The 60,948-nt window shown below is 41.1% G+C and overlaps 1 protein-coding gene across 4 annotated transcripts; it reads left to right on the forward strand.

The window, feature by feature from the left end:
* The first annotated feature begins 3,807 nt into the window (after nucleotides 1-3,807).
* Nucleotides 3,808-58,380, forward strand: runx1t1 (RUNX1 partner transcriptional co-repressor 1). Of its 4 annotated transcripts, none has more exons than XM_079368599.1 (11): nucleotides 3,808-4,401; nucleotides 37,794-37,931; nucleotides 39,765-40,006; nucleotides 42,391-42,480; nucleotides 46,092-46,273; nucleotides 49,212-49,474; nucleotides 50,216-50,304; nucleotides 51,459-51,654; nucleotides 52,257-52,331; nucleotides 54,306-54,538; nucleotides 55,307-58,380. In XM_079368599.1, exons 1-11 carry the CDS (start codon nucleotides 4,374-4,376, stop codon nucleotides 55,625-55,627), a joined length of 1,857 nt encoding a protein of 618 aa, XP_079224725.1. In that variant the 5' UTR covers nucleotides 3,808-4,373; the 3' UTR covers nucleotides 55,628-58,380. The 4 variants fall into 4 exon arrangements, with proteins under 4 accessions (XP_079224725.1, XP_079224727.1, XP_079224724.1 ...); XM_079368601.1 differs by having other exon boundaries at nucleotides 54,348-54,538; XM_079368598.1 differs by having other exon boundaries at nucleotides 3,809-4,401; nucleotides 50,216-50,313.
* The last annotated feature ends 2,568 nt before the right edge of the window (nucleotides 58,381-60,948 follow it).

Raw genomic sequence — 60,948 nt, forward strand, 5'->3', positions numbered from 1 at the left:
GTTCCACAATTAGGCAACCCTAGTTGACGGTCAACAGCCGCCTGTCAATACCTAGCACAAGACAGATACTGCTGCTGGGTGTTAGCAACACAAAGCAACCAAGTGACCTTTTTCAACAAATAATAACACCGATAATTTGCCTGATTAAAAATGTGTATCAGGAATAATAGAAGTTTTAAGGACAACATTGATTTTTGGATTGAAATTTATTTTCAAAAGATTTGTCTCAACTTGTATTAACTCTTAATTGACATGGTCTTGCCAGTTTTATGGATTTGGGTTTCGCGGCTGCTTTAAAGTTTCAATGGGTAGGATCTTTTACCTGCTTTTTTGTGAAGTGTATTGGTGTAAATATATATTGTGAATTGCTGCAATTGGTTTTAAACGAATATTGATAAGTTGATAACATTTGTTTGTTTTGTACCACTGCTCATAATGTTAAACTAAACAGGAGCATTCTATCTACAAACTTATGACCCAAAAGCAACATCGTCCAGGTGACTCAGATGAGACAGGTAGAGTTTGAAGTTACATTTACTCCTGTGAGAGGGCAATGATGATCTTGTTAGGAATCAAGGTACTTTCTCAAAGCAAGCAGGGGATTATGCAGGCAGTGATCAGGTAGGCAGACGTAACAAGAAGTAGAATGCCTTTTCTGAAATGCAAAAATAAATGGGAGCAAGCTGGTACATAGACTGGGAGAGTGAGGAAAGGTGTACAGGTGGCAGTCAGGAGGTCATGTATTTGGAAATGTTTGGAAAACAGATATGAGCAGATAGAATAGGAGGAGCTCAGTAAAGGCGGGAGAAAAAAAAAACACTGCACAAAGTAACACAACATATTTAACTTTAGTATTCTCTCTTCTCATATCCCGTTGTCTTTGTCTGATGTTGATGGTTGACGGATGGCCTCAGGCAATGTTGACGTAATACTAGATAATTACAAGGGTTTGAATGATACTTGTTTACAGTCAACACTCGACTTATACTCATCTCATTCTGGCTTTGTACCTTTCAGTGTAATGTGTGTGTGTGTGTGTGTGTGTGTGTGTGTGTGTGAGAGAGAGAGAGAGACTGTCACAGGTGGCCGCCCAGTAGGTGGGAAAATGCAGGAAGTCTGCTTGTCTGTGTACACATGTATCAGACGCAGCATGTTTTTCCTTTTCAGAGGCGAGGTATCCTGTGTGTTTCTGTGTGTGTCTGTACATGTGTGTGTGTGTGTGTGTGTGTGTGTGTATGCCGCCTATCACACTGGGCGGTTGACTTCCAGGAACCCCTGCAGCAAAAACAGGCACTGTGTGTTTCCTGCTCTCACGCACCTTTATCACAGGACACACTCACACACACACACACACACACACACACACACACACACACACACACACACACGGTTATTGCCCTATTCTCTTTTCCCTTGCTGGTTTCCTCAACGCCTATACTTGTGCCTCCGGCCGTCAAGATGTTTTGCTGTGATTGTCATGAGAGAAGTAGGACTTAGGGAACAAATGGGCGAGGAGTGACGGCAGCCTCGCTGTTTATCTCTGACCACATTAGGTTACATTTAACAAGTGTGATTCAGAAGAGTAGTCCCCTCTAACTTCTCATCTTTTATCATTTCATATTATATATGTTAATTTCCTTTCTCTTTCTTCAAATCAATATTTCCTCCATCTATTGCAATTCATCACCGGTTCCTTGCTGTGTCTATTCACCCATCCTACATAGGACGAGAGGTCTTGCTGCTTTTGTCAGAAAATGACAAAAGGACCTTGACTGGAAAATGGAAGTAGAGCACAGAGTCCTTGCTATGTGCTTGTGAGAATGCCTCAGACTTTATCTATCCATATATGTCTTTCAGAACACATTGCCAACCCCTTCCACACATCGGGAGACAGGATGAGATGAGAGGGAGACAGGAGGATAGAGTAAAAAAAGAGAAATGCACAATGGCACCGTTGCAAACAATTGCCATTAATGGCATCATCTTTTCCCCACGGAGATTGCATTGAGGGAACAATGAGCTCCATGCTGATGGTGTGCTACCAATCCTCCTTGTGTGTTACAAGTACCGTACAGTAAGACAGAAAGAAGCACAAGACAGTATTCTAGTTTTTAGTGCCCGATGAGTTGGGAAAAGGAGCTGCTGTATTTATTAATTTCTTGGTTGAAACAAATAGTTTCAGTTTCAGTTAAGAAATTTGCAGTTAGTATTCATTATCATGAAAATCAGACATCAAACAACAGCAAAATGTTCACCAATATTCACAACAGAAAGATTATTCTTTTTAAGACACGGGTCAAAAAGTTTTTCTTTAAAGGTGAGGAAAAAATGAAAACTTGTGATAGCCAAATTGTCTCTGCAAAAAGCAGTGGTTGGATGTGTATGATTTAATAGTTTCCTGCATGTTATCCATCTATATGGATGCTTTGTTGGATAGTAGATGGTGGGTCTTAATTTAGAAGTGTCAATTACTTAGCTCTATTCCTTTTTAATCATTCATGTTTACTCAGTTTAGACATTTGAAATCAAGATTTTTCTAATAGGTTCCCTCTATGATTTACACTTATTTTATTTATATTTCCAAAAGATAGATAGATAGATAGATAGATAGATAGATAGATAGATAGATAGATAGATAGATAGATAGATAGATAGATAGATAGATAGATAGATAGATAGATAGATAGATAGATAGATAGATAGATAGATAGATAGATACTTTATTGATCCCGAGGGATAATATTGTATGAAACAACCTTTGTGTGAATTACACACTTTTCACCATTACAAAGCTAAATGTGTACAAATGTGTGTGAATTCCCCAGCGGGTTAATAAAGTGATTGATTATCCTATCCAATCAGATCATATCGTTTTGCATCATATTGTACATATTTTCACGCGTCACACCGTATTCTGGCGTATCTTATCATTATTGTATACATGTATATTGGGATGCGCTAGAATAGAAGAAAGTTATATTTTAGTTTATGAGATGTTCTGGACAGGCTGTGGTGCATGACATGTTCACCCATGCAGTTCAAGTGGACCGGTTGTTATCAGCAAGTTGCAAATGGAGCTTCTGCTCACTGGCTCTGCAGGCGAGATGACTTCCAGATGGTCGGGGGGAAAGTGTTTGCCTTGGGTTACTGCAGGCCTTTGCCTTTTTCAGCTGAGTGAAAGAAACAGATACAGTGTGCTTTTTTGTGTGTCTGTGTGTTTGTGTTTTTGTGCAGACAAGTCCTACTTTTCTGTAGATACATCCACACAATCAACCCCCACACCCACATACACACTATGTGCACTAACAACAGCCAAACAGCTTTTTTAACACCCAGCTGACTGGATCTTGTCCACAACACTTCTCTGCTGTCGATACAATTGGTTCTCAAAACGTGGCCCATGGTTTATTTAGGAAACCCCAGGAGGTACAAGGCTATATATATATATATATATATATATATATATATATATATATATATATATATATACAGAGAGAGAGAGAGAGAGAGAGAGAGAGAGAGAGAACATTTAAGAGAAAGTTAAGTATTTTAGCTGGAGATGTAAAGTCAACATTTCCCAAGTCAACATGTAAAAATAGTCTAGCTGACCAAATGTAACTCAATCCTTACTATGTGATGGCATACTCTCTTGGGTCCTTGGGCTTATTCTCCCTGAGCTATTGACGTGAAAAGGCTTCGGCAGCCACTGGCACAGTAGACAACACTTCGACTTGACCTGACCCTGCTTTTTTTTCCAACCTGTTTTAGGACACACAGATGCTGCCTGCTGCCCAGTCGCCTCCTCCTTCTCCTCCTCCTCTTCAGCAGCACTTCAGTCCCGCCCACCGCCACCTGGCTCTGCTGCGCACCGCCGACTGGAGGCAGACCACTGCTACTCCTCATACCCACGCCAACGGAGAAGCAGAAAAAAGGAGCCCAATGGCCAAAGGTGTGTGGATGTTTTTTTCTAGAATTTGAAAAGAGATATCTTTAGTGTAGTCTGACTCAAGGATTTAAGGATCTTTTGGACGGAAGTGCGTAAAGACGGGGAAAGAATCAGACGAGTGCTCTGCGCTCTTCTGCATCCTCCCTCTCCATCATCTCTCCTCCTTCCCGGCTCTGCGCCTTTGCAAGAATCCTGGCTCTCCCTGACTCTCTCTAGTGACTGATCACTACACTACTACAACTGCGAGCCGCCCCTCTCCTTCTTTTGTTGGAGTTTGAATCACATTTTCAAACCTCTGGAAGTAGCCCCTCTAAGCTGTCTGGACTCTGCTGCGTTAGTCTCCCCGATACCAGCGGATCGTCAAGGGGACCTCGCGCCGAGTCAAAAGGACTGGAAATTATTTAGCCCTCTCACATCAACGTGCCGCATGGTGGGAATTTCTGCATCTTTTCAGTGTAAGTGGCTTCTCTCTTTCCATACACACTATGCTTAACCATATCACGCATTTGCCAACTGTTCAGTGCACAACAATAAAAAAAATCAAATAGCCAACAAACCAATATACAATGTATGACTCATGCTTTGTTTCACTTGTGAACATACAATAAGCAACATATTTGGTTCTCCAGAGCGACGTCTGTAGAGACATTTAGAAAAAAAAAGACCTCTCGTGTTTATGCGTTTTCACTTTAAATTTATTTGATAGTATATTAAGGTCCATATGATCTACAGCGCTGACAAAACTGTTGCAGCAGTCAAGTATGTGTTGTGCGCAATACTGCGCGTTATGGTTTCACCTAAACGGAAGATTTAGACGTCGCAATAAAAAGTGATTTTTGTTTTTTCTCTTCTTTTTTTGCCTTTAAAATAAATGCATGAAGATCAGTTTCAAATCAATGCAAAAGAAATAGTTGAACAAATGAATCAACAAGTCAAATTAATTCAACCAAACCTGGCATTTACAAAAGCAGAAGGAACTGCTATCAATTCATTAATTCAAGTTTTCCATGAATTTTGCTTCGGTTTGTTGAAATGTTGACACCAACATAGATGTCTCAATTCATAAAAAAACACTGCATCGCCTTCAAACTGCATGGAGAAATGTTCTGTGAAGGGTTTGTAACTCCCTTTCGAACAGTTTGACTCCCTCTCTCATCAGCTGATAATCCCCAGAATGCATGAACACTTTTTAAATCAGTTTTATAGCCAGCCTATCTCCACACTACGTCGTGTGTGAAGTGCCACTGATGGCTAAGAACACGCGGGTTCTTCATCAGCTATTGAAATAATACCAGGTGAATTACTTTTGTTTCCAGAACATGAGAAACTTTAATGACACATTTCACTGGTATTTGTAAAAGAAAATTATCCTTATTTCTTCCGTAATAAGATTTTGTGCCTGTTATTTTTTTTCCAATTTTGGTGGGCAGCTTTTGCCATCCCTCTGGTCTTCTTCTCCCTCTCCTCTCTTTTTGGAGGCACACTTGCTTTTATTGCCTTGCCTTGCATTTTAGAGTTTGCATTTGAAAACATCCTCGGTCACAACTGTCAAAAGCATCTTCTCAAATCCATGTGAAGTTTCCATCTCCACCCGCTGCGACTTTGTCATCGTCACATAACTGAAAGAAAAATCAAATAGAAAACGGAATCTTTTTTTTTTTTTTCTCTCTGAAATGGGGTGGCGTAAGGTTGAAATTAAAGGGTTCGGCCTATACTTTGCTCCAGTAGGATTTTTTTTTTAACCCCGACAAAGGAACCGAGCAGACAGACGTGCGGGTAGGGAGCTGCTGGGGGAAAACATGCTGTCCGTGCCATACTGTTTCTCACGGCTCAGATTAGAGAGGGAAGAAAGTATCTGCTGGGAACCTGCAGGGCTTTAGGGCATCTTGTACCCACGCTGAAAAGTCCCATGAAAGCTTTAGCCATTAAGAGAGTGATTGTTAACTACTCTTTAAACAGTAGCCCTCAGATTTAAGTCAAAATATTGGAAATTGTTTACAGGCATTTGCATTGGTTGTAGTGTTGTTAAACATATATTGACTTCATGAAAACGAGTCACTGTATTTTATTTTATTTTGTTGATATGATTTAATTATCTTAATTGTTTACTGCAATAGAAATGTAGTTTGGACTTATTACCTTTGCAGTCACAAGTTGTGTCACCGTCATCCTTTAACCACTAGGACTTGTATTTAAGTAGTGACTTGACTTAAAGACTATTACCTGGAGTGTGTGTGTTTACAGAGATAAAGAGAGAGACAGAAGAGTCATAGGGGTAGAAGGAGTAAATGAAAAGTAAACAGAGCTGTTGATGGTGGGGGGAGAGAGAGGCAGAGATAGAGAGAGAGATGATAAGTGCTGTTTGCAGTTTATCACTGTTTGTGTAAGTGTGCTTGTGTGTGGTTGCACATGCTCATGTGTATGTCCGTGTATGCTGTATAAACAGAATGATATGAACGTTAGCTGCTTACTCTCTCTGGTCCAGGCGTTGCAGCATCAGCTTGAACTTCCAGGGGCCATCTGCCCAGCCACCAGCCTGCCTCACACCTGTTCTTCCTCTCTCTCTCCCTCCCCCAGCTCTCAGGCTGTAGGGTCAAATGCATCAGACCGCTGCTCACAGACACAGATCTGGCCTTGCAAAAATGATGGCAACCATTTTATTCTCGCCATCACACACACACACACACACACACACACACACACACACACTCAGGTGCAGAAACACACACAAAGACGGATATTTCCCTGGTTGGCAGATAAAAAAAAAGGTGACTGTGAATTCGAGCTTGCGGTCATCTGCATAGTGACACACCGTTGCGTGCAGATGACACACACACACACACACACACACAGAGACACACACACACACACACACACACACACACACACTTAACTGATTATTTTTGTTTTCTGTTGAGTGCTTTTTGATGCTTATCACTGATAATAGCTTTCGAGCATTTTATTTGACATCCAAATACTGCCTTTAGATCATAGCCTCAAACAATGAATTACTATTTATTCTAGAGAGCAAATACTCTGTGATATTTCCTGCTTTAGTCATTTTTAGGCTTCACAATGTGATGTAATTACAAAGCTCTGCTTTTAAGAATTACGCACAGAGATTTGGATGCAGTCCAGGATTGCTGTACACTGGATAAGTGATAATGACTCAACAGAGTTAATACTTTGGCGACATCAAGGAGCCCCCGTGTTTATTTCTGTATCAGCTGTAGGGCTCTGCTCACTCATAGAATCGAGTATTCTCACAGCTGAAACATAAAGGCTGGAGGATGCAGCACTAAAACGTGACGAGCCCTGAAAATGTACCTGTCATGTTTTGTTTCAGTGACTTTGGCTTAGTTTATCTGAGATGGCTTGAGGAACAAAGTTGGCTGATCGACATAGTTTGTTTGGCAAGTGAGAGTCAGTGTTGCCCTCGTGAAAACTGCACTAGTTTTGTAAAGACTGCCTCAAAGGTGGAGCCACCCTAACACATGCATTAAAAGGGGAGATGTCAACAGTCAAATTGGCTATGAAAACCACTGATCTATGCACTCCTTCAAGATGGATAGATGTGTTCTGATCATTCAGAGCTGTCTCTTACCAACTCCAAGAGTGAATAATAGATGGAATCAGGGCGCACGCACGCATGTGTGTGTGTGTGTGTGTGTGTGTGTGTGTGTGTGTGCACCCACACACTTGCACACGCCCTTGTCGATCGATGGGCCTATTGATGGTTATCAGCGAGAGGGCAGTTCTCTTCACTGCTTATTGAATTTCATCACCCATGAAAGAGCAGAAGAGGTATAAAAGGAGTTTCATGTATATGGGTGTCTGTGTGTGTGTGTGTGTGTGAGCACACTCACTGCTCGAGGTCTTTGTTTTATTGTAGCCTTTACGGGGACTTATTTAATGTCAAAGTCAACAGTGAGCACTATACAAACCGATTTTATTGGCCCTGTTCATGTTTTTACTTCAGATAACATGAGACTTTGAGGCCACTGAGGGCACTGTCAGACAATTTATCAAGTTTCATGGATGCAGTTAATTCTTCATAGGATTTGTAAATTTGAGACGTTTAGGAAACAAATGGGAAATCATCTTTATAACAGATCTGTTACTTAATGAAACTACAGCCAACTTTTCTTCCTCTTTCTGCTTGTTTATCTGCTGCACAAGCAATAACAGAGAGACAGCTGTATTAGCAGTGTTGTTAAAGACAGACAGCTGGGAAATGTAGTTTTTCAGTTGTTTAGGTGGATGAATAACTGTATCTACATCATATTTGAGGGACTAAACACACTGATAGACACGCACACACACAGCTCTCTCAGTTCTCTGTCTATAGACAGGGATTGGGTTGCTAATTAACTTCACTTTCTCCAACTGTATCGCACACAAGCAGGCTGCCGCACACTACCACACAAACACAAAAACACACACATCGAGAATCTCTCTCTTAGGCTGCCTCTCATGATGTCTTTCCCCTCGCTTTCTCTCTCCCACTGTTTATTTTCCTGCCTCCATCTGGAGTCGGCTGATATTGTAATCGCCCTAATGCACATTGCCTTCCCCTCTCTCTCTCTGTCTCACACACACACACACACACACGCACACACACACACACACACTGACAATGTGCCATCCTGACAAGCCCCTTTTCTTATTCCGAAAGATAAGCAGCTGGATGTGATTCTGTGGCCGTGTGTGTGTGATTGTGCGTGATTGTGTGCACTTGCAGGTGTCTATACAGTGTGTCTAATGAATACAAAAGCACACACACACAGAGGAGTGTGTTTCTCCTTGCACTCTGCAAAAGGTAACAATATTGAATAGTCACTTCTTAGTGATGTGGCGCAGTGATAATGTGGCGGAGTGAAGATGTTACCTGTTATCGCGCACCTCCTCGATATTCACCTGTCACCCAATTTACATTTAAAATTAGACAGTGAAAGGGAAAGGAACTCAGGGGAGGTAGAGCAAGTGTGTGTGTGTGGGGTTTGTTTGTATTTAATGTGTTCACATATATCTTTTATGGCGACGTATAAAGCATTACATGCAGAGATTTCCTTATAGGTTTTGTTTTGGGGATGCAGAAGAGGTTTGGGATGTTGCGCACACACATACGGGCCTTACACAGATGCCGAGCACACGGACAGGTTTGATTGATGGCGAGTATGAGCTGTGAAACTGTGCGATTAGGAGCCTTTTTTTCTTCCCCTAGTTCACGAGAGGACGATTGTTTGAGAATAGACCGCCTTGCTTTTCTACCAGTCCATAAAACACAACCGTAAAAGGTTGGTCCTTGTGTGTGTGTGTGTGTGTGTGTGTGTGTGTGTGCGTGTGTGTGTGTGTGTGTGTGTGTGAAAGAACAAGGTGAAGGGGTGGGCACAGACAGACAGCTCTTAAAGCAAACAAACAGGCGGGCAGAAAATCAGACAAATTGACAAAGAAAGAGACAAAGAAAGAGGAAATGGGTGTGAAAGAGAGAGAGCGAGGGTGGGGAGAGAGCTCACCTCAGCCCTGTCACGCTTTAGTGCTTTTAATCACTTCGACTGAGGTTGCTTCCTCCATAAAAATGCCACATTGTTAACAATGACCTGCATGAACATGTGAAAATAATTCTCTTTCAACCCTTCTGTTACTTTTTTTTAACACACATAATTTACGATCACCATCATAGCTTATCAGCCTGGAACCCCCCCCCACCCCCCCCATATTTGATTTACAGCTCAGTTCTCTCATTAATTTTGATGTATGGATTTTGGACGATACACTTTATGAAAAGGGCAGCGGCAGGAGTGGAGCCCCTGCTCGCCTGGTAAAAGAAGAGTAATTAAGATCAGCAGACAGGGAGAGAGCAGAAGAAGAGAGAGGCGCGGATCAATAGATGCAGACAGTGGGCCCTCTGTGTTTTTCCCTTCGAGTATTGACGTGTTCAGTCAATTACAGGCACAGAAGAAGAAGAAGAGGAGGAGGAGGAGAAGCGGTGATGGGGATGCAGGGTGTGTGTTCGGAAATGTTTGCGCTAGTTTTGGATTCATTTGTTCACATGTTGTGTACATCCATGTGTCAGAACATGCAAAGCTGTACACAGACATCTGCTTAAGATATGTATGTCTTTAATTTTCAGAGAAAAACCAAGAAAGAAAAATTGCAGAGCAGACACTGTGCACTATTGTTTTAGCACTTACTTGCTAAGAGCCTTTTATCTTCCATCAGCAGACGGAATCATTGTTTCCTCTTTGCTGCTTTAAATCACGCCACCACAGATAAATAATGAGGCCCTTTTCTTCTGTGGCTGAATTTGATGACTTGAATGATGGGCATTGTAGGACGAGAGGGTTTCCAGCTGTTGTCAGTTAGTGTCACAGACAAACAGGGAGACGGGACAATGGGACGACGGTCGCTTGCACTGTCCGATTGCCTTGTTGTCAGACTGACAGCAGGTGCCTGAAATGATAAACACAGAGTGTCAATTATTTGGGGGAAGGGCCATTTTGAAAATTGGTGCACAGAGAAAGAAGGAGAGAAGCAGGGGAGACAGTGACGAATAGAAACGGAGGGGGCTGGTCCTTTTTTTTTTTTTTTTTTTTTCACTAAAATGGGGCAGAGTAAAAGCCTCATTTTGTTTAACTTCTACTGCATCCTGTCCCCGATACCCCTCTTCCTTCCCCCCACATCCTCATCCTTCTTCAATGGAATGAATTGTCGACAGCCACCCTGGCAAGTTCGTGTGTATGCTCACTGTCGATTCAGTCTACACCGGGAACAAAATTACAGTCCATTTTATCTCGACAGAAATTACATTTGATGGCATTTCCACCTTCAAAGAATAGAAGATAATGCTTGGAATAATCATGCTCGGTGGGTTTCTTCTTGGAAGACATAAAGTGTTGGTTTTCTTGTGGAGGATAGTGGTGAGGTGAAAAATAAACTGGGGGCGGGGGAGGGGGGTTAGGCTGTTGTGATCGATGAATAGATAGAGATCTGAAGAGCTGCCACTCCTCAGATGTGTTTAAGATACCAAACAAATGTGTCAGATGAGACAGCATACTGTTAAAAGATCAGAGAACACTGTATATATTAAGTGTGCATCATATATCTATCACAATCACGTCATATTTATATGTCTGTCTGTCTTTGTAGTGTCGTCTTCTATACATTCACAACCCCAGCTGCTCTTATGGATTTGCGATTGACAGCCCTTTCATCAAAACATCTGTTCCCCCTCTGTTGTACTCTCAGCATATGGACATGTCATCCTCAGCTGCGCGTTTCATAGCACTGTAGATGATGTGTCTCCATGGTAACTAAACTCCTCTTTTAGTAATATGATCTCAATTATGTTTTTTGTTTTTGTCCCAGATGAGCGTGATGCGTACGTTCACACTGGGGTCTGTACCGCGATGCAACTTGACGTTTACAGTGTTTCAAATTGATATTTTGGACTTTCACGTATTGCTACTTATATGCGTTCGTTTTCTTTACAAGACAAAGCCTTTTGTGGAATAATCGAGACAGTTTACAGGATTTAAAGAACTCCAGATTGCGGCGAAACTCCTTAGTTCTCTAACAGAGAGAGGAGTAACAGAGCAGAGGAGGGAAAAGGGCTCTCACGGAGCAATAAAAAACAAAATCCAGGAGAGTATAAATCCATCTTCCCTTGTAAGGTCTGAAATTGTTTTGCAGATGTTTAAAGATGTTTGGCCCGAGCGGCGGTAATTTCTTGCCCATCTGTCTTCTCTTCTCCCTCTATGTCTCTTTATCAACATCTGGTTTTCAGTGCGGCAGGGAAACAAGTATCCTTTATAAGCCAAGGGTTCCCAGTCCCCCCTCTGTTTGTGCTATTAACCTAGCCTCAACTACTGCGCTCTCTCTCTCTAAGCACACATACCCACATATGCTAACCATTAGACAGTCATACCATTCAGAAAATGTAATAACTTTCAGTTAGAGGGGAAGATAAAGTATTTTGCCTTTTTTTTGTTCTCTCCGCCTTTTTCCATAACTGCAAAGAATTTCGGGTTCTGGTTTTTACGAGTCTCCTGCGAGAGGACAAATTACTGCCCAGTTGTTAGGTGGAGGTTGTTTCATTGAGAGGAAAGCCCCGTCTTCTTAAGCATCTCTCTAGGACCCTTGGGTCTCTGTCTGCACCTCTGCTACCCATTTACAAGTGAAGAGGGTAAAAGTGCTGCTGAGGTCGATAGAATCAGAGACAGTTCACATCACATCAATCCCCACGTAGGAAGGACAAATGTTTACTTGGGGGGGGAAAAAAACACACTAAAACATTTTGCTGCACACTTTAGCCGTACCACTAAACTGAGATCATAATTTTTTGTTTCCTCTTTGTCTGTATTAAATTGTCCCCCATAATTATCCCCAGTTGTGCAGGGATCATGTATTGTGGCACAGCTGCAACTTTATGTTTACACATTAAGTCATCTCACACACAGAGCTGAATTATACACCATACAAAAAAAACATATGGCTGCGTTGTCAATCTGAAATGAAGGCGTGCAGAGCAGAGCCTTCAGTGTGACTTGTAAGGTGTTTAATGTTGCTGCTTTTTGTTGGATGAGGAGTTAACCGTGTTTTTTTTTTTTTTTCAAACATGTTACATTAAAGATAGATTCACACAGTTTACAAGTCACAAATACAAAGGATCTCATCTGCTTCCTGTATGGACAAACAAAATGTACACAATGTTTTTTATCGCAGAACTTTGTCCTGCTTTTTGTCATTTAGCCACTTCACATAAGCATGCTCTGTTCATTGTTAAAGCCACTTATGTTCCATCTAATCACTGTTATAGCTGACACACAGCTCGTTCTTACAGAGGATTTTGAAATGAAAAGTGACGCTGAAATGCAGCATTTGAGAATGCAGCAATTTTACTAATTCATCAAAGTGAAAGGTTCTCTGAAACATAAACCCCAAATAGATAAATATGAATGCTGACCTCGGGAAGGGTAAATGTTAGAACGAGGTTAAGTAAAACATAACTGAACACAAACGTTCACAGATAAATCTGAATCTGCTCTTTGGTGGTACAAAACACACACACGCACGCACACACGCGCGCGCACGCACGCATACACACACACACACACACACACACACACACACACACACACACACACACACACACACACACACACACACTTTCTATTTGAATAAAAGAAGTCTTTTCTGTTGCCTATTTGCCCAAGGCTACAAAACACGATCACACAAACACATGTACCCACACACGACAGATGCCCCTCTCTGACAAACACATTCATGTATTAGCCGTGCACTGCCCCGGGCTTTTGCCTGGTGGAACAATAACAAGAGCAAGACACCAGCTAATGGAGGGTGGAGGACACACACTTTGTGTGTTCATTCTGATCCCATGTTTGTTTACCATTAAAAAGGATTATTCCTATGGCTTAAGATACTCAATTATTTATAATTAACAACCACACATCTCTCTATTATTGCACTTTGGTCCATTTGGGCCTGACATTTCCAAATACCTCATTAATGAATGTAGTTTAACTAATAAAGGAAATGTTCAGTCTGCTTGTTGAAGAATGGATGTCCCAAAAATCAAGTTTTCCAGGTTAAATTGTGCTTTTTCCAGCTTTTGCTTTTTGCAGACCTGTGTTTTCTCTCTGGGTTAAATGTGTGTGTGAGCGCTTGTATAAATTGTTAGTGTAATCTTACTTTGATTATTGATTGTAGGGGATTAGTTTGTGATTAGGGAAGTGAATGTGGAGCTGAATGTAGAGATGGTGAGGGAGAGAGGTGTAGCAAGGTGAATTTTGTGTTCAAGACTAATGACTTCCTTTGAAAACAAGATGTCCAATGTTGCATGATGACTGGGCAATCAAAAAAACTGTATAAGCTTTTCAAGAAGGAGTAAAGTTAGTCTGGGTCCATACTGCATTTGATGTTTGGATATTTGGATTAAGGGTACAGACGAACAGGTTTCATCCAAAAAATGGGATTGTTTAGTGTTTGAACAAAAGCCCAGTAATTAGTCATGAATCAGTGAGGTTCTTTGTTGTTGTGGTTCTGATGTAAGCCTGCTTTTCTGCCAGTATGAGAGAATATGACCCCAAAAATGGAGAAAGTGGGAAACCGAAAGAAAAGCCAGTGGGACACATTTGTGAGCGACTCATAAGCACCGGAGAGCAACGCCAAAAGCCAAAGCACTGAGCAACACGGAGGTAGATGAAGCTATAGTGACAGAAAAGGGAAAGAGTGGGAAAGAAATACCCTGAATGAGATGTTAAACAACATTTATGAGTTTCCATATTGCTGAGCTCGGATACAAGCATCAGCTTTCAGACCCTCTAATGTGTTTCTCCGTCTCTCTGTCAGACAGCCGCTAATGCTAAACTGCAGCTTTCCTGGACGTGTTTCTGCAGTTTGAGGAGAAATATCATGAAATCAAGTCAACCTATATTTAACTAGTCCATGTCAGGGAGATCGCAAGTCTTAACCACAGCTACATGCAAGCCACAGTCTACACTTTATATATAGCGGCTCTACTACGATGTAAAATTACAGTGCAACTAGGAGATTAAGAGGTTGAGAAAATGCTGTGTTCATGGTATGTGGAGGAAAGCTTGTAATAATGTAATACAGCCAGCAGCTAAGGAATGCTTGCTTTTCAAGAGGATTTCCAGTGCAAAGACGCTTTATTTTATGAAGATGGATAGAGATGCTTCAAGACATTTTTATCAGTGAGTCAATGCAAAAAAAGCGTATGCATGAACATGGGGAACAATTTTAGATTCATTGCTTTTTCCTGTTTAAGATCTGTGAGTGTTTTCATTTATTCATCCCCTGCTAATTAAATCAGAAGTTCATTGGAAGAAGTAAATGTGTTATTTTTTACATTTCCCCTCACTGTAATACAGAACACAATTGTAATATAGTTCATAAATCACAGCAACAGATGTGATATTATTTGAAAGCTCTTTATGGTATAAAAAATGGTTTCCTTTGTTTTCGTACCACAAATACGCACACACACAGTCAGAACCACGCTCTGACATCTGTCGATTTCCGAACATCAATTCTAATATGTCTGAGTGGTTTTGATTTAATAAAGGTCGTACTGTTGGTCTCTATGATGTCTGAAAGCAGCAGTAGCGGTGCACCTGTGCTCGTGGAAGAGGAAAGGACACAGTGTTTTATTTTACCAGCCAGGCACACGGTCAGTGAAAAACGCAAAAGTTTCATGTGGGAAAAAAACTTAAATTCAGATTGATTTAAGTTGATCTTAATGCAATAGTCACCTGTGTTGTTGGGTTGTTTTTTTTTTACAAAATGTACTCACTTAGCCCAACTGCTGTCTAGAACTCGGTGTCGAAGATCTGCAGTCTTTGTTTATCAATCCCTTTTCTTACTTCTCCTTTTCTGTAATTTTTCATTGAGTAATTTTTCTCTTGCTAAAAAATGGTCATCATCTATCTTTTCAATCTATGTATCTGTGTGTGTTTTTGCATGTGCTCATCTGTTCTCTGACAGCTGTGAGAGCATATCTGTTCTACTTGTTGTCATAGAAACAGTGGGAACCGTGTTTTTGTGTGTGTGCCTCACGGAAGACCCAGCATATGGAGTCAGGTAGCAGGTAGCAAGTCCAGGGCCACATTTAGACCTCTTTCTCACTCTCGTAAAATTCTCTTCCTCTACTTCAAAATGTTTGTCTCAGGGTGTAGCTCAGTTACCAGAGTTACTTTGGCTTTGATTCCCTGCTCGATGCACCAGGGAGTGTGTGAAGAAGCCAGATATGACTGTTCATTTACCCGGGGCAGGAGCCAGGACAGCGAGGTCAAGCTCAGGGATGTTGGCCTCGTAACCACATTCCCAGCTCCTCTTCCTACCCCTGTTTCTCCTTCAACATCTTCTGCATCCGCCTCCTAGCCCACAATTGCTGTTGATTACCAGAAAAGAAGCAAAATCATCCCGACTTTACAAAAAAAACAACTAGTGGCTGAGTATAATGTGTGTTTTCTTTCATGTTATAAAGAGTGTTTTTGTATGGGAACCTACACAAACACTGTCCCCCTCACACACATCCTGACCCCGACCAGCCAACCATCCCCACCCTTCTCCTCTCCCAAGCTCCCACCCCTCCTCCCTCTCCCCACAGATCTCCTTCTGGTTCCCCTTCTGGTTCCTGACCAGCAGGGCTATCTCTGGATGGCCGGCGGTTCCTCTCATTCTGCCGACCCATTGTGTGGCGAGATGGGCTGGGTCCTTGGCCCCGGGGGCCGGGAGGGGAGCCAGGAATGGTCTGGTTCCTGTTGCTGTGCTAAAGAGGAACTGTGGCACCATTTCCATTAGTGCATCCTCACGTTTGAAAACTGATTTAAGAGATTTTTCTGTGGAAACTGTTTCACCCACGTGAGTTGCTTGGGAGAACCAAGACTGTGAAGAAGATAATTTGTTCTTTAATGGAAGCTTCGGTTGCAAAATAGCTTTAAAAACAGAATTTTCTCTACAGTTGTTGGAGGAAAAATCTGTTTTTACATGCTTCCAAATAATGAATAATACCAGTGCCTGAATGCTTTATATGTCACTTTTTAAAAATTCAAGCCACTTCAGTGTAGTCTAAAAGCCTAAAAATGGCTGTCTTAATTTAACACTGACACATTTGGATAGCAGTTTTCTTTTAGTATAATTTGCTACAGTATAGCCAAAATTATTCTTCCAGGTCAAACCCCGGCGCGATGACTTTGGAGCTTGTGCAGAACGCCTACTTCAATTTATAGCACGTAGACTTACTAACTGTATCAGCAGCCAAGCAGCAGTAGATGACAAAACATGTAAAAGCACCTTTCTTTTCCCACACCCTGAACAACAAATTCAAGTTAAGTATCCTCACCCTTTATCTTTTTTGTCTTTGAGCTGACAGCCTGATGGAAAAAGGCAATGTACTGTAGTACAGTATTTTTTTCTCTACATGTCTAGACAGCGTGTCCTCTACTTTGTAGGAACACACAGAACACATCAACAAAGTATGGCCGCCTTTGCCAGCTCACATTGGTGTGTTGCATGGAGTGCTACACTACATAGTGCACTTGGTTAATTATGCCACTCTGATCTGTCACAGTGATTCACTATACACAGAGAGAGAGAGAGAGAGAGAGAGAGAGAGAGAGAAAAAGAGAGAGAGGGACAGTTGGCAGGTGTGCAGATGCATCGTTAGCGCCACCCAGTGATGCAGAGAGAAAAGAATAGTGGAGTTTATTTTGACAAACGGTGTCATTCTGTCCATATTGCTGCACATTTTTCTTCCCACCTGTTTCTTTCTTTTTTATTCTCAGCTACTTCTATCCATCCCTCTCAAATGTCTTCTTCCTCTCCTCTTACCATCTCCTATCTTGTCCCTCAATCTTTCAACACCTTGACACCCCCCTGCCTTTCTCTCCAGCTTGTTCTGTATTTTCCCTCCCTGTCGCCGCTTCTCTTGCTGCTGTCAGTTGTGCTGTCTCTTGTCTACTGTTGCGACAAATCAAGTGCCCCATTCATCTGGTGTCATCGTTGTTACAGAGAACTGGAAATGTGCACTCTATCCTCTTCTTTTTTCCCTCGGACTTCAGTGGCAGCCACCTCTCCAATTTATCACTGCCGAGCAGATCAGATCAGAAGTGGGCCAAGTAGGGAGGATTTATAGGGCTGGATGAGGCAGCCCAAGCTTAAATGAGATGGGGTTTTCCTTTATGATCGTGAATTTGCTATACGTTTTTAAGGCACAGCGGGATGTAAAAGTTGAAATAACAGCTCCTAAGACTCAAATGCAAAAAAAGCTTTATTGGACATATTGGAGATTTTATGGTTTTCAGTCTGGAGATTGAGCATCTGTGAGCAAAGAAATCAACTCATCTGTAAGTAATCTGCAGCTATTTGTGCCCTCAGGTGGGAAAACAACAAAGGTTTCTGCATCACCATTAACAACTGGAACAGCAGTTAAGTGACTGGTTTGGTTGCAAGCAGCTGAGATTGGAAGAATTTAGCAACCCATCCACCCACACACGCACAGACAGGCCCGCACACATGCAGGCATCCAAAGCAAAAAAAAAAAAAAAAAGTCATTTGTTCTACCTCATTAGCATGTATTGTGGCGAGCGGGCGTAACACACTGAAAGGTGAAATGGGTCCACCATGAATAGCGCACCAGTCGGCAGAGGAGAGGAGGAGGAGGAGAGAGGAGGGGAAGGTGGAGGGGAGGGGGGGGGCTGTCCAGATGGCTTGGGACCTGCAGCACACATAGGGAGTCTCTCTCTCTCTCTCTCTCTCTCTCTCTCTCTCTCTTTTTACTCCGCTGATTGCACAGTTTCAACTACAGGCGCTCTTCGCTTTCTCTCCTTCTGCAGCTCCTGTTTTTTTTCTCACTTCCATCAACACATACACAAAGGCCGAGCTTGTGTGTAACCTCTATCCCTTCCTCAGGAGTTGTTGTTCAGATGCAGACATCCTCTATACACACACACACACACACACACACACACACACACATATGTTCCGCGGCAAGCAGGAGGCACAGCACGTACAGAATGCAGCTTATTGCACTTAAATACATCAACCTGCCTCCTCTTTTCCTTCTTTCGCTCTTTTATTTTAGCCATCTCTACCTTTCCCTTCCTCCAACCTTCTCTCCTCTAATTATTTCTTGTTCTTAGTCCATTCCATTTCTTTTTCTTTTATACATTTACTTTAGTGAAACGTGGTTCTTCAAACCGTCATTATTTTTTCCTCACACCCAATTGACTGAAGATGGTCCATCACCTTCTCAGAAAGCTTTTACACAGCTTCCATTTTAGACTGATGACTGGGGCACAACTATATTTGATATGCAGTATCGAGACTCTGTTTCTGCTGCCTTACATCAGATTGCATTAAAGCTGAGGCCATCTCTGCTCCATCCTTTAAAGCGAGGGGAAGGGTGTTGACGTGTGCCCTGAAGTTCCCTTTCCTCCTCTCTCAGTTTAATAGGAGTGCCAGAATATCTACTCATTTATCGATCATTTCTGTGTGTGTGTGTGTGTGTGTGTGTGTGTGTGTGTGTGTGTGTGTGCTTGTGTGTGTGTGTGTGTGTGCGTGCTTGTCTGTACCCGTCTGCTAGCCTGTCACTGACTCTCTCATCCCTCTTCTCTTCATTCTGTCTCCCCATCCCTCCCTCTCCTCCAGAAGTTATGAATATAAAAGGAATGTTTGAATATTCCTTTTGACCCTGCTGTACCTTTGTGTCTGGTGGAGGTGCACTAATGGTCTACATTGTGGAACGCTGCACTACTAATGTAGAGCTTTTTTCTTTTTTTTTCTTTCCCAATGGTACACAAGCCGAGGTTTGTGGGCAAGAACAAGCAGAAACGGAAAACAGAGGGAAAGAGGCAGATATGTTTTGGCACTCCAAACAAAAACCTACATTTATATCCTTTTGCATCTATTTTTACTCTTGCACATCTCTGTGCTACTAAAGAGAAGTCGGATTCTATGTCCCATGGGATTTTAGTGGGTGTGTGTTTCAAAGAGGGCATTTTGTGTGTGTGTGTGTGTGTGTGTGTGTGTGTGTGTGTGTCTCACTCCATCACCCCCACTATTCATGTCCACCTCATTGACTCATCATTGAGTGGGCCCTCCAAAGTGCCATTGAATTTATCAAGTCTTCCACAAAAAAAGTCACTCCCATTCTCCCTAACCAAAGCCACTTACCCCCTCTCCCTTCACACACATACACACAGACACACACAGCGGTTCAGTCCCGCACAAAACAGCCTCTGCGCTCCATTGAAATCCCCTTAGCAAAGCGTTTTCTCCTCATCAGCATTGTGTGACCATTCAGTTTGTTAATGCGCCTGTGTGGAGACAGCCTTTTATTTGCCTGTTTTGAATTTAAGCACATATATTAACCCGTATGTTGAGGTTGACTCTTTTAATAACCTGAAAAGGAGGCAGGGGGGGGGGGGAGAGAGGAAGAGAGAGGAAGAAGAAGAAGAAGAAGAAGAGGGGTCATGTGTGTTGGGATCCAGCGTAGCAAGTTTGCCTCAGCAGCTTCTTGTCAAGTTTTTTAATGCTTGAATAAAGTGAACCTTTGATGCTTATTCAAAGACACACACATGCAGAGAGAGAGAGAGAGAGAAATACAAAGAGAGGGAGAGAGAGAGAGAGAGAGAGAGAGATAAAACACAGCGCAACAAATATCCAATAAAACCGTAAATGTGCACGATGTATTTGTATTACGAGTGCTGGAATGGTAGGGGAAGCTGTTGTAACAAACAGTGGAAATTATAGGCATTACAATATGCAGACCAATGCATGCAATCAGTGCTATTTTTATGCAGCAGAATATGTATGTTTGATTATGTTTTTCATAAGAACTTATGACTCTGAAGAAAAAGATCCAGCTGTACTCGTGTCGGGAGAAAAACTACAGATTGTAAATGAATTCAAATACCTTGGCATCATACTTGACTCTAACCTTAACTTTAAAGCACATGTAAAAAAAACAAAAAACAGTCTGTCTACAAATTAAATTCAACCTTGCCAACTTCAGATTTAAAAGACACTCCATGTCTACTGAAGCAGCAGATGTACATGCATTCCATTAGTTTTCTCACATATGACCTACTGTTTGACAAGCTCACACCACATTAAAACCACTGCAGTCTTTGTATATACAGACACTTAACGTTTTAGACAGAAAAAAATATATATATTTCGCCACGGTTCCACCATCCTCAGAAAATACAACCTCCTGATCTGGGCGAACATGACTAAACACAAAAATACATGCCTTGTTTATAAAATGACCCATGGTTCGGCCCCTCCCCTACTCAGAGACTTTGTAAGAACAAATCACCTCACGAGGGCTGTCTCAAGAGGCCACTGCGTTATTCGTCTAATGAAGTGTGCTTTTAGTCAGTCAGCCTTTTCTGTTACAGCCTCTCGTGAATGGAACAACATACCAACATTTATCAGAGAGCATAACTTCTATTATCTATAGTCTATAATCTTTGTTATTGAGTTCCCATCTGAAACACGGGCTAATTAATAACCACATCTGTCAGCACTGAACCAGGTCCACCCGCTGCTGCCACCTTGTATCTGCTTGTTGTTGAATCTGTGTTTTAAATGAATGTGGACTGCATGTTTTAGTTGTCCTTTGTTGTGAGCTTCAGGCATAGCCTACTCAGTGTCATCTGTCTGCTTAATTACTGCCTTATTTGTATTTGTAGCTTTTAGCAACATTTGATTTTGTTTTGATTTTCCAGGGTGCCTTTTGTAAAATCTGGCCAGGGACAACAGATGAGAATTTGCCTTTTGGCTAACTCTGGTATGTTTACAGAAATATGTTTTAATATGCATTGTCCATGTGAAATAAAATAGATAACATGCCTCTTTTTGTCACAAGTTTGATTGCATGGTCTTCTGTTTTGTCGTGAATAAGAAAGTGGGACTGATTGGGACTGATTCTATGGCATTTTAAACATTTCACACATCTTGAAATGTTCTGTGTGAGCTGCATTGTTGGACAACAACAGCTGGATCAACTTGAGTGTCTCTTTCCTGTCATTGCCCTTGTCAAATTTCAGAGGAGTCAGAAAAATTCCAGGGTTAATTAACCTAGATAGGGGAGTGACAACGTCTATATTGAGCAGCTGGCAAACATACTATGATGTGACTTCTTTGTTATGTTCTCTGCTCTTCGTTTATACTGTAAATATGTCCTGACATGTACCACTCATATACTGGATGTAAAAGGTTAACCCCCTCCCCCAAAACAGTGAAAACTTAATTCTACAAGGGGCTTGTGTTAAAGAGCAACTCAGAAAGACGTCAGTGGCTGTCTGAAGAGTTCTAGACATTTTCTGGGGAAGTTGTGTGAAATCCGCTCGCCAGCCGGATGATAGCTGATTTGAGTTTTGGTTAGCATCACAGGGCTTCCTGGCACCAGTGTTGAAATCCAACCAATAGCAGATCTCTGATTACAGCAACTGGAAGGTGGAATATGAAGTTAAGCTCCCAATCGCATGTTTGTTGAACAAACTAATGTCTGCCTTCAAAAGGAAATATGAGCTTGAAAGAGAGAGTGCGTGGTTGTGAATGTGAGTAATTTCCGTGGCCACGAGTCTCAAGAGAGGAGCTATTGCTGTTGTGCACACACACACACAAGCGCACACATATTGTCAACCTCGTCTGTCTCTTTCTCTGTCTTCTATTTCTTTATCCCTTTCTCGCTCTCCTCCATTACTGGCATTTTAAGCAGCTCTCTAGGGAGCATGAGGCTTGTTGGCTCACAATAATGTTTAGATGCTTTGTCTCTTATCCCCACTGTTGTGGACACACACACACACACACACACACACACTCACACACACTCTCTCTCTCTCTCTCTCTCTCTCTCTCTCTCTCCCTCTCAAAGGGAGGTACATGCAGTTGAAATGAGGTTCAGGAGAATATTGGCTTCCCTTTTTTACTGTCTTCCACCTTCCTGAACACGATGCCTGAGCTTGTGCGAAAGTGTGTGTGCATGTGTGCAGATGCCTGCAAGCTGACAGGGAGTGAAAGCCCAGACATATGTTAATCAGATGTTGTGATGATGGCTGAGCAGAAGGGGGGAGAGAGAGAGACAGGGAGCACTAGAGGGAGGAATGAGGGATAAAGAGAAAGGAAGAGCTTTTAAAAGACCCTGAGCTGTGGTGGGAGATGTGGAGAGCACTGTGGAGGGGAGAAATGAGAGGGAGAAGAGGCAAAATGACAGGAAGTGGAGCAGTGATTCATTTTCTAACTACAGGAACCGCTGCTGAGAATCGATCTGATCCATTAGTTTAACTGAATGGACCTACACTGTAGGTTTGAGGTCACTAAACAGAAATGATCAATGTTCTTGAAGGAACAGGATAACTTATCTTTCCCTATGTCATTCTTTGAAGATGTTAGCAGTACTTTGCTTCCCATACATCTCTATCACTGAAATGAAACTATATGTGTAATATTGCAATATCAAAGCTGCTATGATGAGTTTAATTATTCAAACATTGCAAACAACAAGATATAGTTCCAGCGGTGTCACTCACTGCAATGAACACACTGTGGACTTGAGCATTTACTGCACATAGGGAGGTTTCATATTGACAACTTTTCTGTCCTCATTCACTCGCTGCTCCTTTCAGTGTTGTAAAGCCAAGTGAAAGGTCAGACAGACATATAGCTGCCAACTATCTTGAGAACATAGCAACAACTGTTTTGCGAATTAGCCAAAAAATGACCATGTAACTGTTGTTTATGTGCCTCCTCTTTGTTGTACCCAAATCTATTGAACATTTACATGATGAGGTTCCATGTGTTTCCACAGTGTTGGGAAGAAATACTGAGTGTGTGTCATCAGTCTTCCTCCATACTTGCCTTGATACAAACATGAAATAAATGAATACAAAGAACATATAGGACCGAGGGATGTTCAAAGGCAGTAAACAAAGTTTCTAATAAAACAGGATAAACAGCAACATAATAGACAGGAATATTTCAAAGAAAGGAATGGTGGTAGAGACGAGAAGAGGGAAGCTGGAGAGAGGAGAGATGTGGGGCATTTCTTCTCAGGAGAGTTCAGAAGGGGGCTGAGAAGCAACAGACGGCCACTCCAAATGGGTTTTCCTTGTTTGCAATTAGGCTACTTCTTCTGTCGCTGCCAGAGCCATGTAACAGTTTTTAGGGGCTTGGATGGAGAGAAGAATGAAGAGAGATGGAGGAGGATGACTGGTAAACATAAGAAAAAAATGGTAAAAAAATAAAAATAAAAAAAAAGAGAAGGAAAGCGCAGAAGGTTTGTGACTGTATGAGAAAGGAGGACGAATAATTGGAATGGAATAGCGTTCAATCGTACATCTTTCTGGGGGTGTTGTGCAGTTGCCAGAAGGAGGTGGGATGATATACTGTACAGAGACAGGATGGAGAGTGAGAGAAACCATCAGTTACTGCTGGTAGTGTTGGCCAGCGAGAAAGAAAGAAATAAATGGAGCAAGCAAAAGGAAAGGCGAGGGAGTGATTTGAGATTGAAAATATTATAGCTGATACGTTGTAAAGGAGAACAAATAGCATGGTCGTAAGCTGTGACATATAGATTTAAAATGCTCATATAGATAGGACAATATGGTTTTCAACATGGATAAAAAATGGGTGAAATCATATACGAGTGTTCTCCACTAAGTGAAAAAAAGGAGCTTGTTTCTCTGCCTGGCCATCACTTTCAAACAGTGGTGCATGGTTGTTTAAATGAGAAACATGTGAGCGAGAGCTTCACCCAAGGCTAAACTCGGGTAAGACAGTGACCTGTTTTTAGCTTCTCTTTGATGTAAATTCCACGTTTCTGAACTCATATTACCTTCTACTTCTCTTCTCCTCCTCCCTTTTTCATTTTCCTCTCTCCTTTTTGCTCTTTGTGTGACTGTTGTCCTTATTCGCTCTTCTTCGCTGATAATAACAAAAAAAGACTGGAATAGGATTCTTTTTTTTTTTACTTGTTGAAGTATTTGACTTGGCATTTCCCCTCCTTTTCTTTTTTCAAGTGTTGTATTGTCTTTTCTTTCATTAGTCTTAACTTGTTTTTTTCCTTAATTCTCTCTTTTATTTTTCTTCCAAAAACTTGTTATGCCGATGACTATACAGTCCACATGTTTCACACCACCTGTAACAGCCTCTCCTATCATGGAAATGACAGAACACAAGTTGTTTAATTTCAGTGACACATCTCTGTTCTACATATAAGAAATATATGCAATATAAGAAATACATGTCCAGTGTCAATCATTACACAGGTGGTCACGATGTAACACAGGTGTATGTTGCCCGGAAATCATGGTGGTGAGATGAGAGGTTGCGAGAAAGGAAGGAGAGGGAGCGAGAGTTTATAAAAGCAAAAAACAAGGGCAAAGAAGGAAGCAGAGGGAGAAGTCAGAGGCAGTGCACAGATGGTGAGCTGTCAGCGACCGGCTGTGTGTGTGTGTGTGTGTGTGTGTGCGTATACATTTGTGTGCATGCTGCATGTATGTGCAGAGCAAACCCATACCCTTGCCTTCCTATGCACGTGTGCTTGTGTGTGTCCCCACCAAGCTGAAGACTGCATGTGCACAGAGCTGTTTTTCCCAGATGGCACCCAGCAAACAGACACGGCAAGGCTGGCAGAGTTGGCACAAGTATGCGGTGCACAGTTGGCACTGCCAGCCACCACGCGCTCCCCTTTGCACTGGGGTGAGGGTACCTGCTGCCAGCCGCCTGAGCTCATTGACTGACTGGCAGGCTGTCTATAAACCGGCTCTTTCAGTTTGTTGAAGTTTCTCCATCTTTGTTTGATCCTCAGAGGGCACCCTTTCACCCTAAGTGAATCTGAAACCTGCTGTTTTTCATGAAGAGGCGCTTTGAAAATATCTTAGCGTGCAGCTGCTTTAATGAAAAAGCATAAAAATTCAAAGCGTGAAGCAACGTCAGATTGCCTGTCAGAGGGATTCACATCACACCTTAAGCATTCAAACAGTTTTAAGTGAACACAGCTGCATAGTAATTACATTCTGTTGATTCTATTGTTCCAGCAAAAGCTTTCATGTCTTAATTTCATTGTCAAATCATTAAACAGTGATATGTCTTAACACACGCCTTATGATCACGCTGATCTATAGGCCTCGACTGGCATGCTGCCAGTTCTGGAGGCTTTCCAACTGCGTGCCTTGATGTTTTGTCTCATTGTGTGTGTGTGTGGAAAAAACAAGCCGATACACACAAGGTTGGCTCCGTGCATAAAGCACTGTATTAGTGTGTGTTTGTATGGATGTGGATGTTCAAGTGGCAGATACACAGGATCGTGTATGTCTGACTGTGTATGGGCTTTGGGATCGGTGTGTGTGCATGTTTTTTTGTTTTTTTTTGCACGTGTTTGTGTGTGTGGACTTTGGACTTCCCATACCTTATACAGGAAGTGTAAACTGTGTAAACGAAGCCCACATGTGACAGTATGTGCATGTGTCTACATGCAGTCTTCTGCTGTGCGTGTGTGAGTAGGTCTGTGTGTCTCTGAGGAAGCAGCTGTGCAAGCGGCAGCGTTCATAGCTCGGAAACACTAAAGCAATATCAAGATATTGCGCACGTATATCAGTGTCTCCGTTTTTGAACATATGTGCCTGTGTGTGTATTCTCTTGTGTTTGTGTTTTTGTTGGAGGAGAAGGGAGAATGGCGAGTGGGGTGTGGATTGGGGGGGTATTTTGGCCACCCATCTGTGCTAGGATATTTCGCTACTGTTTCTGCAGACATGCACACACATACACATACGCACACACAGCGCTCTGTGCCAGGCAAGCTGTTCACTAGCTGGCGCTGGCACAGCTCCAGAGAGAGTGGTGGCATCCATCTGTAGCACTGGAGAGCAGTTAGGCTGAGTGTGTGTGTGTGTGTGTGTGTGTGTGTGTTTGTGTCTGTGTCTCTTTCTACTTGTGTTTATGTATGGACTAAAACACAACAATGGGACTGTCCTGTTGAGGACAGAGTTCAAAGTTGTTGGATGGACAGTGGGAGGATAGTGATGTGAAGGGCCTCTTGCAGAGTAAAGACTGTAACATGTGTCCAACAGTGAGGAGTTTACTTTGTTTACTGAAGTCTGAGCAAAGTTTTACTGTTCTTCTCATAGAACAAGCCAGGGCCTTGCCAAAAAAGAGTTGATGTGCTTTTCACCGTATAAGTGAAGGTAATATTAAGATGCAGGTACATATAGCACATTTACATGTATCTTCCATGTTAACTGTTTTTAGCACCATTACACTAAGACAAATTCCTTGTATATGTAAATGTACTTGGCGATTAAAAAAGGATTATGATTCTAATCTCACTGTAAAGTTTATTCATTTACAATTTTCACCCAATTCTGCTCAAAATCAACTTTTTCAAATGCTACTGCTTGCACTTGACATTGATGAGTATATTATTGCTTTCATGACAATAAAGTAGGGATTTAGCTGAGCGGGGAAAAAAACAGAGGACAGAATGATGAGAAATAGTTAGCTTTCCTCTGGATTTTAGCGTCTCCAAGTAATACAAAAAAAGGTTTCTTTTAACTGGATTCTTCAACAATGTGTTAAGTTAATCACATTTATACCAATTAATTAAGAAACAGACTATCCAAACTGTGCAAAAGATTTTCTTTGGCCTGAAAAGGAAAAAAAAACATAACCAATGTTGGGATGCATGTCATTACCTAAAATTGATCGCAGAATCTTGTTTTCAAATGTTTATTGGGAGTCATCTGCTCCACTCTCTGCCTCACAGACACTTACAGATGATTCACTGGTAGATTTGATCAGTGTGTCGCAAAGCTTTGAGGTAAATTCTTCTCTTTTCCCATTTTGAGATCCTCTCATCTGTCAGTGGACTTGGATGGCTTAGATAGAAGTATCTGACTTCTGTGTGTGAAAGTATTGTTTTTTTTTACGTTACTCGGCCCATAGAGCATGTATACTTGGAGTAGCAGTCCCTTGGCCTTGATCTGCTTTCATTATGTCTGCAAAAAAATGTCTGAATTTGGCTTTAATTACTCTACATTTTACAAACTTTTTTGAATTTTCTTTTTTCTGTTTTCTTGTGGTGAAGTTTGTGTGCCTCAAAAAATGTATCCATTGAGTTATAGACATCTCTGTGTCCCAATGTTGGGCCCGCTAGCGTTACTTGACGCTGCAATACCAGTTTCAGCCCCCATGTAAAATTGGCTTCAAAGGTCTGCATGCTTTCTGGGGGTGTGGAAATGATGAGGAGGCAGAGATGGAGAGACAGTGTGTGATGGTTACATGAAAGGAGAAAAAGACCCATCGCTGACCTGGAATAGTCGTGGATTGGAAATGCATGTGTGTCTGTGTTTGTGTGTGCTGTGTTTGCTTTCAGCAACTCGACTCTCAGCCACTCAGAGCCATTAGTAATCCATGGTCACCATTTGACACAGGTACACACAAACACAAACAAACCTGGAGATGCTCTCATGCGAGTATACAAACCACCACTCTCCGGCTCCTTTCTTGCCAGATGTGACTAAGACTCATTTTTAAAACGTCTTCTCCTGCAGGGAAAGGGAGTGAGGGGCGATGGAGGAGAGGTGGTGTTAAAAAAAAAAAGAGAGTAGCAGTTTAAGGAGAAGGGGATGTTGAGGGGTTACTTTTTTTTTTTTTTTTTTCCACTTTTGCAAATCTGGTTCTACTTACCAGAGCCCTGTAACACATTTCAGAAATTGCAGACATACATTTTCTAAGGTTTTGGGGAAGATAGTTTAACGGCAGTAATGTCCAACATATGGCGGTCGTCATGTGATATTTTGAAAACGCCCGAGCGACAGGCAGCTCCCCCCCATCCTCCCCCTCTCATTTCTCATGGACCCCCCCCCCCCCCCACACACACACACACACACACACATATATACACACACACCCTTTACTGTTAGCATCCGTCCTTCCTTTTTCTGTCCACTGCCTTTCACATTTGATTTTCCCATCTGTCTCTCATATATGCTTAATGTTATCTCTCTATTACTATCCCTTACTTCAGCACCCTCGCCTCCCTCGTTTCCCCATCTCTTAACTTCTTTCTAAATCTTGCTTTTCCACATCTGTTTCGCCTTTTCATCACCTTCTGTTTCCTACACATTACCCAGAGCAACTGCACTCTCACTTAGCCAATATTGTATATTGTTACATCCATATCTCCACTCCCCTCCCCTCCATCTCTCTTTCCACATGGTAAAAGATAACTGTCATGTAAAACACGAGGGTCTTTACTGTCTGTTGAAAATGGATTTTCCTCTTGTAGACAGGAATATGATTTCTTTAAGCTTGGACAGATAAATTGGCTTAGAGTGACGGTTACAGCTAGATTGAGGAGAAATAAAAGGGGGAGAGGACTCAAATTGCCTCTTGGGCATGTGTGTGTATCAGTGTGTATCAATGTGTTTGTGTTTAGAGATTGAATGGATGCATCAGTGGTTTTAAATTGTGCTACAAGATTCCGGGCGTCCACAGAGAGTATGTGTGTATGTGTCCTTGTTCCACTTTTTTTCAGCCCTGACAGAGGAAAAGCTTTGTTTTTGTACGGCAACAAATGCAAAAAAGTGAGACTCCAAAAGGGAGATAGTTGTCAAGTACAGTGTACACAGTTTTATTTCATGTATGTGTCAAGGATATTAATCTTCAGCAACACAACAGAAACAACATCCCAATGGCAGGGGAGGCTAAACGCACTAATTCTGAGCGAAGCTTTGAAATGAAGACATTTGTCATTAACATGAAGGTTGAACGATAAGTGTTTTGTGAGAGTCTTTTTCTGCTGGCGTGGAGTCCTGCCTGGGAAAACACCCAGATCCATTTGGGTTCACTGGGCTCCGTGTTGGTCTGCATGGCATCAGAAAAGAAGCGAGCTGTGTGCAGAAAGTAATTGTCAACAGGCTGCCTCCCGTTAGACGGCCAAACAGGGCTCACCAGAGCTTACATCTGAGTTATATCACTTCTATTTTGTCCCCTAACAGCAACATTTATATGATTATTTTAACATCATGCAAGTGAAAATGACAGGCCAGCTTCATCTAAATAAACAATGATTAGATAGATTTTCTCAACATGTTGGGCCACGCTTGGCCCGATGTGATTGTCTGATGGCAATATGTTTTCAGTTTTTGTGGGCCCCGGTTATGACGCTAAGCGCTCCCTTTTTCATTCAGGCTCTCTACTGTTCACAGACCTCAATGTTTACTCTATACCTATACCTCTCTCTGACCCACTTCTCTCTCGCCTCTTTTCACTTTTTCTGCATTTTTCCCCTCAAATATTCCCCGTGCCTGTCTTTATTTTACAAGACCCTGTAGTTCAATTTTGCCTGGCAACAACATGTGGCAGGAATCTGTTCAGTTTGAGAGCATGCGTAACTGCCACTGTGAATCACTTTTATTGTTCCTCAACACTTGCTTCCCCTTTCTCTCTCGACTTAATTTCAACAGATGGGTAAAGCAGCAGACATTACCATAAATCTATTTTTTCAGAAAGAGTGAAGGACTTTGAGAGTTATCCGCCGCATATGTTTTATTTTCCAGTGTGTTTTGCAGGATTTCTGTGTTCGGTTTTGCTTTTTCTATTTTTATTTTGTGTGCTGACATGCACTGGTGTACACGGTAATGTTTGTGTGATGGAACAGATGGTGTTCAGACCTTTGTGTGCAATTGAGAAATCTCCTTATGTCTTTGCTGGCTTGACAAAGTGTAAACACACGATGCTACACTGAGAGAAAAATAACGATACATTGGAAAAAGCAGAATATGTGCACGCTGTGTTGTAGCTTTTCTCCTTCATGTTGTCTTCATTATGATGTCAGGGCAGGATAGTGTGACAATGAAGTGAAGTGTGCAATTGAAACTGAAAACATAAACTTGATTATTCTATTTACAATTCTCTGATTATATTGTTGCGTCCTTCTTAGTTGTATTTTTAGATATGCAATATTGTCAGTTTACCCCAGGGCAGACTTTAAAAGAAAAAAAAAAGATGGACCGGGGTTTTGAAAGAGACAATATATACTAGGTCAGTTGTGAAAGTGCTCCTGGCATAGTGTAATGTAAAGGAAAAAAGATTACAGACATAGGTACAGCTCATTGGCTTGTTTCTTAAATCACAAAGTAAAGAAAGTGGAAACTGTGTCAGGCTGTGCCCAAAGTTCCTGCATCCTTTATGATGTTTGCTGGGGATTAGCTGAAGCAGAGGTCTCCAGGATACAGAAATCAGGGGGAAGGTGTGTGTTCCCTCAACGGGAAAGAGCAAAGACAGGAGGAGGGAAAGCAAGAATCAGAGGATGAGAATAGGACAGAGAAGGGGAAGAGAAAAGAGAAGCACTGATGAAGGTGCTGCTCTCCTCTGCTGTAGAGGGAAATAAAAAAAAAAGGAAATCAGCTGTGTGTGTGTGTGTTTATGTGTAAATGAGAGAGAGAGAGTTGTGTTGTTTTGTTTGTGTGGACTTGTGTGTGTGCTTGTGGATTGGTGGTAGGGCGTTGCATCCATACATCTTCTTGACAAGCGGGTGGAGTTTGATGGGACATGCTCTGCATACTGCTCCATCTGGCTGCCGATTATTCTGTGTGTGTGTGTGTGTGTGTGTGTGTGTGTGTGTGTGTGTGTGTGGGTGTGTGTGTGTGTGTGTGTGTGCACGTTTTGGTGGAGAAGGATGATGGGAAGAGGAGAGAGGTTACCCCTCTTGCATACCGATGGATTTCTCCTGTTTCTCTCTGTACATCATCTGAATCTCAATCGTCCCACCTGTCCCGCAACACCAGTCTCCAACACCTCCGTCCATCCGTTCTCTTCATTTTTGCGTCTCTCTTTTGTCTCTCGCTCCCTCTATTCACATCTGTACTCTGCACAGAGCAATCAACACAAGCCACGTTTAAAGCATCGCTGTATCACTTCATCTATTCCATTACCTATCTGTCCCGCTCTCTTATTGTGTACTGTGTGTGTGTGTGTGTGTGTGTGTGTGTGTGTGTGTGTGTGTGTGTGTGTGTGTGTGTGTTTATATGTGTGTGTTTTTGTGGATAAAACACACCTGGAGGCACCATTTTGCACACAAATAGACACGTTACGGACATTAGCGCTCATTTCACAAACTTCCTGTGGATTCAATGCCTCACAGTTCTCTCTTCATATCACTCTGTGTGTGTGTGTGTGTGTGTGTGTGTGTGTGTGTGTGTGTGTGTGTGTGTGTGTGTGTGTGTGTGTGTGTGTGTGTGAGTTGAAGGCATTAGTCATGTATAGATTTGATGTCCGTGTGTGTACAGGGCATTAGCAGGCCAGTCTGTGTACATTTTTCCATTTAACTCCATAATGATGATATCTTATGTCTGATTAATACTATATTGTGCTTACGTGGGATTGTTTATGTCACAGCTGCCAACTCAGGAAAATTCACCCCAGCATGATTGAAATCCATTGTTGTTTTGAAGAATGGGATTTGCCTGTGTGAAGCAGTCTCGAGTGGCATATTACCGCCGCTGTTATCACATCATTTTCTGGGCCTCCAACTGTACGATTGCAGCAAACACACACACACACACACACACACACACACACACACACACTCAAAAGTGCCAATTCTGGCTTATGAAGTGTGTAATTGAGATGGTTTGACTCTATCTCCTGATGATAAATTTCGAAGTCATGCCTCTTTGAATAATCTAAAAAATCAAGGTTAGGCTGCGCTATCCCTGCTTTGCGCTGTGATTTGAATCTTAAATGACCTTTTTGAGCTTTTTGAAGGGATGATGAAATACAATGTTTTGATATTACATTGTATTACTGCCTTGAGTTGTGGGTTAGCAAAGTCGTCTCCGTAGCGCATTGAACTGTTTCTCAGGGACCGCGTTCCTTTTGGATATCTTTCACTGCAACAACCTTGTTTTAGGCGAGTGATGTAACTTGCATGTAACCTTAGAAAAAGGCGTGTATGAAAGTCAGCGGGGGGATAAAATCTCTTTTCTTTGAGCTCGGCTGAAAGAGGGTTACGAGAGAGAGAGAGAGGCAGAGAAAGACGAAGACAGACAGTCAGAAAGAAAGAAAGGGAGATTTTGCAAACATTGTGGATCCCGTAATCATAGACGATGCAAACGGGTGATGTAAGTGTGAAGACATCTTTGTGAGTGGCAGGTAGTCGTCCAAGGTTCTGCCTCATTTCTAGGAGCGCCCTTTGTGCCTGAGGGGTAGATTGTATAGAGATTAAAGAAGAAACAAACAAGAGAAATTCAGCTGCTGCAGGTAATATTAACAGGGAGCTTTTGACAGCATGTTTTGAGAGCAGTGATGGACTTTTGTGTATTCTCGTCTTTAATATGAGATGATAACGAGAAAAGTGCAATTACAGATTTGATGTTTAGATTGCGGGTTCTCAACCTGGTGCTCTGAAACCTTCCAGTGGGTCTGTTTTCTTGTGAAATACAGAGAAATAATACCCCTTCAGCCAACTTCAAACTCTTAGACTGAACATCTCTCTGACTGATGTACCCACGACGCAAAGATGTGCAATCTCTGACAATACAAGTAAACATAAGGCGCAAAAACTACAAATGTGTTGGCTGTGGTATCGGTGTAATTCTGAATTGATTGATTTATTTTATTTTATTTTTTTTTATTTTATATACTTTGTTATTCCCAGAGAGGGACATTCTGGTTGACGTAGACAAAGCAAATATAACCTTTCCTTCTGGGAGATCATAGTTCATAGGTAGTCAGATCAGTGTAATCACCGTCCATTTGCATCAATAAGGTTGGGCACCTCTGCTTGAACTGAAGGCTCGAGTGAATCAGCACACATTCGAAAGGCTCTTCTGTTCCTTTATGGCTTAATGCTGTTGAGTTGAATTGCTGCCTCTTCAACAGGCATCCTCATCCCCTGCCATCCATTAATTCCTTGACAACAGCAATTCTGAGAAGTTGTAAAGCGAGTTAGACAAAGTCAAAGCACTCATCGGACCCTTTCCATTAACGCTCCGCACATCAATACCTGTCCAGTGTTGGAATAACATCCATCCGCCAGCCGCAAATCGAGCTTTACGTACAGTATGCAACGAGCACGAGCTGACAGGTCTAATAAATGGACAATAGATGTGCATTAGGTTTTGCCATTAACTTTTAACAGACACATTAGACTGGAGGAGACTTTGTTTTCAAGGTTGTTTAAGGTTGCTTGTTCAGGTGGTGCTTTTTTAAACTGAATTATGCATGAGGTAGGGAGCGCTTGGTCACTGGTCAGCCTGCCTCTGCTGCTGTAATAAGATGAGGGATTGTCTGTTGTCTTCTCCATACATATGGAGCAAATATGTCTGTTTGCATTTTTTTCTATTTTAAAAAATGCAAACAGACATATTTGCTCATGAAAACAGATACATACATGTGTATGCCCTTAGTAGTATTGTGCTGCAGCTTTTTTTTTACAAATAAGATACTGACTAGCTGAACCCTTGTAGAGGGTGTGCTGCCATTGACTCAAGTGGCATAGTATTGAAGGGGATGGGTGCGGCCCTTGTTAGTTAGTTAGAATGAAGCCATCAATTTTATTCTGCTTATGCTTATGCTTTTTTATGCTTTGCAGTGCTCTCAATCAAATCAGAAACAGAGAGGATTCTGTTTGTAAATGAAAGTGTGTGTGTGTGTGTGAGAGAGAGAGAGAGAGAGAGAGAGAGAGAGAGAGAGAGAGAGAGTGTGTTTGTGTGTGTGTCTGGGTGCTTGTATTTGCTGTGTACATGGATTTCACACTTTATCCTTTATCTTCTTCCCCTGAGGGGCTGTGGAGTTTGAAATGCTTTCAGGGTATATGTTTCTCTCATCTCCCACGATGACTGCACCCCAATCCTCACACTGACCCAGGTGTTAATCCCCAATTACAAGCCTGTAACCAAACTCATCTTTTCAGGCTGCTGCAGGGCCTCCGGCACCATGCAAGGACTACAGATGGATCTTGAGTTCAAACATTTATGCTTTACCCCTTTTTTTCGAGAAATTCAAATTGAATTTCTCTTTTTTTTTTCTTCTTTTTTTTCATTTGCAGTTCACTGAGAAGTCACACTTGGATGAGTATGTCTTGACACATTACAGTCTAAAAGATCTATCTCAGAAAAAAAAAAAACATGGGCAACATCCAATTAATTTCATTTAAAAATCACAAAGTCATTTTGGAATTCACTGATGACCTCCAAGACCTTTTATTAATGGCTTTTCTTCAAAAACCAAACATTTGAGATTAATCACTATAATGATGCCAAACGATCAACACATTTCTGTGCCTGATAACTTGTATTATCGATAATTGTGGAAAATGGGGAAAAAGTAGCCATTTTTACCACATTCTTGACATTGCTATCTGCAGATGACCTGAAGTCAATATCTGACTCATCGTTGCATTGTTGTGATGTGAGTGAGTCATTGCAGATTTTGCAACTGAGTCGCAAAAAAGGACGTGGACACAACATTCAACAATAGACCACCATAACCGAGTCATAATGACTTCTTCATTATAAAAACAAACAGCGAGAACCGTTGCAAGCATGAGCTCAAAGACTCAGAGGAACAGTATGAGTAGAACCATGTGCGATATGGTAACTTCTCTCTATTTAACTTGGGTTCGTTAAACGTATAACATTCAGACTCTTGTGTTTGACTCAGCAATGATGAATTACCTTGGGCCCTGTCAGCCAGCCGTCTTCTGTAATGGCCATGTATTTTTATAGATCATATTTAGGCAGGCATGCAGGATATGATAGCTGGCAGCCAGAGGTAAGACTATATGTTTCCACTCGCTGCTCTGCTGTAGGCTGAGTTTATAAAATAAATAGTCCAGATATTTTTTTACTGTGGTGAAATAAGAGCAGTAAACCTTTCTGCTGTAAGCTAATCCAGGTTGATAGGCTGAAAAGAGTCTATGTACGTGTGTTTGACAGAGTATAGAGGAAGATATTGCAACACACTCAATAGATGCTTTAAGGTTTGGAAGGTCGTTCTGTTCTCTCCATCTTCTCTTTAAATTTGACTCTGCTTTCACCTCCATTCCTCTATTCTCTGCTTTCCTAATCACTTCTTGTTTTTCCACTGATCTCCTCTCTGTATCCGCTCATGCACCTCTGTTCAATTCATCCTTTTTTCTCTGCATTTGCTGAGTCAAAACTTTAAACTGATATTTAGTTTTATGGAGTTCAATAAAGCAACCCAAACCTTACATTCGTAGGGATTCAGACCACTCTGAACACATCCCAGTAATCCACGGCAAAATTAGACTGAAGATCTGTAGTGTTCTGGGATCTTGGTTTAGGATTGCATCTCTCTGTTGACTCAAAAACAGTGAGTCATAATTGTTTAGTTCCATATGAACTACTTGTTTCTTGTAATACTTTCTTATATGCCACCATTCCTAATAAAGCTTCTTACTAAAGCTTCAAGAGTCCAGTCTTTTAAAGTTCTGTTCATGATAGAGTTAACGTATGCCATCACAAAGTCTGTTTCTCAACATTGTTTTATTCATTTACATCACATTACCTCTTCTTGTGTTTCCAAGGGCTCAACGTACAGAATAAACAGCAGTGTCCTTAATGTTAATTCTGGAAATAGATGTATGAGGCCACTCTCCCTTTTTTATTTCAGAGACATCTCCATCCCTCACTCGCCTGCCTGCTAAAGCCGAGCTAGCGTGACTAAAATACTTAGTCACAGTGCACCTCAGCAGCAGCCAGCCACAGTGCTACTGAGGCTCGGGCCTATAGCTAACAGGCTTAGTACCTCCTGTCTCTCTCATATGAGAATTCCTCTTTCATGTCACCTAAACCCAAAACTGCAGATTCAAACTGTCGGCATGGCATCAATATAGCCTGTAGTGTAAACACTTGATTGCACAAACACTAAAAGAAAGTTTTAAATAACGGAAGTTCCATGCAAACATATGATTGCATTTTAGGTTGCAACATAAATACGTGTATCCTTTGGATCTTCGAAAAATGTGTAACAGAGACTACCTGTTTACTGTAACATTCAGTCTGACCGCCCCACCCAGATTCTAGGGCGTGTGTGTTGTTGCCATAGTTGCCGTATCAGTGCGGTTGTGCGTTTGAGTAAAAGCACGAGCCCCTTCCACGATAACAGCTTTACGTTCCAAATGTCAAAGATTGCACTTTTGTTTCTCCTGCAGCCCCTCCCTTCCCTCTCTTTTCTCCATCCTCATTTTCTCCTTCCTTTTCTTCTTACAATCTCTTCTTCACAACGTGTCTGGGATAGCCTCGTTACTGCTGTTATTGTGGGAAGCTGTGTATCTTATCCTGCACAATATGGGCTAAACCCTCGTGAGTGTGCGATACAGTCTTGTTGTTGTTCTCACACATTTGATAGGGTCACTTAACTGTTAAGCACAATGCCACTGAGTTAGGTGAAAACAGGCTTGTCCTCTGCAAAGATGTTTGGTTTTTGATGAGTGTTTTATATGCCACGTTTAAACCAAATCGTAGACGATAAGAATAAGGAGAAAATCTGTGAAAAAATGTGCTAGAAGTGATTAAGTTGAAGATTACCGTGCGGTATGCTAATATGTTTAGCTTTTGATTAACATTATCTGTGTCAAATATAGAGTACGTGTATATGTTCAGTATGTGTGAATTGAATCAGCATGTTGTTTGCATTCATGTTTATTTTTGGGTCGTGTCTGATTTGTTACTTAAGCATTGTAAGAAGGATTCACTTCTTTTCTGTATCTGTAATGCTTTTTTTCTGTCCTTCTTTTTTCCTTTTATCACAAGATAAATTCAATATCACTTTCAGCATTCAGAGTTCTTCAGATAACTGTTGATTTCTTTTTGATTTTCTACCTTGTGTCAACCAAACACGTGAATAGTATAACATGAAGAGGCACATGCATTAAGCTGAAGAGTATATATGCGTGCGTGCGTGTGCGTGTGTGTGTGTGTGTGTGTGTGTGTGTGTTTGATTAGTGCAGTTCGCAATGGAGAGAGCTTTTGCTCTATTGATAGAATAAGCAGTGGTAGCGGATTTACGCTCCTCTCTCGTGTGTCTGTGTGTCATCCTGAGCCTTTTGGCCTTTTGCTAAGACATGTAGACAGACATACAGGCACTTTGTTATCAGATTCAATCCTGTTACCATGCTGTGCAAATGATGATATAGATCCTTTATAAGCACACAGATGTGGGGTGTGAAGCCTTTAGCTGTTTTGTATTTCCTATCTGAAGCTATCAGCATGTAACAACAGCATGTTTCTTATTCTTATCTTTTGCTTCATCCTTTGTTTTCCTTCAGATCGCACTGGGAAGCTCTCCACCATGCCCGACTCACCTGCGGACGTCAAGACACAGTCCAGGTTGACCCCCCCTACCATGCCACCTCCACCCAGCACACAAGGAGCACCCCGTAACAGCTCCTACACCCCCACCACATGTGAGTTAAAACATGGTTATAGCTCAGCTCGAAAGGGGAATTTACTTGATCTGCCTGAAGTGTTTACTACACAGCAAATACATTTTGCTTGTCAAACTTTAAATTACACTTGATTACAAAATAACAGACTTGTACAGACTTGACACAAAAGTCAAGACAAAAATCAAGAAAGGCTGTAGCAGTTGTACTGTATAGACTAAATAAAGGATGTGATTTACTGTTTATGTGCTACATATTTATCAGCAACTAGTTTGCGAGGCTGTGTCCCAATCCAGAAAAATGATACATGATAAAATGAAGACATAGAACATTTTGTTTCGTCAGTAGCACACAGCCAAGGAAGCTTATCCAATTGCAGACCTTCTGCTCACCCCGGTCATTGCTACATGACCTTGTGTTCAATATTCCAGCTGTGGGGTAAACTTGTGTCTTTGGGTAAGCGAGAGCACTGGTGTTGGACACGTCCTTGATATCAGCAGAAACATTGATTTGATTCACTGATTCGTTGCATCACAATATCACTGTGTTGATGCAACAGATTGCGTAATAGACGAGCTAAGTGTAGTTTTATCCAATACCTCAAGAAAACAAACTCACAGCAACAATTCAAAATAGCTTGGATTTAAACGCTCTCAATCATTTAGAGACTTTCCGACAACATTGATTCTTCAACATCACAAGTGCTCCTTAACACGTTGTATTGAGCCTTTCCCATTCACAGGCATCCAAACACCTCACCCACCAAGTTCATTAATGTCCATGCTTGCAAAGAGTTGGAGCTTTGCCATGATGCCGCACATTGCCTGTGACAAGCAAATTACAGCCTAGCATTCACTTAGAAGTGCATACTTATCACTTGCATGAAGAGCCCTAGAATCAAATACTTCAAGTCTGCACTCTGCATTAAAAGAGCCGGTTCTTTGCCATAGAGGCATTATTTTATTCTCTTTCAATCACTTCTGTTTTTCTTCTTATCTGTTGTTTACTTTCTCCCTCTCTTTTAATCTTGATTTCTGTTCTAAAAGCTCACACTCCACAATTAACATTTGGGCTTCTGTGCGATGAGGGAGGACAGGCCCCGACTCTCTCATTACACATGCCGAAGGTTTTAACAAAGCAGCATGCTTTGATTTCCACCCGACGTAATTGTTAGCAGATGCAGTTTGAGTATCTCGTCTCTCTCCTCTCTTTACAGCGGCGGTTTTGGACGACGGCCAGAGAGGGAGTGAGTGGATCACTAGTCAAAACCTAATCTCATTAGAGGGAAAGCTTTATGCTGCCGTGTATCTCTTTGTACACAAACTACCCCCAACACACATAAACATGAACTGCTCCCGTGCTGGGGAGCAACGGGGGGTCGCACTGCCCCTGCTTGTTTAGACTACACGGAAGAAGGGAGAGGGAGAAGGAGGCGCAGGGAGACAGCATGTATCAGAAATATGTTTTTAATGAGAGGATCAAACATGCCGCCGTTAGAAACAAATGTTGTGGACCGTGAATGTTTTCTGGGCGATGTTTGTCATTTAACATCAGAGGTTCAGTTCCAATAAGGCAATTTGAAATTAGCTCCTTGCTCATATGAAGGGAGAAGCTTTCATTGAAGAAACCCCTCATCCCAATTGTGCCCTTACGCACTTATAGGTTACACAACCCACAATCCTTAGTTGCCATCACAACTTTAACAGCATTTCCAAGTTATACACTGTAAATTAAACAGATTACAGATTTTGATAAACAAGTGTGTTTCGGGAAAGATCTATTTCCAAAAAGGAGGCCATTAAATGTTGTTTTTTTATGTTAAATTCTCCACATTGTGTCCTTGTTTTAATTCAGTAACCAACGGCAGTAGCCACTCTCCTACATCACTCAACGGTGCTCCATCCCCACCGAACGGCTACAGCAACGGTCCGAGCTCCTCCTCGTCCTCCTCGCTGGCCAATCAGCAGCTTCCCCCAGCCTGTGGCGCACGGCAGCTCAGCAAGCTGAAGCGCTTCCTCACGACTCTGCAACAGTTTGGAAACGACATCTCACCAGAAATTGGCGAGCGGGTCCGCACATTAGTGCTGGGGCTAGTGGTGAGTAGTTAACTGTCTGTAAGCTGAAGTTCAGAGGGCTCAGAGGGAAAGACGACAGCCACCCTTGTTTGAGCAGGAGTAACTCTCCAAACCCATAAGTGGCCGACGGTATAAGAGATTTATTCAGGGCTTTGTCTAACTGTACTTAGCTGTTTAAAAGATAAATACTTATAATATTTTGAAATCATTCACCCTGATTTAAAAAAAAAACAGGGGAATTTCTCTTTAGGCTTTATCATTTACTCATGCCAGAAACCTCACCCATCTGGTCCCTCAAGCATGATTAGAAAATAAACACTTGTGCAGATCAGTGCATCTATGATTGACATCCTTCAGTACTGTACCGCCATTTACTCAACACAACAGAATGACAGAACAAAGACAGAGTATTATTTTCTGAGACAAAGCATAACATCACACCTGGAGACATACAGCATTATGCACCTGTAGCCTTTTGGATTTAATTTCCTCATATTTATTCAAATTAAAATGTAACACCCAGTAAAACTAAAAGCCAGTAGCAGAGGGTAATAACGATAAAACCTGTTTCTTTTATATCAAGCTGTAAAAAACTCGCAAGTCTTAAAACCTGACTCAGTCAGTTGCAAAATTGAAATTTTAAAAATAGTGATTGCAGGTTTAACTAGTGAGATGAAAGCACTCCTGTTATCACTTTGGAGCTTTGGATTCTTGGTGCATTCAAAAGCTAAAACTGATTTTTTCAAATTAACTTAGAGTGCAGGGCATATGCAAGAAATTATACAATTTAAACTATGCCTTTTCTTCTTTAGAGATGCTCACAAGCATCAAAATACATGAATCTAACAGAGACTTGATGAGACGTGTTCTTCCAGCTTAGCAGACATAGTTTTATGAAAGCTATATAAGGAAAAAACATTCAGATCTACAGATGTATCACTCGTCTGTGTACTTCAAAAAAATGTGAGTGTAACGAGCGGGGAATACAGAAATAGTGATTGAATGTTGTGTGGAAAAGGAGGAGGCGGAGGAGATGGAGGGAGGAATTTTTTTAATTAGCCTCACAGAGCATAGCCTCCTTTTGGCTTCACTGTGTTTATTTTTCTCACCGTCTGCATCCGCACATGCCTCTCCTGTGTCATTTTGGCTTGCGTGCCTCTCTCTCTCTCTCTCTTTCTCCTCTTCTGCCTCTCTAGTTCAGTGTCTCTCTTCCTCTTCCCCTTTTTTTTTTTAAAGAGTGACACCGTTAATTAGCTGGTTGTGTGGTGTGGAAAGGGAACGAGGGAGACTCAGGAGGTTTCACTAGCTGTCAAGAACAGCCCCTACGCAATCTGGGCGAACAGATGTAAGGCTGAATGTAACAAAATTCAGGTCTGGGAAATAACGCAGACAGTGTGGGGAGGGAGGGAAAAAAAATCTGCTACCTTTTTTTTAATGTTCTCTGTCTTGCTAGTTTTTTTGTCTTTTTGTTTGTATTTCTGCTTGTTGTTGAGCAGATTCATCTCCCTTGTGCACTCTCACCTCGTATTCTCTCACTCTGTCTTAGTCCTCTGCTTTCTTTGGAGAACTAGAAGTTGAAAATTAAAAACAGTGTCACCTCTGTCTTGTCAGACGTTAATGTGAGCTACAGGCGAGCAAAGGCGGAGATACAAAAACGACAAAATGTTTAGAGGTGCAGGGTTGATGAACTGAAAAGCGTAACCTAGTTTAAACCCCCTGCTGCTCCACAGCTCGGCACATGATAAAAAAAATCCAGCTGCTTTGAGTGAACAAAAATATGAGTAGTATGAGTGGGATCATCAGAATGAATGTCCAACAGATGGAAACAAAGAAGAAATCATTAAGTGCTGAATATGTTGAGCTGTAAAAATATTCATTATTTCAATAGACAACGGTTATGAATTAAAAAATGTTTTTAAGTTGTATAATGTGTCATCTCTTTTGGGCTGAAGTTAAAAAAGGCAGATTTTAGCTGACACAGGAATAGGCAGAAAAAACAAGAATTCAAACTATTAAGCTTCATTGTTTAGATAAATATGCACAAAGCCATTTTTCATTTTAGCTTCAACATAGCTACAAGTCCACCACCTCCCAGGTTCATGTTCCAAACAGAGCTAAAACACTGGTGAAAGAAAGAAAAAGAAAGCCCTTTTCTCCCTCCTGCTGCATATTTTTTTGATGATGTGATTCCTGCGTGTGTATTTGTTTTGTTAATTGACGGAGATGTGTGTCTTTGTTTTCTGTGGCTCTTTGCGCCGTGGCTCGTCCCATATGCTTCCTATTAACAAAACCCAAAACATTCACTGCAGGCAGGGATCTAGCTTAGCTTCCACTAAGTAATATTATCACTTAATGCCTTCCACATGGACCCATGTGTTTTCTCTTCATCTCCCTCTCTCTTCCAGAATTCCACGCTAACCATCGAAGAATTTCACTCCAAGCTCCAAGAAGCCACCAACTTCCCCCTGCGACCATTCGTCATCCCTTTTCTAAAGGTAGATGTTTAAATCTGCAATCACTACTGAAGGTTCGCCTGCCTGATCGAGCAAATCTGGAAGACATTTAGCTAGCCCAGATCCAGATGTGCATACTTAAGTTCACGATATGTATGCCTTTTTCTCTCTATTTTTGGACTCACTTCCCTTTGCATTTTTATGTATCTCTCTCTCTCTCTCTCTCTCTCTCTCTCTTTGTTTCCCTCACTCCCTCCTTTCTTCCTATCAAATCTATTCATAAACAGTCACATGAAACTGTCTTCTACTCTCACATCATCTCTTTCTGTGTCTCACAGCCTATTACACCAAAATTGCACAATTTGAGGATTTAAAATAATTTTTTTGAACTAAGTTTTTTTGTTGTTGTTTATTCTAAATGTTGCTTAAGGTGCACATTTAACGGAAAGAGTTGTACAAGACAGCCCGACTGAGTGTGGATTTGGTTCAAGACTACGTCCCCCCTTGTCTTTCACTTACACTTTGTTGTTTTGTTATCGATTCTTCATTCGACTTTCTCAGTTAATGTTTCCCATTGAAGGCCATTAAGGTATGCTAACACAGGATGGAGCACTCTTTTAGACATCTAGCCATGCTGCTCCTTCAGCCAATTTGTTGCCTTGTTGTCCCTCGTATTCTGGTTGTTTGTTCTTGAAAGGAGCATAACCTGCGTGTCTAGTGGGTAGAGCCGTTTGGAGGTCTGCTGCTTTGTTTTGTTTTGGGATCCAAAGATGAAAAATGGGACTTGGTTGTGTATCGAGGGATGTTTTAGATCATGTTATTGGGTCTTTGTGAAACTGAGATCAATATCAGTGTGGATGATGAGCAGAGACTGGCCAAAAATGTAACTCGGAGCTCATTTGTTTTCATTACACACTTCTGATTTTGTTCCTTTTGTTCCAGTTTTTCTTCAATCCTCACCTTTATTTCAATTCCTTTCTTTTCCTCTTCATCATGCAACTTCCTCTCTCCATCCTCTGCTCTATCTGTTTGTGTCTGAGTGTCAGGCATGAGGTTTAAGGAAAAACAATGGTAGATTCTGGCAGAATACAATGTCATCTCCTTTACACTCTCTGCAGTGTGTGCATTTGCCGATTCGTGCATGTGAGAATGCACATTAAAAAGGCCTACATTATTGTGGGCAGCATAAATTGGTCCAAATGGAATTACTGCTAACGAAACCAACAAGGGGCTTTGTGTCCTCCCTGTCTCCTTCTATACATCACTCTCTTATCTTAACTTTACTTCATCTTTGATTCCCTTTCTCATTTCTTCTCCCTCCACATTTTTCTCCCTTTATCCCTTCCCTGTCTCTGTTTACTGCTCCCCATCTCTCCATCCTCCCTTTCCTCCTCCTTCCCTTCTTGTCTCCTCGCCAGATGGTCGGTGTATCACTGGGATGGCTGCGGAATCAAAGATGCATCTCTTTTTTTTTCTCTCCCCTCAATCGCTCCTTCGCTCTCTCTCTCTCTCTCTCTCTCTCTTTTTCCCCAGTCTAATTTTAGTGTCTTCCCTCTGCGGGGCCTTTAATGCCAGTGAACATATGGTAGCAGCGAGCAGTTGGAGGTGTAGGGAAGCTTTTATAGGTGCATCGAAGCACAGCTGCAACAATGCGCGTCAGGGCTTGGAGTTTTTCATTACGCTAATGTTAGACCGAGGCGACCCCTCTGATTTCCCCCCATCCACTCCTAGCCAAAGCCACTCAACTCCTTTCCCCTTCTCTTAATACTTAACCACAAATTGGTCGAGACTCTTTACTGGAAGGAGGCAATCATAAACCACACAGCGCCGGTGACGTTATGTGTTGGCGGGACGCCTGCCACACGAGACACAGGGCTTAAAAAAAGTGACAATGTTTCTCTGTTTAAAGGCTGAAGTTTGCATTCGTCTTAGCTACCAAGTGTTTTTTTTCTTGCGTCGAGCTGAAATGACGGAAAATCTGTGAGGAACTCACACATTTAATTCAAGAGAGACATACAGAACGGTGAAAGGAAATATTTATATAGATGTTGAAGTCCCCAATTTCTCCTCCAACTGCAAATTACACAGAAAAGTTAAGTTGATAAAGTGCAGTGTACCCTGAATGTGGCATTTTCTGAATTGTGTTTTGGCACCGTTTGACAAAATGTCAGATCCAGTTTTTTCTCAATAAATCATCCTGGGCAGAGTGTTGCTGCGGCTGCTGAGCACTACGTACATTTTCTTCTGTCTTATGCAAGTGCACTTATTGGTTACCTTTACTGCACAGAAGCAAAAGAGAAATGATTATGAGAAATGGCCCAGACCCTTCAGTGGTCTCAGATTCTAGACTCAGTCTTTTTGTTCATGCATCGCCCATCTCACGCATCAGGATGACCTCCAATTAATGAGAGATGAGTTCAGCAGGGTCAAGGCAATCTATATTATACTCTTTTTTTCAGGGGGTAATTACGATCGTAAAACATTAACGGACCATTAACTCGGGCAGGTGAAGCGAAGAGTGGCGCTTGGCATTTCTCTTATTACAGCCAATTACTGAAGAAGGATTTGTGTGATTATAAAGCATAGATAGCCTATAACCAAACTAATCTGGGATTTCTTTGGCAAGTGTTATATCTGTATGCCTTTGACAAGGATGAGATGGATGAAAAAAATGGAGGACATTCTCTGAAACGTCATAAATCCACAAAAATAAATGAAAGAAAAAAACAAAAGCAGAGACTTAGGAAGATTATGTTTCAGAGGACAAAACTCAACAGATTAACAGACTGAAAACTTACAAAGATGGCTCCTCCAATGGCTTCTGTGATGTATCTCGCCAAAGTAGCCCCCACTTTCAGTCTGAACAGACCTGACGCAACACTTTCATCTTCTTGCTCTAAAACGCACCCCATCAGATGTCTTTGAAGTCAACGTGCACATACCTGCACGACCCTGTCGCTCCGCACAAGAAAGCAGAACCCTTGTTATGCTGTTCTTTAGAGAAACTTCTGAGGTGTTAATGCACTCTGGGTCACAGAAAGTGGCGGTGGTTCAGCCGTAATGAGCAAACTGGGGTTAAATAACATGGACAAAATGGATCTCTTGATAGCTTAAACAGGTGTTTTTGAAAATAGATTTGTTTGTGATGTACTTCAGAGCTTTTACATGCGAAGATGAAAGAAATGCATCAATCAATTCATCTGTTGTTGTAAAAATCCTCAAAAAGTAACATTTTGGCACAAATAAACAGACATGGAAAAGACATAAAGGACTTTTATATTCTAACAGAATGTTTTCTCTTTTATCAACATAAATGGACTAGATTGCAACTAAAGCAATGCAGGCTTAGTTGTATTTGCATTTTACTCTTTAAAAGAAATCTCAAGTTTGATTTTTGGGGCCTTAGAATTTTTTTAACAGCTCTGCTTTCAGACTGTACATCTATCTACTGTATCTATCTATCTATCTATAAATCTATCTATCTATCTATCTATCTATATATATATATATATATATATATATATATATATATATATATATATATATATATATATATATGTATACCTATATACTCTGTGATAAAGTTGAAAGAAAAACAAACAGTTGTTACATTTCTTCCGGTTATTGAAAAAGCTGTTTTTTTCTTCCCGCAGGCCAACTTGCCGCTCCTTCAGAGGGAGCTGCTGCATTGTGCCCGGCTGGCCAAGCAGAACCCTGCTCAGTACCTGGCTCAGCACGAGCAGCTGCTCCTGGACACCAGCACCACCTCCCCCGTGGACTCCTCTGAACTCCTGCTGGACGTCAATGAAAACGGCAAGAGAAGGACACCAGACAGGTGAGTGAATCAGAAACTGATTTTTTTCTCAACGCCACAGTGCTTCTTGTGTAATCTTGCCAGATCCGAGTATTAAAGCGTTTTCATCGTCTATTGTTTGATCTTATGCATAAATCCCTGTGAGTCTGCCTGCATCCGCGTGTAGACACACAACCCTCTACAGACACAAGCTGAGCCAATGCAAGGCAATTGTGATGTGTTAATGTATGTATGGGAAGTGTCTGTCAGAGTGCCACAGGGCCTCATGATGTGCTCTGTTGGACATCTCAGCTCCTGGCTTCTGCTCCTAATGGGCCAGAACTGAGGAGAGGGAGAGATGTGTGGACATAAGCTTACACACAGTCACACACATACAGGAAGACAGCTGTGCCTGATGAAAAGTGTGAATGTATCACTAAACGTGGATGGATGTGTTCTGTTTCGATTACAAAGTTAGAATACTTAATTTCTCCTCCTGCATCATTTTAACCTCAGTCTTTCAAGTCACGACACCTATTTGTTGTCACAGAGTTTGGTAATGATTAACTGATTAACATCCTTCTTTTCCTTGCCAAAAGAGCAGGAACAAAAACAAACACAGACTATTGCTGGTTTTCTCTTGCTCCATATGTGAAAACTGGAAAAATATATAAATATCTGAATATACTTAGAAAAGGATTTAACTAAGACCTTTGACAGAACCTTGTCAACATTTCTTTATACATTATTAGTTCCCAGTTTGGGCCTCTGCTTCCAGTACAATACTGTATGTGCATGTTTTGGGGTTTTTTTTAAGTAAAGAGTTTCCCCAAGGGGTCTACATCTTTTTAATACAGACAGGGGAGAGGAAAATGTACTTTTCATATTTGCTGAGGGACAAAAATGCCAAACGTAATATTAATAATTCTCACCTTTCTCTTCCCCCCAACAGTCAGATAGGCTGACTTTTTCTGTAATACCTGCATATTTGCAGGCTGTCTGGTCCACAGGGGAGTGAGCTGGGGAAAAGGTGTGCGTGTCAATGTGTGAGAGAAAGAGAATATATATGGAGAGAGAGAGAGAGAGAGAGAGAGAGAGAGAGAGAGAGAGAGAGAGAGAGAGAGAGAGAGAGAGAGAGAGAGAGAGAGAGAGAGAGAGAGAGAGAGAGAGAGAGAGAGAGAGAGAGAGAGAGAGAGAGCAGTAAGTAGGCATCTGTATTCAGTGGAAAGAAAGGTGGTGTTTGTGTGAAAATGTGGGTATGGTTCATATATGCACCTCTGTGTGTGTGTGTGTGTGTGTGTGTGTGTGTGTGTGTGTGTGTGTGTGTGTGTGTGTGTGTGTGTGTGTGCCTAGGGAGATGGGCTGATAACACTTACAGATGAGGCTCCAGTACCAATACGGCTGGCTAAGCACCTCTGGATTTTGCTTACCTCTGCTCTGTAGTTCGCTTATTGGAGCCTTGTTGGAATATTGGAATTTCAATGGGAATCCTTAATTACAGACAACACAGCACCATCAATTCATTCTGATTAGAACCACAGTTTGTCGGAAACAGACCAGGAATATAACAGTGCAAAAACAAAGGCCAATCTGTGATCTGAAAATAAAGGCCCAACATTCAAATATAAGCTGGGAGTGCAAAGCTAGTATTACTGGCAAACTAGCTGCTTGAAACCTTAATTTCAATATAATTTCTGCCCATACAATACATGATAATTAAATGACATTAAACTCCCCTGATGTGGGTTTTAATTTTGAAGTTAAAAGTGTTCTCCCTCACAGAATGATTAATTAGTTTACATATTAAGCAAACATCTTGCAGGTTGTTTTTTTTCACAATAAAAGTCTTGCAAGAAAGAGTACCAAGATGACCCCAGCAACACAACAAAAAGTGAAAAAGAGACATTGAGGATTTTTTTTTAACAGCAAAGGGACTTTTAGTTATATACATTTGTACAGTACAGTTTCTCAATACAGTGCTTTTATAGTGAGATATGTTTTTAAAAAAAGTCATTTCACAATAAAATCTTTTCTTTAGATTTTAGTCTCAAAGGAAGGTTTGTATTTCTTAGGCTGAGATAATAAAACCATTCTAACACCAATATTAACATACAAATCACTAAACAGGTGACTGTGAATGTGTGTAAATGCCTGTAGATACAAACAGTGTTGCAGCAGAAAGGCAGGAGAGAGTGTGGTTGGGTGTGGGGGAGAAAAGAATGGATGGATGAGTCGAGGGAGGCAGAGAGAGACGGACGTATGGAGGGAAAGAGCATATGGAGAGCTGTGGATGAGCATTAGGAGCCCATAAAAACAGCTCATTAAGAAGTTCAATCTGTTCATCTGAGAGAAAGAGAGAGAGGGAAGAGAGTTGGGGGTTGGCAAGATTTAACTGTGAACACACACATACAAGTGCAAGCATATGCACGCACAAACACACCTGGCCACATTCATCTTTGAAAGCAGGTTAAGAAAAATCCACCAGATCCCCTGAAAGCTAAATGATTGTGTTTGTATGATTGTCTGTTATTTGTGAATGGGTTTGGGCTTTAGTTAGTTAGTTTAGTTTAGTGAATGTGTGTGTTTCTTTAGCGGGTCAACTAGAGCCCTTAACAGCTGCACAAAGGAGTGGAACAGTTGTCACAATGATAGGTTTCAAGTTTGACTTTATATATATACGAACTGCAAACAAATGTGATATCAGGCACTTTCACTGAATAAATGTGGTAGAACTACCACACTGAATTCTAACAGTATATGTGTTCTTATGTGCCAGGATTTTATCATGCTAAGGGTCTGATTAAGTTCATTACTAACATAAAAAATTACAGTCATTTTTGGTCTAATATCCAATCTTGTTTACCTTGGCAGGATTGGTTGAAGCAATCTAAGCTAGTCCATTTAAAACAAAGTAAATGCCTCAACCCATGTAAAAGAATTGTTCTAGAAGCAGTGACAATGAATGCCTTTCTTCTCCTAGAACCAAAGAGAATGGCTTTGAGCGAGATGTTTCCCTGCACCCAGATGTTCACCCCAACAAGCGGCCCTGCACTATAAGCCCTGCTCAGCGCTTCAGCCCCTCCAATGGGCTCTCTTACCAACCTAATGGCCTGCCCCATCCAGGCCCGCTCCCACCTCAGCACTACAGGCTGGACGACATGGCCATCGCCCATCACTACCGAGACAACTACAGACACCCTGCTTCCAACCATCGGGAAATCCGGGATAGAGCCAGACCTGTTGGTAAGGACAGGGGAGCACAATGGAGGGTGTGTGTGTGTGTGCGCGCGCACGTGCGTGCCCTTGCATGTTTGTGTCCATACATTTGGATTATTGGACACAAACCAATCCCCCTACATGGCATCCTGACAAAGCTTTTACGAACCAAAGAGAACCAAAAGAAACATAAAGAGGATTTTAAATACAAACGCAAACAGTTTCACCGGTTGCTACAAATTTACATCATTTCTCAGACTTCTGAGTTCTCTGCATACCCACTGAGATCCAGAGCTTTCATTAAAATGAAAGGTCAGTGTCCATCCTTGTGCTAACAGGTAAATCAAACAAAGCTGATGAGTGAACAAAATGGTACATTTATAATCAGCGTCACTGTATTTTATTGTAGAGACATTTTTCTGCCCAGACGGGGCTTTGATGAAGCTATAATGATGACTTTTTTTAGGATCTAAAAATAGGAGAGACATTTACCATGTCTCAGCTTTGATTGATATTTATTGGATTAGTAGCTCTGTGATTTTTTTTCGTTCTTGCCCGAGGGTGGAAGAGAGAGATGGAGACAGTTAAGAAAAAGGGGGCGCAAGGGAAGAGGATAAATGAATGGATGGTGGAAGCGTTTTAACCAGTGCAGAAAAAATAGCGATCTAAGGGAGAAAAATAAATGATGGACTACATAATCCAAAAGTTTGACATTAACTTGCCTTTTATTTGTCTTTCTATCTGTCCGTCTTCCTTTCTATCTTACAGGAATGCATGCAGGGACCAGGCAGGAGGAAGTGATTGACCACAGGCTGACAGACAGGGAGTGGGCGGAGGAGTGGAAGCACCTTGACCATGTAAGAAAAGTAATAACATTTTTTTATTACTCTACCCTATAGTTCTGCCTATGTAAGTAGTAAAAGAGATCATAAGTGTTCATTTGAGCCATGATAAACAAAACAAATATTTAATCATTAGAAGAATTTCTTACCAGCAGTTTACAAAATGTTTACGATATCAATTTGCATGTAAATATACATTGTGAATGCTGATTATTGTTTTTGTTTTCACCATTATTGTTAATCCAGTTAGCTTGATGCAATATTCAAATTGTTTGAAAATTGAGACAGATTTTCAAAAATGTATTTCTGTTAAAAGGTCCCATATTCTTTTTTTTCTGGTTTTATATGCTCTTTAATGTGTTTTCCTGCGGAAACACATCTTCTCCTACCTTGTCCTGTTAGCAGTAGCAATAGCTGCATGAAACACTCGGTCCCTAGCCCTCATCAGTGATAATGTGTGACATCTCAAGACAAAGACATCACTGATCCAAGCCCATTGGCTCGTTGTAGTAAGCACAAGCTCCCCTCTGACTGAGCGTAGCATTCCCAATATGGTAAAAAAAAAAAGGGTGAGAAACACCTGAGAACAAAGCCAAATGACCAGTTACGAGTAAGCAAATCGACCGACCGACCAATCAGATCAGATTTGGCACACGGGACCCTTTTTTTATTTTATTTTTCTCTTCGTGGAGGAGTCTGAGTGTTAGAAATAGACAGATGAGAGAGCCTGCATGGGGTGGCAGTACATGAAAACAGACACTTTTTCTAACATTAGCGATTGTGAACGTACTTTAGTAGACACATAAATTACATATATGAACCCCTAAAAGGGCAAAATATGGGACCTTTAACATTGCTTTTGGAATGCAGTTAAAGTTCAACCAATCCTGAACATAATTTGAAGACTTGAGTGATGTAGTAAGATTGTCTCCAAATTAGACACCAACTGGTTAACTACTCAATTTTATAATATATTTTTATAATATAGATGTAAAAATATACTACTACTACTACTATACTACTATAATATAACCCCGTAAAATAAAATGACAAATGTCAGTTTAAACTTAGATCCATCCCTCCAGGTATGCAATTTAAAAAATAAATGAATCAGATTATCTGTGCCTATGTGTAAACTCAGCGCTTTTGCCCCTCCATTTCACCCCCAGCTTCTGAATTGCATCATGGATATGGTGGAGAAAACAAGGCGTTCACTGACCGTACTGCGGCGGTGCCAGGAGGCTGACCGCGAGGAGCTCAACTACTGGATCCGACGATACAGCGATGCTGAAGAACTGAAGAAAGGAGCCGCGAGTGGGCAGTCAAGGCAACAGAGCCCAGCAGCACTTGAAAATGCAACTCCAGGTGGTGGATCACACACTCTCTGAACAATTTTACCTTTCATTGTTTGGAATGTAACAGGACAGAGTAAAACAACTTTTAAATGTTTGTCTGATAAAGCCCTGCTCGAGAGCAGTGGTTCTCACCTGTTGGGTCAGGACCTAAAAGTGGGCCATTATGCTTTTTTCCATGGGTAGCAAACGTGTGTCTGAAAATATTGTCAAAAAGTTTATGAATCCTTTTGTCCTGACTTTCTTTGTCACGTTTGTATCCTCTGAGCCCCAAACTGCATAATTTTTACATTCAAAATAATCTAAAAAGAGGAAAATATCAGAAATCTGGGTTGAGATTTCTCATGAAATGTGGGTGAATTCTGAGGCTATACAGTTGAGAATCACCGGTCTCCTTTTTCAGCAATCTTCTGTCCAGAAAACCGATGATAAACTTGGAGTTCCCCAGGGTGTGATATTAGGTCCTCTACTGATCTATTGTTTTTTTTGCCTCATCATGAGAAAACGTTTGATTACATTTTTTTTTTACATTTTGAGATCTTTACATTTAATAGTGTTTATGTTACACTTTGATTTACTTCTTATTAACATGGCTGTGCCTTTGTGTCTTATCAGAAATTCACAGGGAGCTGTTGCACCGGCCTGTGTCTGGCTACGTTCCTGTCCCTGAAGAGATTTGGAAGAAAGCTGGTGAGCCTGTCACACACACACACTTTTTCTTCACGTCTCTTTTGTTTCTAAGACAGTTTCCTTTTTTCGAGATAAAGCCTATCTTTTTCATCAATTCTAACTCAAGGTTAGAATTGAATGAGAAGCATTCCATTAAACCGCATTCTTCCCTCTCACCCCTATGTAGTCTGCTGTTGGCAACTCTTCTGGTTAGCTTGAGTTAATATATTAGGCTACTTTTGGAAACAATTTTAATATTCAATACAGAAGGAGATTTGAATTTCACAACCACACCATGCACACTCCAAATATGATGTCAGGTCGTAAAACAGTATTATTGCACCAGACAAAAAACTGACATAAATGACTTTTACAGCTGCTCCAGTGGTTTTGTTGTTAAAACTACTGTAGTGAGACTCTTCTTGCTTTTTGGCACTTTTGTAATTATCCTAGTAACAGGCATTGCAGCTATTCCATTTAACAACATTTTGTTAAATTTAGTTGTTGTTCATTTGGAGAGCAACATTTGCAGAGCCAGTTAGGATCAAATGTTGAAACTAATCTGTTGCTTTAATAGCTTTAATTAGTTCCTACATTTTTTTTGGTGTACACAAAACGAATTCTTCAAAGTCCTGTACACAGCTGCATTCACCATTATCCTTCTCTTGAAAAACCGAAACAATTTTCCACTGAGGGTATGCAATGCTTGCAGTATCCACTTTGTATTCAACGTCAGTGATACAGTATATCTGCTTTTTTAAACTCCTACAAGAAAAGAAATTGTCCCCTTGCTTGACCAAGCATGATGTGTGAGATACTCAGAAGAAGTGATATGCATTTAAATTGAATTGAGTATCACCACCGGGGACTGCTTGCTCTCCAGTTCTCTCCTCCCTTGCCAGCTTTGATCGATCTTCCATCTAAGGCATTTGGTGTGTAATCACAATTCCATGCACAAGGCGTGCATCACATAGCATCAACACCATTTCCATGACTTCAGGCAGCACAGTGGGTTACAGACAAATCCCCCCTATTTTAAAAAATTTAGCTCAAACAAAATAAAGAGAAAAATGTTCTGCCTCTCAAAAATAAAATATGTAGCCTGATATTGAAAACAGAATTTACAGTACTATAAATGCACTGTGTGCATAGTAAATTGAGTAAGGGTGAATATTTGTCAGATAAGAATCTGTAACCATCTTTCACAAGGATAAATTGTGCCAGCTTCTTTTTTTTTTTACTCTCTGCATTGTTCTCAGTGTTCGCTGCATCATTTTTACTTCAGTCCCATATACTCTAGCTATGTAGAGACTGAGCTAAACGTGACCCTGGGAGGATTCAAAGTAGGAGTTTCAACACAATGGAGTGCATTGGTGAATACATCTATTTGAAATGGGCACAGTGTTTACAGTTGGTGATAAATATTCAAGCACCTTGCATAGTGTCCTACCGGTTTCCCACTTCCCCTCACCACATGGGCCTCTGGGATCACAATTGAAATGCATAATTTAAATATAAATTGCCTAATTTGCATACACAATTAGTCAAGTTACAGGCTTGATGGGAGCAAACAAAAAAGCCTCCTTTTGCTTTGACGTTTGGTTAGAATTCCAATGAATAACACCCGCGCAGCAAGGTTATTCTTAACACAAAACAATTATAAAATAACACGTTACTGGAAACTATGTTTGTTGTTAATAGAGAATGTTTAAAATCAAGGATGTATGTTTCCTTGCCCAACATCAAACAAGATCATTTTAAACGCAGTAGTTTTGAATTCATTACAAAGAACCTGACTTAAGTCACTTAAAACAAAAAAATATACACTATTAAATGTAAAGATCTCAAAATGTAAAAAAAACATTTTCTCCCATGGTATTCTTTTAGTCAAAATTAGAAACTGAGGTAATTTAGACAAAAGGAAAAAGTTAACCAGTGTACTAACTAAAAATAGACTTCTGTCTATTGGATGACTCAATGCACACTATATTGCAGGTTCGGGAGGCTTGACTTCCTCTGTCTCCACACTCTTTCCAGAAGAGGCGGTGAATGAGGTGAAGCGACAGGCCGTGTCAGAGCTACAGAAGGCTGTGTCAGAGGCTGAGCGTAAGGCTCATGAGATGATCAGCACTGAGCGGGCCAAGATGGAGCGTACAGTAGCGGAAGCCAAGCGGCAGGCGGCCGAGGATGCGCTCTCTATAATCAACCAACAAGAAGACTCCAGTGAGGTAGGAACTTACGCAGGCAATGTGTTTTTTGGTTTAAAACAAATCTCTGCTGTTGCTTTAACAACACGTCAATTACCAGCTGTTTGAGTGACTTCAAAATTACAGATTGTAGGACCTACTCTTAGAAATAGTTTTTTTTTTGTGTCATTTGACAGTTAGAAGATGGGAGGGTTAGCAAAATAAAGTAAACAAGGTCAATCAAGCATCCGTAAACCTCCCTTTTTCCCCTTTGTTTTGACCAACAGAGTAGCTAGCATGCTTTGAAAGGTGTAACCAATTCAGCTGGGAGAAAATCAAGGCAGGTAGCTTTCATTTTCTGATCACTGTTGGAGACCTTGACGTTTAATCAGTGACTGAGGGGGAAATATGGCTCACATATTTCATTAATTGCAGGAGTCATGTTTAAGAGAGGGAAGCGCCTGAGAGAAGAACTTTCAGACGCTGTTTGTAACCTTGTTCTCCTGTTTCCTGTGGCTATGCAGACGCTCTGAAAGGTTCTCACTGTGGTTTCCAATATATATAAGAGGTCCTAAGTTTAATCAGAGATGGGCTTCTGATCTGTCTGTGGTTTGTTTTAGGCTTCAGTGTTGTAAAGGAGAGGCTAGTTCTGGTAATGTGCAGAGATGTACTCTGCTATCTCTTTATTTTGTCTGTCGTTCTTTGATGATGTAGCGTTTTGCTTACACCAAGATGTGATTATCTTTTTGATAGTAAAGTGTTGTGCATTTATTTTATTGTAGTTAACATTCAACTCTATCTGTCTTTCAGAGTTGCTGGAACTGTGGCCGCAAAGCCAGTGAGACCTGCAGCGGCTGCAACACGGCGCGTTACTGTGGCTCATTTTGCCAGCACAAGGACTGGGAGAAGCACCACCATGTTTGCGGTCAGACCCTCCAGGCCCAGCAGCAGCAGGCCAGCCAGCAGCAGGGAGGGGTCCCTGGGTCAGAAACCCCTGCCCCCATCAGCTCTTCTGCCTGCACCCCAAGCAGTGGGACCGGGAGTCCGGCTGCTACCCCGCCTGCTGCTACCCCTCGCTCCTCCACCCCCAGCACCCCATCCTCCTCTGCCCTGGATGGCTCAACGCGCTAAAAGACTCACACAGCAGAGGGAGGATAATGCCTCTAGGGCTTAACAACCTGTCCTCACATACAGCATGACTGTCTACATTGCCTTGCAGAGATGGTGAGTTAATGTGTCTAAGAGGAAGAGACGGCAATGCTTGTGTCTATTTTGCAACATAGTCGTAGATGGAGGAAGAGGAGGTCCTTAATCAGGTCATATTGACTTGCCATGACTTTAAAGAAACACAAAGATATTCTTTGTTTTGAATGAATGAATTTAAATATTGACATCCTGTTATCACTACACTTGCTATTCTTGTTGTCTGTTTATCGTTGTGCCTGTTGTTGTTAATGTTGTTGTCATCGTAGCTTAGCTTGTTTTCACTGTAAATATTATGAGACGGAGCAAAGGTGGACATGAACTCCAGACAAGTATCTGACCTCCCTTTTTCAAGTCTTTATATTTTCCATCCCTGAATTGATGCTTTTTCTCCTTCCTGTACCTGAAACATGAGAATAGTCAACCTCAATTTACCAAACAGCAAACCAAGGGAAAGAAATCTAGCTAACAGAGCGACGTAAGTCATCAATACTCTGAGGAGAGAAAGATATGTTGAAAGACACACCAATGGATGGATGGATAAACGAGTTTGCTGCCTGGAGAGTGGACAGGGATGGACTGAATATCTGGCCCACAGACCGCCATCAAATGGGCAGATGTGCAGCAGATTGCAAACAGAGCCAGCTGTTCAACCAATGTTATTTCCCTCTCACTTGTAATAATATCCAGGTCAGTGGGCTGGGAAATACAAATCTGTTTCCCTGAAGGATGTTAAAGGAAGAGTTCTTGGATGTGATACAAAACTTTGCCCACTGCACATGTAGAGAATGTACTGACTACAATTCGCACATGAATACTTGATGGGTCTGCAGAAGCTCTCCAACATGAAGTGAAGTCATTATCCGATTGGTAAGACTGTCGAGTCAACTTAACAGCAGTTCTGAGCCCAAAATGGAACATTTGAATTATTCTTCATGTTCTTATTCTTTTTACTGTAGATGTCATGGTGTTTAAGACTCCTGTCCTGTGGTGTCACCAATGGTTATTTATTGTATATGTGTTGGACAATTGTGACAATGCATCATACTTTAACCCATCACAACTAAAAGTCCATCATAACTCTTTGTCTCTCTCTCTCTCGCTCTCTTTAGCTGGTGCATAAAAAAAGAGGTTTTTTCCGTTTTTCCAAGCTGCTTTTCTATTCTGTGTTTTAGTAGTAGATCCCTTGTAGTTTTTTTAAGTTTGACTTCCCTTTGTCCTCAAGAAAAGACACAAGCTATATCTCAGAGCTGCTAATTGAGTCCAACCCAGATGTTTTCTGAGAACAAGCATGTTGCGTGGAATGCTAACCCTAAATGTTTTGTACAAGGGACATACATAAATGTATTTGCACTGTCACAGAGGTTATTTCAGCATGCTTTTTTTCAGCATACTTGTGCTGTCAGTATGGAGCCACAATTCATCAACCATTTTATATGTAGTGGTAGCATCTCTTTAAGCATTATTTTTTAAACCCACAAGTTATTTTGTCTTTACATGCTAACAAAAGCAGCCATAACGTTTTTTTAAAATAGTTACAGACAGTGCATGCACATTACTGAACGTTTGTTACATATTTGTTATTTTTTAAGAAAAACAAAAAAAAAATAACCAAAAAAAGGTAAAAAAAAATACAAAAATATTCTAACAAACTAACTTTCCAAATGCAGATGCGTAGACTCCAATTGACAGCTTTAACACTGCAAAGCACCAGGTAACACACAGTATTAACACAAGAGATATAAAAAAAAAAATACAACAAAAACAGCCAAAGACTGACACCAAGGACCAAAACCCTGATTTAAAAACCATTTTAAAAGAGGTTTGTTCACATTCACTTCTGGTTATTTATCGAGTTCTGTTGGTTCTTTGAACTAACTTCAACAAAACCAACTTCAATGTCATCAAAGTCATTTTAAATTTGTGTTTGATTATTACCAGAACCGAATGGCACTCATCTTACATTGTGAAATAAGAAGGTGTGATTAAAAACATAACGACCATTTCACTGAAGTGTTACATTTTAACTGGAGCAATAATATTGTGACATAAACACTGATGACTTCTGTAACCTTTCTGAAGAGAATTTTGAAATATTTTTACGAGTACATTTTCTCATTTCACTAAGGTCAGATCAAACGCCCAATTCAGCTTTAAGTAGTTAAGCTAGTCATTCTTAAAGTTGTGAATCAGACTGGGCTTTCATACCATTGCCATTCGCAGTTCTTTATATGTATTAAATCAGAGTATGTCATATTTCTTTCAGAAACATAATCAGTCACAGCTTTGTTGTGAACCTTCAGTGATACAACAAACCTCTCATTTGCAGAAAGAGAGCACTTACCCTGACGCACACAAAGGCTCTTCACCCCAAACACCTTGGTGCTACACAGAAGCGCGTTACAAATTCTGACCTCAAGGATCAAGTGGAGGCCTGTTAAGGTTCTGGGCTGTTTGCTCCCTCTGTACTTCCTCATCTCTCCCTTTTCATTGAGAAAAAAAAAACACAACTGCTCTTTGACTTTAAAGGGTTAAACAATCCAAAAAGGTGTCTAACACCCGACTAGCGACTCCTCAGAAGCTGTGAAGAAACAGCCAAGCTGTTTTAACACTCATGTATTTGAAAGCATACAACAACATGTGTATTCATCATTATCAGGGCAAAACCTGGATTTTTTTTTTTTAAGATATTATCGCTCAGTGCATCTTCTTCACACTGATGCCATTTTCCTGTTGTGTCCCACTAAGAGTAGGAAGCTGGAATGCATTTATTATGTCATTGTTCTGAGTTTAACTAACTGGTTCTAAAGTGGCCTGGATAGTAAAAATCTTAAGAGACATTGAGCCATAACTCAAGTAAAAACAACACATTTAATAAATGCTATTTGGGCATTAATCCATCATCAGCTCTTTCTTGACTGGCTGAGCTTATAACCTCAATGTCAGAGCGCTTTTCAGTGGCACTTACTGTTGCTAGGTTACAAAGGTTGTCTCATGGCACATCTGCTTCCATCAGTAGTGACCAAAGGGTGGGCTTTAAATTGCTTTGTTATATTAATATTTGTGCATATTTAAGGAAATTTCACTGTGAAAACATGAAACCACTGTAAAGGAATACTGCCCTTGTAAAACAGCAGCGTTATACCTGGATATAGAAGGCAAGAATTTTAGGCCATTGTTGTTGACAAAGTTAATTGCAGGAACTCCCGCCCCTTTCTAAATGTGATTGGTCTATGAGGGAGAAGTGACACTGACAAGCAAAGCAGTGTTATCAGCTGAAATTACAGGCCCTTAGGCAACAGCTCACACTAGCTTATCCACTTGCTAGCAAAGGTCGCTTTTTGGAAGTGTCACGAGATAAACTCACTTTTCGCTAACAGCTAACAAAAGGGTGAATGCTAAAATATTAGCATTCATATCTTTGTAATGTGGTTCAATGTTCATCAGATTTTTACTCTCTATTTTAACTCAAGTTGCTGAATGATGAAGAATGAAATCAAGAGGATTTCACGATTTGATGAGGAAGATTATTACACTGCAGTACAGCATTAAGAGAGAATTTTCAGCTTATTACCCTGAGGAAGACAACAGGAAAATAGCCACCTTGTGAAATGATGAACAGTTCTTTGAGAAGCTATACTTTTTTTCTTTCTTCCCTCCTCTATGTGTGTTTTGCTACAAATTCCTCTGTGGCAAACAAGTCTCACTCTACCTCCTACAACACGATAAGAGCAACAGTCGTGACGCTGATACTGGTCTAGTCTAAACCAAATGGGCATAAGAGAACAGGAAAATAAAAAACCCAAAGTCGAAGCTCATACAGCTGCAAAACCATATCACTACTTGGTAACAATGCAGACCTCATAAATAAATGAAACGTAAATTAAAAGAAATGAGAAAAAAAAGTTTTTGTTTTTTTCTGTTATACCTGTAATGTTCCTAGATTACATCAAGAGTTTGAATTGTTTAAGCAGATTTTTTAAAATTGTGCTGATTTTAAAGAAAAGTGTTTCCTAGAGATTCCTACTTCAATGATACAAGCTAAGGTCACAGATAAGAAATGTTGTTTCCTTGCTCTTTTCTCTTTCTCCTGTGTCCCCTCTGCCCTTATTTTCCTTTTCTCTTCTCTGTTGTAAAGACTTGCAGAAGTGCTTGTCTACTTGTCAGCTGGGGTAAATTAAAAAATGGGGGGAAGCAAAGCTTGTAGAATCTAAAAGATGAGGCTATGAATCAAGGCATGCCTGTTGTTTTGTTTTTTGTTTTTTTTTACAATAGCAGGAAATATTAAAATGTCCTTCTTATCAAAGGCGGTAGCATTAATCTCTGGGGAGTGAGTTGAAATTTAGGGATGGGAGGGCTTCAGTTTTTGTGTTCTCTTGAGGAAATTTATTGTGAAAAAAAAGAGCTCAAATGATTTGAAGTTGTTGTGCAATACTTTATTGAGACATGAAAACCACAGGTTAGTGGTAGGCTGACACTGGGCGGTCTCTCCATCGCCTAGGGTCAGTGTCCTCTAGAGAGCTTTCCAGTCTACTATGTCAGAACTGTGGTTTCTTGTTTTGTTTTGTTTTTCTTTGTTTTTTTTGTTTTTTTAATACTTTTTTGGGCTGTAAACTATGGTCTGTCAGTCTGTGAAACTTTGCAGTATAATTCTGGTATTGTTGTTCTCTTAACGGTGTAATAAATATGTTAATACCTGCCTCAGCGACTTCAACTGATGTTCTTTCTTTCACGGCTGCAAGATTGATCAGCACAAACATATCCAACAATACAAGTATATATAGCTCTTTATGTTTTAGTTCATTTCATTTTACATGGTATAAGGAGTATTATAGTTCCATGTCTTATATTGCTTTGAAGTTTTAAGGAGTTTTTATTGATGATCTCAGCTTCACCATCAAAAATGGAGGGAACTATTCAGTCTTCCTGACTTGCTTGCTTGACTTACTCCCTGTCAGACTGCTGGGGTTCTTAGATTGGGGACGGGTGCACTTTATGTGTATGGACATAAACATATAACTGTCATTAGCCCCTCCCACTCACTCATGATTATTTTTGCGGTAGCATTGGTTCATCCTGCCATCATGCAATTAATTAACCAAGAGGCTGGCAAGAAAATTTACAGAAGTCAGAATGAAAAATGTGCCTGTTTGCCTCCAATCAAGCAACGCAACCGATACATATCAGGAGTTTTGTGCATGTGTGAAAGCACCCTAAAGTTGCACTACGTGGGCAGACCAACGTGTTAG

This window comes from Symphodus melops (assembly GCF_947650265.1).
Source record: "Symphodus melops genome assembly, chromosome: 18".
NCBI classification, from domain to species: Eukaryota; Metazoa; Chordata; class Actinopteri; order Labriformes; family Labridae; genus Symphodus; species Symphodus melops.

Excerpts from the sequence above, each read along its gene's own strand:
- runx1t1 (XM_079368598.1), top strand. The coding sequence starts at position 4,374 with ATGGTGGGAATTTCTGCATCTTTTCAGT. Across the intron at positions 46,274-49,211 it reads AAGAGAAGGACACCAGACAG|AACCAAAGAGAATGGCTTTG; the intron begins GTGAGTGAATCA and ends TTCTTCTCCTAG. Across the intron at positions 54,539-55,306 it reads AACAAGAAGACTCCAGTGAG|AGTTGCTGGAACTGTGGCCG; the intron begins GTAGGAACTTAC and ends TCTGTCTTTCAG.